Below are 71,346 nucleotides of genomic sequence, written 5' to 3'. Positions count from 1 at the left end.
CCTCCCCCCCCGTGTTTTGATAGCCATTTCCGTGCCTGAAAACTCCGTACAGACAGCACCCGTAGTCGGGATGGAACCCGGGTCTCCAGCGCTGTGAGGCAGCAGCAACTCCACCGTGGCTGGATAGCGTGCAACAAACGCTGTGCGCTCCGCCGCGCTACACGTGGCGATATAGACCGATACACGTGACGTTGCCGGCAGCACTCACCTCGTCAGAGACGCGAAACCTCTTCAGCAAGGCCACGAATTTCTGTTTGATGTTTTGTTGCTGTGTAAACAAACGGTAAACAATTCAGGGAGGGCGGGCGCGGGGGGCAAATGCTGGCAGGTGGCACTGGCGTAGATGGGGGCACCTGGGTTGGCACAAGCAACTTGGGCCGAACGGCCTGTTCCCATGCTGCACAGGACAGTACAATACAACTGTTTTTTCCCACAGAGAGTGGTGAATCTCTGGAACTCTCTGCCACAGAGGGTAGTTGAGGCCACACAGTTCATTGGCTATATTTAAGAGGCAGTTAGATGTGGCCCTTGTGGCTAAGAGGATCAGGGGGTATGGAGAGAAGGCAGGTACGGGTTACTGAGTTGGATGATCAGCCATGATCATATTGAATGGCGAATGGTGCAGGCTCGAAGGGCCGAATGGCCTCTACTCCTGCACCTAATTTCCATGTTTCTATGTTTCTATGACTATGACATGGCCTGCTCCTGCACCTATTGTCTATTGTCAGAGGGTGGTGAATCTGTGGACTTCATTGCCACAGAAGGCGATGGAGGCAGAGATAGATAGATTCTTGGTTAATATGGGTGTCAGGGGTTAGACAATAGACAATAGGTGCAGGAGTAGAGGCCATTCGGCCCTTCGAGCCTGCACCATTCGCCATTCAATACGATCACGGCTGATCATCCAACTCAGTATCCCATCCCTGCCTTCTCTCCATACCCCCTGATCCCTTTAGCCACAAGGGCCACATCTAACTCCCTCTTAAATATAGCCAATGAACTGGCCTCAACTACCTTCTGTGGCAGAGAATTCCACAAAATTCACCACTCTCTGTGTCTGTGAAAAAAAATGTTTTCCTCATCTTGGTCCTAAAAGATTTCCCCCTTATCCTTAAACTGTGGCCCCTTGTTCTGGACTTCCCCAACATCGGGAACAATCTTCCTGCATCTAACCTGTCCAACCCCTTAAGAATTTTGTAAGTTTCTATAAGATCCCCCCCTCAATCTTCTAAATTCTAGCGAGTACAAGCCGAGTCTATCCAGTCTTTCTTCACATATGAAAGTCCTGACATCCCAGGAATCAGTCTGGTGAACCTTCTCTGTACTCCCTCTATGGCAAGAATGTCTTTCCTCAGATTAGGAGACCAAAACTGTACGCAATACTCCAGATGTGGTCTCACCAAGACCCTGTACAACTGCAGTAGAACCTCCCTGCTCCTAGACTCAAATCCTCTATGGCAAGAATGTCTTTCCTCAGATTAGGAGACCAAAACTGTACGCAATACTCCAGGTGTGGTCTCACCAAGACCCTGTACAACTGCAGTAGAACCTCCCTGCTCCTGTACTCAAATCCTCTATGGCAAGAATGTCTTTCCTCAGATTAGGAGACCAAAACTGTACGCAATACTCCAGGTGTGGTCACACCAAGACCCTGTACAACTGCAGTAGAACCTCCCTGCTCCTAGACTCAAATCCTCTATGGCAAGAATGTCTTTCCTCAGATTAGGAGACCAAAACTGTACGCAATACTCCAGGTGTGGTCTCACCAAGACCCTGTACAACTGCAGTAGAACCTCCCTGCTCCTAGACTCAAATCCTCTATGGCAAGAATGTCTTTCCTCAGATTAGGAGACCAAAACTGTACGCAATACTCCAGGTGTGGTCTCACCAAGACCCTGTACAACTGCAGTAGAACCTCCCTGCTCCTAGACTCAAATCCTCTATGGCAAGAATGTCCTTCCTCAGATTAGGAGACCAAACCTGTACGCAATACTCCAGGTGTGGTCTCACCAAGACCCTGTACAACTGCAGTAGAACCTCCCTGCTCCTAGACTCAAATCCTCTATGGCAAGAATGTCCTTCCTCAGATTAGGAGACCAAAACTGTACGCAATACTCCAGGTGTGGTCTCACCAAGACCCTGTACAACTGCAGTAGAACCTCCCTGCTCCTAGACTCAAATCCTCTATGGCAAGAATGTCCTTCCTCAGATTAGGAGACCAAAACTGTACGCAATACTCCAGGTGTGGTCTCACCAAGAATGTCTTTCCTCAGATTAGGAGACCAAAACTGTACGCAATAGGAGAGATAGATCTGCCACGATTGAATGGCGTGAATGTACTTGATGGGCAGAGTGGCCTAATTCTGCTCCTATCACTTGTGAGTGATGCTTACGTTGCTCATGCCGGAGCGGGAGATGCCCGATGAGTTTGGCAGCTTCCTCCGTGACTTCTTGCGTTTCGCCAGATCATCGTCTTCAAAGAATATGTCCTGGAGAGAGAGGCGACAGGTGGGGGCCGTCAGTCTGGGCACGGCAATGGGCTGGGTAGCTGCTCACTAGATCATCAGTAGCTGTGGGGAGGAGGAACTGCACATGCTGGCTTACACCAAACATACACACTAAGTGCCGAAGAAACTCAGCGGGTCAGTGTCTGTAAACTGCATGAGATAACGAGGAGAGAGACAGGGACATACACAGAGAGAGCAGAGAGAGAGGCAGAGACAGAGAGAGAGAGACAGAGAGTGACAGAGAGACAGAGAGACAGAGAGACAGAGAGAGAGGCAGAGACAGAGAGAGAGACAGAGAGAGGCAGAGAGAGAGACAGAGAGAGAGACAGAGAGAGAGACAGAGAGAGAGAGAGAGAGAGAGAGAGAGAGAGAGAGAGAGAGAGAGAGAGAGAGAGAGAGAGAGAGAGAGAGAGACAGAGACAGAGAGAGAGAGAGAGAGAGAGAGAGAGAGAGAGAGAGAGAGAGAGAGAGAGAGAGAGAGAGAGAGAGAGACAGAGAGAGAGACAGAGAGACAGAGAGAGAGAGAGAGAGAGAGAGAGAGAGAGAGAGAGAGAGAGAGAGAGAGAGAGAGAGAGAGAGAGAGAGAGAGAGAGAGAGACAGAGAGAGACAGAGAGAGAGACAGAGAGACAGAGAGACAGAGAGAGGTTGTACTGCTTACAGCTGCAAGAACGTGTAGCATCAATAAAGGGCTATAGGCCTATTGCGAGTTTATGTACAGGGACATATCTGTCCATGCACTGTAGACTTGTATTAATACATGCATTTTAAATATGTATGTCATGTTTTATACTTTGGCAATATAGCCATGTATTTTATCATGCCAATAAAGTTTTTAAAATTGAAATTGAAAATTGAAAAATTGACAGAGGGGGAGAGAGAGAGAGAGAGAGAGAGCGATAGAGGGAGACAGAGAGAGACAGAGAGAGAGAGAGAGAGAGAGAGAGAGAGAGAGAGAGACAGAGAGAGAGACAGAGAGAGAGACAGAGAGAGAGAGAGAGAGAGAGAGAGAGAGAGAGAGAGAGAGAGAGAGAGAGAGAGAGAGAGAGAGAGAGAGAGAGAGAGAGAGAGAGAGAGAGAGAGAGAGAGAGAGAGAGAGAGAGAGAGAGAGAGAGAGAGAGAGAGAGAGAGAGAGAGAGGAAGAGAGAGAGAGAGAGGCAGAGAGAGAGAGAGAGAGAGAGAGAGAGAGAGAGAGAGAGAGAGACAGAGAGACAGAGAGAGACAGAGAGAGAGAGAGAGAGAGAGAGAGAGAGAGACAGGGAGAGAGACAGAGAGAGAGACAGGAGAGAGAGAGAGAGAGAGGCAGAGAGAGGGAGAGGGAGACAGCTGCAAGAACGTGTAGCAATCAATAAAGGGCTATAGGCCTATTGCGAGTTTATGTACAGGGCCATATCTGTCCATGCACTGTAGACTTGTATTAATACATCCATTTTAAATATGTACGTCATGTTTTATACTTTGGCAATATAGCCATGTATTTTATCATGCCAATACAGTTTTTAAAATTGAAATTGAAATTGAAAATTGAAAAATTGACAGAGAGAGAGAGAGAGAGAGAGAGATCGAGAGAGAGACAGAGAGAGAGAGAGAGAGAGAGAGAGCAGCAGAGAGAGAGAGAGAGAGAGAGAGAGACAGAGAGAGAGGAGAGAGAGAGAGAGAGAGAGACAGAGAGAGAGAGAGAGAGAGAGACAGAGAGAGACAGAGGGAGAGAGAGAGAGAGACAGAGGGAGAGACAGACACAGTGTGTAAGTGTATGTATTTTGTGTGTGTGATTGAGTGTGTGTGTGAATGTCCCAATCCTCAGTGCGTGTGTCTGTGTCTGTCTGTGTGTGTGTGTGCGCGCGTGTGTGTTTGCACATGCTTACGTGAGTGTGTACGCGCGTCCGTGCAGCCGCGAGTTTGTGGGTCGAGGACGAGGTGGGAAGGGGACCAGAGGAGATGGGGGTGGAGTGGGGGGGACTGGGCGGGGGGCAGGATGCTGGGGAGGGGACGGAGCTGGGGGTGGGGGGGGGGGGGAGGAGAGAGGATACGGGGGTGGAGTGGGGGATGGGGTGGAGGGGACAGAGAGGGGGGGGGGGAGGAGGAGGGGGAGTGGGGGGGGGGGGGGGTTACAGGAGTTACCTGCCGTGTATCGGATCATCGCTGACTTCCTGCTCGGAGGAGAAACTGTCGTCTTCATCCTCGGAGTAATTATCGATGTCGGGCGATCGATCTGTCGGAGATGAGATCAGTTCAGTACAGTTTTATTTGTCACCAGACCAAGTGCAGACCCGTTGGGTTCTGCTTCCCCCAACGCAGCCCTTCCCTGCCCGTAGCCCCCACGGGAGAGGTGGTCCTCCAGCTCGAGCCGTTCAGGAATGAGCAGTGCGGCTGTGTCTAAATGCCGTCTTTGAGGCGAGATGCGGGCGCCGGCAGCCGTTATGGTCGCTGGCCAGCAGGAGGCGACAAAATGAGTGAGTGGGGGGGGTGGGGGGGGGGGGGATGTGTACATAAACACGACAACATTTAATCAGGAGCGGACACTTGGAATGAAAAGTGAAATCTGTACCAAAATGGAATATAATCTGGGCGTTTGTAGTAGGTATGTTACAAAACCTACCTGAATCGTCATTAGGAATCTGCCCACAGCCAGGTCCGCGATTTTGGCGCTGTTTGGAGGGGGCGGGTTTAAAACGCGATTTTTACTAGGCTGTACTAATCGCACATGTTCAGCCTAGTAAATCATTAACGAAAAATCGCTGCAAGACCCGGTCGCAAAAGGTATTATTAGTTTTATAGGACTCGAATAATAGTTATAATAATTTTAAAATGACTATCTCACTCCGCAACCTCTCGCAGCCCCAGGGTTTTATAAAGCAAACAATTAAAGGTATGTACCTTATTTTTTCATTAAATGGGGCATATATATAACCCTGTATATCAAGTTATCTATAGCGAGTAGTTCATTTTGGGCTTTTTATATCCCGCAGTATTTTTCTCGGCATTTGAGGGCACTAATCCAGCGCGTTGTCAACGTTCTAAACCAGCGCGTTCACAGAAACCCACTGGAAAGCCGATTTAAATGGGCATTTATTTACAGCAATTGAACACTAAATTCCTTCCATTTGGCCTATAAATTAATGTAAATTAGATATAAAAATCATGTTATATTGTGAATTATTTGTGAATAATCTTTGGACACTTAGGCTATTTAAAAATGTTAATCTTTCCTTAAGAAATGGGCTTTTGACTATCCAAGATCACAGCTTTTTTGTAATGTCCATTGAAAATCAATAGGGAACAAGATGCTAATTTCCGAGTATGAAAATGGTCATAACTTTTTTAATACTTGAGATATGAAAGTGAATTTGGTGTCAAATTAAACTTATTGTTATGCTTTATCTGATGGGATAAATTGCAGACTTGATTTTTAAAATCTCAAAATTTTGTAACATTGCTATTTGTAGGTCTGGTGTTGGCGTAGCAACGAATGCAACCACAAGTCAGGCAGAAACACAGCCAGCCAGCCAGCAGCCACAGAGTTTTAATATTATAGATAGATAGATAACCAACACTGGGTGGGTGTTTCCGCGCTGTCTCTCCACACTAGACTAAGGGGGTCTGCGTACCTGACATCTTGAGCTTGGGCCCCTCGTGGTCAATGGGCTGGCTGGACAGCGAGTAGATCCGGACCTCCGCCACCACCACCGACGCTTCCTTCATGTTGCTATGGAGACCCAGGACCTGCCCCCCCTCGCTGGGATGCTGCATCACCTGCGGACGGTGCAACATTTACATAGCACCCCGACAATCCCCGCTGCCACGGAAACCGGACGAGGGGGGGGAAAAGAGGCGGGGGAGAGAGGGAGAGAGGAGAGGGAGAGGAGAGAGAGAGAGAGAGAGAGGGGGAGAGGGGGAGAGGGAGAGGCCGAGGGAAGAGAGGAGAGAGAGAGAGAGGCCGAGGGAGAGAGAGAGGGGGGAGGGGAGGCCGAGAGAGAGAGGCCGAGGGAGAGAGGCCGAGGGAGAGAGGCCGAGGGAGAGACAGAGATGGAGAGAGACAGAGGGAGCGAGATGGGGGGAGGAGAGGGAGGGAGAGAGAGAGAAAGAGGGAGAGACAAGGAGGGACAGGGCACAGGCGGACAAAGACAGATACAGACCGACAGAGGGAGAGAGACAGAGAGAGAGTGACACAGAGAGAGAGACAGAGAGAGAGAGAGAGGGAGGGGGAGAGGGAGAGAAAGGGAGAGAGACAGAGAGAGAGAGTGAGGGGGAGATACAGAGAGACAGAGAGGGAGAGAGAGAAAGGGAGAGAGATAGAGAGAGAGAGAGAGAAAGAGATAGAGAGAGAGAGAGAGAGAGAGAGAGGAGACAGAAAGAGAGAGGGAGAGAGATGGAGAGAGACAGAGAGAGAGAGAGAGAAGAGAGAGATTGAGAGAGAGAGAAAGGGAGAGAGAGACAGAGATGGAGGGAGGGAAAGAGATAGAGGGAGGAGAGGGAGGGAGAGAGAAAGGGAGAGGAGAGAAAGGCAGACAGGATGAAGGTGTGGGACAGATGTGGGGGGTGGGGGGGAACCGGGGGGGGAGGAGAACCGCAGTGGGGAGGGGGGGGGGGGGTTGGGGGGGGGAGGTGAGAGGTGAGTGTGGGGGGCTGGGACTCGCCTCGGCCATGTTGATGAGCCCCAGAGCCAGGGTCTTGTAGCCCAGGATGGGCGCGGTTTGTTGTAGGGAGTTTCCTCCGCTGAAGCATTATCTGTAGCTTGTTTGGCGTCGCGCTTCAGAAAGTGGGGGTACTGTGAGGGGGAGAGAGAGAGTGGAGTGGGGGGGAGAGGGGGGGGATAGGGGGGGAGTAAGAGACATCCAATACTCCCCCCCCCCCCCCCAATGATTCCCTCCCCCCCACCTTCCCCCCCCCCCACCCCCCCCCCCCCTTCCTCCCACCCACCCCCCCCACCTTCCTCCCACCCCCCCCCCACCCTTCCTCCCAACCCACCCCCCCCCCTTCCTCCCACCCACCCCCCCACCCTTCCTACCACCCACCCCCACCCCCCCCCTCCTTCTGACCAGAGATCCTGCCTGTCATAGATACATAGAAAATAGGTGCAGGAGTAGAGGCCATTCGGCCCTTCGAGCCTGCACCATTCGCCATTCAATATGATCACGGCTGATCATCCAACTCAGTATCCCGTACCTGCCTTCTCTCCATACCCTATATTTAAGAGGGAGTTAGATGTGGCCCTTGTGGCTAAAGGGATCAGGGGGTATGGAGAGAAAGGCAGGGACGGGATACTGAGTCGGATGATCAGCCATGATCATATTGAATGGCGAATGGTGCAGGCTCGAAGGGCCGAATGGCCTCTACTCCTGCACCTATTGTCTATGTTTCTATGTTTCTATGTTTCTCCATACCCCCTGATCCCTTTAGCCACAAGGGCCACATCTAACTCCCTCTTAAATATAGCCAATGAACTGTGTGGCCTCAACTACCTTCTGTGGCAGAGAGTTCCACAGATTCACCACTCTCTGTGTGAAAAAAAATTTTTTCTCATCTCGGTCCTAAAAGATTTCCCCCTTATCCTTAAACTGTGTGTGTGGCCCCTTGTTCTGGACTTCCCCAACATCAGGAACAATCTTCCTGCATCCAGCCTGTCCAACCCCTTGAGAATGTTGTAAGTTTCTATAAGATCCCCCCTCAATCTTCTAAACTCTAGCGAGTACAAGACGAGTCTATCCAGTCTTTCTTCACTGAGTGACTCCAGCATCTGGTGTCTGTTGTTAATAAAAGTAGTAATCCCTTCTTCATTGCCCCCAGCAGTTCCCCCTTCGTTCTCAGTGCCCCCTCCCCCCCCCCCTCTCCCCCCTGTACCTGTAGGGAGAAGGTGAGCTGTAGATCAGTCTCGGTCATGGGATTGCTGGCGGGCAGGGGGATCCTCGTTGGAGCGCAGCACCCCTTGGAGCCCTGTGTGGGGGGGGGGGGGGGGGGGGGGGAGGGGAGGGGGGGAGAGGAGAGAGAGAGAGAGTTAACGGGGGAGTGGGAGCCGAAACGCAGTCTCCCCCACTGTGAGGGCGGGGGGGTGCCTGTCTATGTGTGAATGTGTGTGTGTGTGTGTGTGTGTGTGTGTGTGTGTGACTGTGTGTATGTGTGTGTGTGACTGTGTGTGAGTGTGTGACTGTGTGTGTGTGTGTGTGTGTGTGTGTGTGTGTGTGTGTGTGTGTGTGACTGTGTGTGTGTGTGTGTGACTGTGTGTATGTGTGTGTGTGACTGTGTGTGTGTGTGTGCGTATGTGTGTGTGTGACTGTGTGTGTGTGTGTGTGTGTGACTGTGTGACTGTGTGATTCTGTCTGTGATTGTGTGTGTGACTGATTGTATGTGTGTCTGTCTGCATGTGTGTGTGTGACTATCTCTGTGTCTGTGACTGCGTGTGTGTGTGCGTGATTGTGTGTGTGTGTGTGACTGTGTGTGATTAGACTGAGTGTGTGTGTGTTGTGAGTGAGCGTGAATGAGTGTGTGTGAGAAAAAGACTGCATGTATGTGCGTTCGTACATATGAGACATTGTGTGTGTGTGTGTGTGTGAGAGAGGGGGGGGGGTTCAGGCAAGGGGGTGGGGGGTATGGGGGTGGGGGTGTCAGGTGCATTGGGGGTTCCAGCAGTGAGGGGGGGGGGGGGGGGGGGGGGGGGGGTGAACACAGGCCCACCTGTAGCTTGACTGCGATCACCACACGGAACTGAGGTCTTTGTCCAACTCCTTCAACACCAGCAGCTTCTTCAGGGTCAGGCTGAACAATCTGGGGGGGGGGGGGGGGGGGTAGATGTGGGGGGGGAGGGGGGTAGATGTGGGGGGGATAGATGTGGGGGGGAGGGGGGGAGATGTGGGGGGGAGGGGGGGGTAGATGTGGGGGGGAGGAGAGGGGAGGGGAAGATAGAGGGGGTGAAGGTAGAGCAGAGAAATAGAGGGAATGAGACAGAGAGAAGATAGCGAGGGGGGAACAAGCAAGGAGAGACAGCAACACATTGCAGGAGGTCGCAGAGGGAGAAGGAGGGGAGAGAGGCAGGAGAGGGAGAGGGGAGGGAGAGAAAGAGAGAGAGGGAAAGAGGGAGGTAGCAAAGAAGGAGATGGGAGATGGGAGGGAGTGGAGAGAAAGGGAGAGAGTAAGGAGATGGCAGACATTTCTACGAGGGACTCTCACACTGAGAGTCACATCACCTGAATCTCACTTCCAGCATTACACAGTGAAGTCATTCTCAGCTGCCGTCTAGACTTTAGAGATACAGCATTGAAACAGGCCCTTCAGCCCACGGAGTCCGTGTCGACCAGCGACACTAGCACTGTACCACACACTTCTACAGATGCGCCACAGAGAGCATTTTATCGCCACGCATCGCAGCTCGGTTCGGGAACGGCTCCGTCAGAGACCCATGAGAAATCGCAGAGTTGTGGACAGTTGCAGCCCAGACCGCCACACACACACACACACACAAACCGACCCCTCCTTCCATCCATCGCCTCCATCTACACCTCACGCTGCCTCAGCAAGGCCAGCAGCATCATCACGGACCAGTCTCACTCCCTCTTCTCCCCTCTCCCATCGGGCAAGAGGTACAGAAGTGTGAAAACCAACACACACACACACACACCTCCAGATTCAGGGGCAGTTTCTTCCTGGCTGTTATCAGGCAACTGTGAACCGTCCTCTCACCAACTAGAGAGCGGTCCTGACCTCCCATCTGTGGCAGAGAATTCCACAGATTCACCACTCTGGGTAAAAAATGTTTTCCTCATCTCGGTCCTAAAAGATTTCCCCCCTTATCCTTAAACTGTGTGACCCCTAGTTCTGGACATCCCCAACATCGGGAACAATCTTCCTGCATCTAGCCTGTCCAACCCCTTAAGAATTTTGTAAGTTTCTATAAGATCCCCCCTCAATCTTCTAAATTCTAGCAAGTACAAGCCGAGTCTATCCAGTCTTTCTTCATATGAAAGTCCTGACATCCCAGGAATCAGTCTGGTGAACCTTCTCTGTACTCCCTCTATGGCAAGAATGTCTTTCCTCAGATTAGGAGACCAAAACTGTACACAATACTCCAGGTGTGGTCTCACCAAGGCCCTGTACAACTGCAATAGAACCTCCCTGCATCTATACTCCAAATCCTTTAGCTATGAATGCTAACATACCATTCCCTTTCTTCACTGCCTGCTGCACCTGCATGCGTCACCGGCTGAGTTTCTCCAGCAATTTTGTGTACCTGCCTACTTTCAATGACTGGTGTACCATGACACCCAGGTCTCGTTGCATCTCCCCTTTTCCTAATCGGCCACCATTCACATAATAGTCTACTTTCCTGTTTTTGCCACCAAAGTGGATAACCTCACATTTATATGGCCTACTCCTGCACCTATTTTCTATGTTTCTATGTATATGGATGGGAAAATAAATGGAGAGTTATGGTCTGAGTGCAGGTAGATGGGACTAGGTGAGAGTAAGTGTTCGGCACGGACTAGAAGGGCCGAGATGGCCTGTTTCCGTGCTGGAATTGTTATATGGTTATATGGTACTGCTCCAGTGCTAGGCTGCTCTGTTCTACAACACGCTGCCTCTCTGCGGGATGGAACCTATTTCAGTCCCCCCCTCCTTAATTCCCTCTCTTGTTTGACGTGATTGCTGCTTCGAGACAAAGGGGTCAATTAATCGTACAGTGGAACTATGATTAATGATCTTGGACTAGCAATCCAGTGCAGGAGTTTTAACGTCTCGTGGCAAAGAGGGGAATTAAATGCAATTATGGAAATAAATGAGCAATTAACAAAACGAGCATCTATATCTGAAATAAGTCGTGTGCTGGTCTGATCCCCGGGATGGGTGGTTAAGAATGTAGTAAGATTATTCCCGATGTTGGGGAAGTCCAGAACAAGGGGCCACACACACAGTTTAAGGATAAGGGGGAAGTCTTTTAGGACCGAGATGAGGAAAACATTTTTTTTCACACACACACAGAGTGGTGAATCTGTGGAATTCTCTGCCACAGAAGGTAGTTGAGGCCACAGTTCATTGGCTATATTTAAGAGGGAGTTAGATGTGGCCCTTGTGGCTAATGGGATCAGGGGGTATGGAGAGAAGGCAGGGATGGGATACTGAGTTGGATGATCAGCCATGATCATATTGAATGGCGAATGGTGCAGGCTGGAAGGGCCGAATGGCCTCTACTCCTGCATCTATTGTCTATGTTTCCATGTTTCTATGTCCTCTGTTCATCGATTCCCCGACTGGGTAAAATTCACCCCATCTAACCCCCTGGTGATTTTACACCTCAGCTTCGAGTTTCTGCTGCCTCACAGCGCCGGAGACCCAGGTTCGATCCTGGCCACCGGCCGCTGTCCGTACGGAGTTTGCACGTTCTCCCCGTGACCCTTGCGCGGATTTTTCTCCGGGTGCTCCGGTTTCCTCCCACATCCCGAGGGGATGCAATAGTTACTATGAAGTTAGAGAAATGTTGAAGAAGGAACTGCAGATCCTGGAAGGTAGACAAAAGTGCTGGAGAAACTCAGCGGGTGAGGCAGCATCTATGGAGCGAAGGAATAGGCAACGTTTCGGGCCGAGATCCTTTGCATCTGCAGTTCCTTCTTAACCAGGTTTGTAGGTTAATTGGCTGTGAGCTGTCCCCCTGTAAAGACGCATTTGCTGCCCACAGTTTCTGGCCGTTAGTTCTGGATAAACAGCTGCTGGCTTACGGGATGTTCCGACTCTTCCCCTGCATGGATTAAATCCCCATCCCGTGACGGGCCACGTGTCGGTGTTCTGCGCGAGGGAGGGAGGGAAGGAAGGGCGGAGAGGAGGGAGGGGCGGTGAGTGAGAGATTTGGACACAAGCTGTAACTGTAAATCACACAGTAGCAGAATAACAACCCCCACCCAGAGTTGTTGATTGCCGGATCTATATCTGTCCTTCATTGTCCTCTCGGGACAGGGAGACTTGAGACTTTAAAGATGCAGTGTGGAAACAGGTCCTTCAGCCCATCGAGGCCGTACCGACCAGCGATCACCCCGCACACTAGTGCTATCACACACAGCACTATCCTACACACACACACACAGCACACCCACACAGCACTATCCTACACACACACACACACACAGCACTATCCTACACACACACACACACACAAGCACTATCCTACACACACACACACAAGCACTATCCTACACACACACACACACACACGCACACACCTACACTATCACACACACACACAAGCACTATCCTACACACACACACACACACACACACACAAGCACTATCCTACACACACACACACACTAGGGACAATTTACAATTTTACCGAAGCCAATCGACAATAGACAGTAGACAATAGGAGTAACTCAGCGGGTCAGGCAGCACCTGTGGAGAACATGGATAGGTAACGTTTCACAGAGTGCTGGAGTAACTCAGCAGGTCAGGCAGCATCTGTGGAGAACATGGATAGGTGACGTTTCACAGAGTGCTGGAGTAACTCAGCGGGCCAGGCAGCATCTGTGGAGAACGTGGATAGGGTCGGGACCCTTCTTTAGACATCTGAGCCTAGATGTCAGGCTCCAGACCCCAGCGAAATATATACAATTATGAGAGGCATAGAGAGTGTAGAGAGTCAGAATCTTTTACCCCTGGGTGGAAATGTCCACCACTAGCAGATAGAGTTATGAGGTGGGATGGGAGGGGGTTGTTTAATGCAGATGTGCGGGACAATTTTCTTTACACAGAGGGTGGTGTGGGTCTGGAACCTGCTGCCGGGGGAGGTGGTGGAGGCAGATACGATCGTGGTGTCCAAAAGTCTTTTGGATACGCACGTGGATATACTGGCTTGGACACGCTAGAGGCAGGAAACATGTTCCCGATGTTGGGGGAGTCCAGAACCAGGGGCCACACACACACACACAGTTTAAGAATAAAGGGTAAGCCATTTAGAACGGAGACGAGGAAACACTTTTTCTCACAGAGAGTGGTGAGTCTGAGGCAGAGAATTCCACAGGTGGAGGCCGGTTCTCTGGAAGCTTTCAAGAGAGGGCTAGATAGGGCTCTTAAAGATAGCGGAGTCAGGGGAGAAGGCAGGAATGGGGTACTGATTGGTGATGATCAGCCATGATCACATTGAATGTCGGTGCTGGTTCGAAGGGCCAAATGGCCTAATGTTGTACCTGTTGTCTATTGTCTAACTGAACCGTCCTCTCACCAACTAGAGAGCGGTCCTGACCTCCCATCCACCTCATTGGAGACCCTCGGACTATCCTTGATCGGACTTTACCTTGCACTAAACGTTATTCCCTTTATCCTGTATCTGTACACTGTGGACGGCTTGATTGTAATCATGTATTGTCTTTCCGCTGACTGGTTAGCACGCAACAAAAGCTTTTCACTGTCCCTCGGTACACGGGACAGTAAACTGAATGAGTCCGCCCCAACCAGCAATTTTCCAGCATCTGCAGTTCCTTCTTAATCATCCGATAATAGTTTTATCCAACACACACTGGGGACAATTTACTGACATCAATTAACCTACAAACCCGCACGTCTTTGGAGTGTGGGAGAAGACCAAGGCAGGTCACGGGGAGAACGTGCAAACTCCGTACAGACAGCACCCGTGGTCACGATCGAACCCGGGTCTCTGGCGCTGTGAGGCAGCAGCACTACCCGATGTGCCACCCTTGGAGGTTGGCATTAGCCTCCATCTGCCAGTTTTTCACCCTCCCTCCCTCCGACCACACACACCGCGACACAGAGCTACAAACGGCCTTGTCAGCCAACAGCCTCCACCAGGTTTGGGCTCCGAAACCTGGAGCCTTCTTCCCTCTCTGGGTCAATGTAAACAGTGAAGGGGTGAGGGGTGAGGGGTCAGGCACTTTGCCCTAGAGCCCCTCGCACACACGCTATATCCCTCCAGCTGTGCTCTCCTCCGCGACTGGGAGAGGGGCAGGCGGAGAGAGGGGGGGGGGACGTGGGAAACTTGGGGGGGGAGAGGGAGAGAGAGAGGGAAGGAGGGAGAGAGGGAAGGAGGGAGGGAGAGATGAAGGGAATGTGAAAGCTTGGGAGAGAGGGAGAGAGAGAGAGGGAGAGAGAAAAGAGGGAGAGATGAAGGGAACGTGAAATGTTGGGAGAGAGGGAGAGAGGGAAGGAGGGAGAGATGAAGGGAACGTGAAATGTTGGGGGGAAGAGAGAAAGAGGGATGGGGAGAGAGGGAAGGAGGGATGAAGGGAACGTGAAAGCTTGGGAGGGAGAGATGAAGGGAACGTGAAATGTTGGGATAGAGGGAGAGATGGAGGGGAACGTGAAAGCGTGGGGGGAGAGAGAGAGAGGGTGGGGGGGGAGAGGAGGGAGGAGGGAGAGAGGGAAGGGGGAGAGAGGGAAGGAGAGAGAAGGAAGGAGGGAGAAAGAAGGAGAGAGGGGGAAGGAGAGAAGGGGAAGGAGAGAGGGAAGGAGAAAGCGTGGGGGGGAAGAGAGAGAGAGAGGGAGAGAGAGGGTGGGGGGAGAGAGGGAAGGAGGGAGAGAGGGAAGGAGAGATGATGGGAACGTGAAATCTTGGGATAGAGAGAGAGGAAGGAGGGAGCGAGGGAGAGAGATGAAGGGAATGTGAAGGCGGGATAGAGGGGAGAGAGAGAGGGATGGAGAGAGAGGGAAGGAGAGAGGGAAGGAGAGGGAGAAGGAGTGAGAGAGGGAGGAGGAGAGAGAGAGGGAAGGCGAGGGAGAGGGAAAGGGAGAGGGAGAAGGAAGGAGAGAGAGAGAGGGAAGGAGAGAGAGAGGGAGAGAGAGGGAAGGAGAGAGACAGAGAGAGAGAGAGTGAGGGAGAGAGAGAGAGAGAGACAGAGAGAAGGGAGGGAGAGAGAGAGTGAGAGAGAGAGAAGGAGAGAGAAACAAAGGAAGAGAGGGGGAGCTGGGGAGAGGGGGAAGAGAGAAATAAAAGAGAGGGGGGGGGGGAGTGAGTGAGGAGGGAGCGCCGCGGGGGGGGAGGGGGAGGGCAGGGAGTGAGTGAGAGGGAGCGCCGCAGACAGTGAGGGAGCGCCGCGAGGGGGAGGGGCAGTGAGTGAGGGAGCGCCGCGGGGGGGAGGGGGGAGGGGCAGACAGTGAGGGAGCGCCGCGGGGGGGAGGGGCAGTGAGTGAGGGAGCGCCGCGGGGGGGGGGAGGGGGCGGGAGTGAGTGAGGGAGCGCCGCGGGGGGGAGGGGCAGACAGTGAGGGAGCGCCGCGGGGGGGGGAGGGGCAGACAGTGAGGGAGCGCCGCGGGGGGGGAGGGGCAGACAGTGAGGGAGCGCCGCGGGGGGGGGGGGGCAGTGAGTGAGGGAGCGCCGCGGGGGGGAGGGGCAGACAGTGAGGGAGCGCCGCCGCGGTTGCCGGTACCTGGGGACGCAGCTGGGCGAGGAGCGGTCGATGTCCCAGGTGGCGAACAGGTTCATGTGGACGGGCCGAGCGGCGGCGGGGCCGGGGGTTGAGCGATGAGGGTGAAGCCGCTCCCGCTCCCGCTCGCGCTCCCGGTCCCTGTCCGCCATGACAGCGGCGGCGGCGGCGGCAGTTGGTGAACAGGAAGCGGAAACCGCCCCCCCCCCCCCCCCTCGAGCCCCGCTCACTGCCCCGCCCCCTCCCCCCTGGACCCGCCCACTACCACTCGACCCGCCCACTACCCCTCGCCCGCGCCCCCTCTCGTGCAACACAACACCCCCTACAGGCCCCGCCCCCCTCGCCCCCCTCGAGCCCCGCTCACTGCCCGCCCCCTCCCACTACCCCGCGCTCCGCCCACTCCATTGCCCCGCCCACACCCCCTACAGACCCGCCCACTGCCACTCGACCCGCCCCCTCCCACTGGACCCGCCCCGCCCCCACTCCATCGCTCCGCCCACTCCCCCTCGAGCCCAGCCCACTCGCCCCCGCCCCCTCCCCCTCGCTCCGCCCACGCCCCTACAGACCCGCCCACTACCCCTCGACACACCCACTACCCCGCACCACCGCCCACTGCCCTCGCCCCGCCCCCCCTCGAGCCCCGCTCACTGCCCCGCCCCCTCCCCCTGGACCCGCCAACTGCCACTCGACCCGCCCACTCGCCCTGGACCCGCCCAGTCGCCCCGCCCACTACCCATGCCCCGCCCCCTCCCCCTCGAGCCCCGCCCACTCCATCGCTCCGCCCACTCCATCGCCCCGCCCACTCCCCCTACAGACCCGCCCACTCACCCTACAGACCCGCCGCCCCCCCCCCTCGTGCACACTCTCCTAGTGTGCAAACTCTCCCTGTGTGCAAACAGTGCCCGTGCACGCAAAGTGTGCAAACCCGCCCCCTCCCCCTCGTGCAAACACACACACACTCCCCCATGCAAACCTGCCGCCCTGTGCAAAAAACTTCCCGAGCAGACACCTGCCCCGTGCAAACCTGCCCCATGCAAATCTAGTGTGAAAACATGCCCCGTGCAAACCTAGTGTGTAAACATGTCCCGTGCACTCGTGTGCAAACTTGCCCAGTGAAAATCTAGTGTGCAAACCTGCCCCATGCACTCGTGCAAACCTGCCCCATGCAAATCTAGTGTGCAAACCTGCCCCATGCAAATCTAGTGTGCAAACCTGCCCCATGCACTCGTGTGCAACCTGCCCCATGCAAATCTAGTGTGCAAACCTGCCCCATGCACTAATCTACAAATCTAGTGTGCAAACCTGCCCCATACAAATCTAGTGTGCAAACTTGCCATGTGCACAGCTAGTGTGCAAGCTGGCCCCATGCAGAACTAGCGTGCAAGCCCCCCCGTGCATGCAACACACACCCAGTGCAATCCCACAGCGTGTCAGCGCTCCAAATGCAAACTCCGCCCGTCCTGTGCACACACACCCAGTGTGCAAACACACCTATTGTGCAAACACACCTAGTGTGCAAACACAATCCGTGCAAACAGCTTGTGCCTAAATCCCTCCTCCCCGCCCCCAGTGAGGGTCAGTGTGTGTGTGTGTGCGTGTGTATCTGTGGGACCCCCTCCTCCAGTGAGAATCGTTTTGGGTGGGGAAGGGGGAGAACCAGGAATTTCTCACAAACCAGTCAAAATCCCGTCAGTGGTTATAAACGGAATCTGAACCGAGACATCGGTGCAAGCTTTAACTAACTGCGATGCATCGGCTGCCCTGTATGCATGACGCAGTTTGTCTCCAGAGACTCTCATCAAATTCTTGTCAGGATCAGTCTGTTCTGGGCTGAGATTCCTCCGGCACAAGATGTCCGAGTTATGTCGAGATTGGGAGTGTGATTCAGGAGAAGTTTCAAGAGAGTTAGATTTAGCTCTTGAGGCTAAGGGGAGAAAGCAGGAACGGGGTACGGATTTTGATCATCAGCCATGATCATTTTGGCTCAAAGAAAAAAATCACATGTGGTTAAAGTGCTCAGATTTCCAATAAAGGACATTTTTATACATTTTGGTTTCACCGTGTAGAAATTGCAGCTGCGTTTATACATAGCCCCCCCCATTTCAAGGCACCATAATGTTTGGGACACAGCAATCAATGAAGAAGGGTTTTCAGCCCGAAACGTTGCCGATTTCCTTCGCTCCATAGATGCTGCTGCACCCGCTGAGTTTCTCCAGCATTTTTGAGTACCTTTGATTTTCCAGCCTCTGCAGTTCCTTCTTGAACAATCAATGTCATGTAACTGAAAGTACTCGCATTTAGAAACTTAGAAACATAGAAATTAGGTGCAGGAGTAGAGGCCATTCAGCCCTTCGAGCCTGCACCATTCGCCATTCAATATGATCATGGCTGATCATCCAACTCAGTATCACATCCCTGCCTTCTCTCCATACCCCCTGATCCCCTTAGCCACAAGGGCCACATCTAACTCCCTCTTAAATATAGCCAATGAACTGGCCTCAACTACCCTCTGTGGCAGAGAGTTCCAGAGATTCGCCACTCTCTATGTGAAAAAAGTTCTTCTCATCTCGGTTTTAAAGGATTTCCCCCTTATCCTTAAGCTGTGACCCCTTGTCCTGGACTTCCCTAACATCGGGAACAATCTTCCTGCATCTAGCCTGTCCAACCCCTTAAGAATTTTGTAAGTTTCTATAAGATCCCCTCTCAACCTCCTAAATTCTAGAGAGTATAAACCAAGTCTATCCAGTCTTTCTTCATAAGACAGTCCTGACATCCCAGGAATCAGTCTGGTGAACCTTCTCTGCACTCCCTCTAAGGCAATAATGTCCTTCCTCAGATTAGGAGACCAAAACTGTATGAAATACTCCAGGTGTGGTCTCACCAAGACCCTGTACAACTGCAGTAGAACCTCCCTGCTCCTATACTCAAATCCTTTTGCAATGAAAGCTAACATACCATTCGCATTTTGTACCATTTAGTATTTTGTTGCATATCCTTTGCATGCAGTGACTGCTTGAAGTCTGCGATTCATGGACATCACCAGTTGCTGGGTGCCTTCTCTGCTGATGCACTTCAACCACTTGTGATTTTTTTTTCAATTACAGATCGAACACTGGGGAGGGCAGAGGCAAATAAATAATGACGTGTCTTTGTCCCAAACATTATGGAGGGTGCTGTACAGTCTGTTTGTGACCTGTCTATTCTGCCTTCCTCAGTATTAACCATATAACCATATAACAATTACAGCACGGAAACAGGCCATCTCGACCCTACAAGTCCGTGCCGAACTAATTTTTTCCCCCCTTAGTCCCACCTGCCTGCACTCATACCATAACCCTCCATTCCCTTCTCATCCATATGCCTATCCAATTTATTTTTAAATGATACCAATGAACCTGCCTCCACCACTTCCACTGGAAGCTCATTCCACACCGCTACCACTCTCTGAGTAAAGAAGTTCCCTCTCATATTACCCCTAAACTTCTGTCCCTTAATTCTCAAGTCATGTTTTGAGTATAGAAGCTGGGATGTAATGTTAAAATTGTACAAGGCATTGGTGAGACCAAATCTGGAGTATGGTGTACAATTTTGGTCGCCCAATTATAGGAAGGATGTCAACAAAATAGAGAGAGTACAGAGGAGATTTACTAGAATGTTGCCTGGGTTTCAACAATTAAGTTACAGAGAAAGGTTGAATAAGTTAGGTCTTTATTCTCTGGAGCGCAGAAGGTTAAGAGGGGACCTGATAGAGGTCTTTAAAATGATGAGAGGGATAGACAGAGTTGATGTGGACAAGCTTTTCCCTTTGAGAATAGGGAAGATTCAAACAAGAGGACATGACTGCAGAATTAAGGGACAGAAGTTTAGGGGTAATATGAGGGGGATCTTCTTTACTCAGAGAGTGGTAGCGGTGTGGAATGAGCTCCCAGTGGAAGTGGTGGAGGCAGGTTCATTGGTATCATTTAAAAATAAATTGGATAGGCATATGGATGAGAAGGGAATGGAGGGTTATGGTATGAGTGCAGGCAGGTGGGACTAAGGGGAAAAAAAAATTGTTTGGCATGGACTTGTAGGGAGGGCCGAGATGGCCTGTTTCCGTGCTGTAATTGTTATATGGTTATATGTCCTCTTGTTTGAATCTTCCCTATTCTCAAAGGGAAAAGCTTGTCCACATCAACTCTGAGTATTAAACGCTTTCTGTCAGCATCCAGCTCCTGATGTCTGCAATCGAGTGTCTACCACACAAAGTCTGCATCATCTGGTGCTTTGTGTGGTGTAAGGGACTACGGAAACAGGAACTTCCTCTAACTCCGAAGTTACTGAGACTTTTAACATAGAAATTAGGTGCAGGAGTAGAGGCCATTCGGCCCTTCGAGCACCACCATTCAATATGATCATGGCTGATCATCCAACTCAGTATCCCACCCCTGCCTTCTCTCCATAGCCCCTGATCCCTTTAGCCACATCTAACACCGTCTTAAATTTCGTTCAGACCGAATGACAAAGGTCTGAATGACAAATAAAGGATCTAAGTCTGTCTAAATCTAAATATAGCCAATGAACTGTGGCCTCAACTACCTTCTGTGGCAGAGATTCACCACTCTCTGTGTGAAAAATGTTTTCCTCATCTCGGTCCTAAAAGATTTCCTCCTTATCCTTAAACTGTGTGTGTGGCCCCTTGTCCTGGACTTCCCCAACATCGGGAACAATCTTCCTGCATCTAGCCTGTCCAACCCCTTAAGAATTTTGTAAGTTTCTATAAGATCCCCCCCCCCAATCTTCTAAATTCTAGCGAGTACAAGCCAAGTCTATCCAGTCTTTCTTCATATGAAAGTCCTGCCATCCCACAGGAATCAGTCTGGTGAACCTTCTCTGTGCTCCCTCTATGGCAAGAATGTCTTTCCTCAGATTAGGAGACCAAAACTGTACGCAATACTCCAGGTGTGGTCTCACCAAGACCATGTACAACTGCAGTAGAACCTCCCTGCTCCTAGACTCAAATCCTCTATGGCAAGAATGTCTTTCCTCAGATTAGGAGACCAAAACTGCACACAATACTCCAGGTGTGGTCTCACCAAGACCCTGTACAACTGCAGTAGAACCTCCCTGCTCCTAGACTCAAATCCTCTATGGCAAGAATGTCTTTCCTCAGATTAGGAGACCAAAACTGCACGCAATACTCCAGGTGTGGTCCCACCAGGACCCTGTACAACTGCAGTAGAACCTCCCTGCTCATAGACTTAAATGGCGACACAATCCTAAATCCTCTCCTAACAGATCAATTCTTGTTTCTCAGTCACATCATGCCTTCTGTGACTTTCAACAGCACAACATTAGCCCCCATGTTGATAAACAGCAATAAAAGTTTCCAAAGGTGATGGAAAGACTGGAGGAAAGACTAGAAAACATGTTTCAGGTCAGTTTGGAAGACCACCATCTCCCCAGTGCCCAAGAAAAACAAGTTGGCTGAAGAAGGGTCTCGGCCAGAAACGTCACCCACTCCCTTGTCTCCAGAGATGCTGCCTGTCATAGAAACATAGAAATTAGGTGCAGGAGTAGGTCATTCGGCCCTTCGAGCCTGCACCGCCATTCAATATGATCATGGCTGATCATCCAACTCAGTATCCCGTACCTGCCTTCTCTCCATACCCCCTGATCCCCTTAGCCACAAGGGCCACATCTAACTCCCTCTTAAATATAGCCAATGAACTGGCCTCAACTACCCTCTGTGGCAGAGAGTTCCAGAGATTCACCACTCTCTGCGTGAAAAAAGTTCTTCTCATCTCGGTTTTAAAGGATTTCCCCTTTATCCTTAAGCTGTGACCCCTTGTCCTGGACTTCCCTAACATCGGGAACAATCTTCCTGCATCTAGCCTGTCCAACCCCTTAAGAATTTTGTAAGTTTCTATAAGATCCCCTCTCAATCTTCTAAATTCTAGAGAGTATAAACCAAGTCTATCCAGTCTTTCTTCATAAGACAGTCCTGACATCCCAGGAATCAGTCTGGTGAACCGTCTCTGCACTCCCTCTATGGCAATAATGTCCTTCCTCAGATTTGGAAAACTGTCCCGCTGAGTTACGCCAGCACTTTGTGTCTATCTTTGCCTCGATGATTAGCAATTCTGACATCCACCATCAAACAGCTGATCAGCGGGTAGAGCTGCTGCCTCACCGCGCCAGAGACCCGGGTTCCATCCCCGCTACGGGTGCTGTCTGTACGGAGTTTGCATGTTCTCCCCGTGACCTGTGTGGGTTTCCTCCCACACTCCAAAGACGTGCGGGTTTGTAGGTTAATTGGCTTCTGTAAATTGTCCCTAGTGTGTGTGTGTGTGTAGGATAGTGTTAGTGTACGGGTGATCGCTGGTCAGCATGGACTCGGAGGGCCGAAGGGCCTGTTTCTGCAATGTGTCTCTTAACGGATCTAAAATGGCTGCGGCAATGATTTTATGGAAGATGTCACACACTCAGTCACACACACACACATTGTTAGTCAGTCAGTTTCACACAGGCACACACACACACACACACACACACACACAGTCACACACACACACAAACACTCACACACACACACAGTCACACACACACACACTCACACACACACACACACACACACCCACACACTCAGTCACACACACACACACACACACACACACACACACACACACACTCACACACACACACACACTCAGTCACACACACACACTCAGTCACACACACACACACACTCAGTCACACACACCCACACACTCAGTCACACACACACAGTCACACACACACTCAGTCACACACACACACACACACACAGTCACACACACACACACACACACACACACACACACACACACACACACACACACACTCAGTCACACACACACACTCAGTCACACACACACACTCACTCAGTCACACACACACACACTCAGTCACACACACACACTCACACACACACACATTGTCAGTCAGTTTCACACAGGCACACACTCGTAGTTACACAGTGTCACAGTTATACACACAGTGACAGTGTCAGTCACACACACACACACACACACTCAGTCACACACACACTCTGTCACACACACACATTGTCAGTCAGTTTCACACAGGCACACACTCGTAGTTACACAGTGTCACAGTTATACACACAGTGACAGTGTCAGTCACACACACACACACAGATATATAGTGTCAGTCACACATTCTCAAACACACACAGACAGAGAGAGAGAGACACACAGAGGTTGTTAAAAAACAGTCAACATCTTTAATACAGGGTGTAACGGGGGGATTGTTTGGGGGGGGGGGGGGGAGGGGGGTAAAACAGGGGCCGCTCGGCCCCAGACTAGAACTTGAACTCCTTGTATTTCTTGGTGCCGGGGCCAGTGTCCGCAGGCTGGGCCTTCCTCTTCTTTTGCTGTCGACGAGAGGGGGACAGTTACAGCGGTTACACACTCTCACACACGGGGGGAGAAAGCAGGCAGGGGGGGGGGGCGGCTGGGCAGGTCGGAGAGGGGGGAAAGAGGGGAAGAGTTGGGGGAATTCAGGAGTGCAGAGACGGTTCACCAGACTGATTCCTGGGATGTCAGGACTGTCTTATGAAGGAAGACTGGATAGACTTGGTTTATACTCTCTAGAATTTAGAAGATTGAGAGGGGATCTTATAGAAACTTACAAAATTCTTAAGGGGTTGGACAGGCTAGATGCAGGAAGATTGTTCCCGATGTTAGGGAAGTCCAGGACAAGGGGTCACAGCTTAAGGATAAAGGGGAAATCCTTTAAAACCGAGATGAGAAGAACTTTTTTCACGCAGAGAGTGGTGAATCTCTGGAACTCTCTGCCACAGAGGGTAGTTGAGGCCAGTTCATTGGCTATATTTAAGAGGGAGTTAGATGTGGCCCTTGTGGCTAAGGGGATCAGGGGGTATGGAGAGAAGGCAGGTACGGGATACTGAGTTGGATGATCAGCCATGATTATATTGAATGGCGAATGGTGCAGGCTCGAAGGGCCGAATGGCCTCTACTCCTGCACCTAATTTCTATGTTTCTATGTTTCTATCTCTTCTGCTTGGGGGAGGGGAGATTGTAGTGGGGACAGTCCATGTTTGGGGGGGGGGGGAGATTGTAGTGGGGGCAGTCCATGTTTGGGGGGGGGAGATTGTAGTGGGACAGTCCATGTTTGGGGAGGGAGATTGTAGTGGGGACAGTTCATGTTTGGGGGAGGGGGAGATTGTAGTGGGACAGTCCATGTTTGGGGGGGGGGGGGAGATTGTAGTGGGGGCAGTCCATGTTTGGGGGGGGGGAGATTGTAGTGGGGGCAGTCCATGTTTGGGGGGGGGGGGAGATTGTAGTGGGACAGTCCATGTTTGGGGGAGGGGGATTGTAGTGGGGGCAGTCCATGTTTGGGGGGGGGGGGGGGGGGGGAGATTGTAGTGGGGCAGTCCATGTTTGGGGGAGGGGAGATTGTAGTGGGGGCAGTCCATGTTTGGGGGGGGGAGATTGTAGTGGGGCAGTCCATGTTTGGGGGAGGGGAGATTGTAGTGGGACAGTCCATGTTTGGGGGAGGGGGGATTGTAGTGGGGGCAGTTCATGTTTGGGGGGGGGGGGATTGTAGTGGGGACAGTTCATGTTTGGGGGGGGGGAGATTGTAGTGGGGGCAGTCCATGTTTGGGGGGGGGGAGATTGTAGTGGGGGGCAGTCCATGTTTGGGGGAGGGGAGATTGTAGTGGGGCAGTCCATGTTTGGGGGGGGGGAGATTGTAGTGGGGACAGTCCATGTTTGGGGGAGGGGAGATTGTAGTGGGGCAGTCCATGTTTGGGGGAGGGGAGATTGTTGTGGGGACGGTTCATGTTTGGGGGGGGGGAGAGATTATAGTGGGGCAGTCCATGTTTGGGGGAGGGGAGATTGTAGTGGGGGCGGTCCATGTTTGGGGGGGGGAGATTGTAGTGGGGACGGTTCATGTTTGGGGGAGGGGAGATTGTAGTGGGGGACAGTCCATGTTTGGGGGAGGGGAGATTGTAGTGGGGCAGTCCATGTTTGGGGGAGGGGGAGATTGTAGTGGGGCAGTCCATGTTTGGGGGAGGGGAGATTGTAGTGGGGACGGTTCATGTTTGGGGGGGGCGAGGGGAGATTGTAGTGGGGCAGTCCATGTTTGGGGGAGGGGGGATTGTAGTGGGGACAGTCCATGTTTGGGGGGGGGAGAGGGAGATTGTAGTGGGGGGGGTCCATGTTTGGGGGAAGGGGACAAGGGGGATTGTAGTGGGGACGGGTTCATGTTTGGGGGAGGGGTACATTTCTGTGGGGGGGGGGGGGGGGGGGGGAGGGGAGATTGTAGTGGGGACGGTTCATGTTTGGGGGAGGGGAGAGATTGTAGTGGGGACAGTTCCATGTTTGGGGGGGGGGAGGGGGGTCGGAGCTGGCAGGGGGGGGGGGGGCAGGGGAGCGGGGACCAGGGGGAGGGGGTCAAGCTAGTGGGTGTGTCGGGGGGCTGATGCCGGGGGAACACACACATACACACCCTTGCTGCTGGGGGGGGGGGGTGGGGGGAGAGATTGTAGTGGGGGGCAGTTCATGCTTGGGGGAGGGGAGGTAGAACGGAGGAGGGGTGGGGGGGAGGGGATCTAGTGGGGGGGTGTGGGGGGGGGTGGGGCTGGTGCCAGGGATCGCACATACACACCTTCTGCTTGGGGGGGGGGGGGGGGGGGGAGGATTGGGGTGGGGGGGCATTTTATGCTTGGGGGAGGGGAGGGGTTCGGTTCGGAGCGGTGGGGTGGGGGGGAGGGGACAAGCGAGGGGGTCCACGAGGGGAGGGGGTTGGGGTTGGGGCTGCCGGGGGAATGCACATACACACCTTTCTGCTTGGGGGGGGGGAGATTGGAGTGGGGGGCATTTTATGCTTGGGGGAGGGGAGGGGTTCGGTTCGGGGGAGGTGGGGCAAGTGAGGGGGTCCCACGAGGGGAGGGGGTTGGGGCTGGTGCCGGGGGAACGCACGTACGCACCTTCTGCTTGGGGGGGGGGGAGGGGGAGGGGAGGGGATGTTCGGCATTTTATGGGTGTGGGGAGGTGGGGGGGTTCGGTTTGGAGCCGAGGGGGCAAGTGAGGGGGTCCACGAGGGGAGGGGGGAAACGCACGTACACACCTTCTGCTTGGCGGCGTGCTCAGCCACCATGTCGCTGAAGTCCTCCTTCTCCACATGGGCCTGCTGCTCGCGCACCCGCTCCTCGTACTTCTGCGTCATGGCCATGGGGTCGAGCTCCAGCTCCTCGGGGGCCAGCGCCACCTCGATGCCCTGGGTCTCGGGCGCCGCGCCCTTGCGGCTCATCACCTGGGCACGGGGGGGGGGGGGGGGGGAGAGAGAGGGGGAGAGTGTGAGTGGAGGGAGGGAGGGGGGGGGTAGGGGGAGTGGAGGGGGGGGGGGGGGTGTCCCCATCCCACACCACAACCGCAAACAGCAACTCCAGGACTTGTGGGCCGAAGGGCCTGTCCATAAGTGATAGGAGCAGAATTAGGCCATTTGGCCATCAAGTCTACTCCACCATAGCTGATCTATCTCTCCCTCCATTCTTCTCCTGCCATCTCTAATGCATTTCGTTGTCTCTGTACTGTACACTGACAATGACAATTAAATTGAATCTGAATCTGATCTCCCCATAACCCCTGACACCCGCACTAATCAAGAATCTATCTATCTCTGCCTTAAAAATACCCACTGACTTGTGGCCTCCACAGCCGTCTGTGTGGCAAAGTATTCAACAGATTCACCACCCTCTGTCTAAAGAAATTCCTCGTCTTCTTCCTAAAAGAACGTCCTTTAATTCTGAGGCTGTGCCCTCTGGTCCTAGACTCTAGACTCTCCCACTAGTGGAAACATCCTCTCCACATCCACTCTATCCGGGCCTTTCACTATTCGGTAACGTTTCAATGAGGCCCCCCCTCATCCTTCTAAACTCCAGCGAGTGCAGGCCCAGTGCCGACAAACGTTCAATGCTGGTTTGGTCCATGAAGCCCCCTCCCTGGACCTGTTTCCACATCGGAAATCGCTGGTCGGCACGGACTCGGTGGGCTGAAGGGCCTGTTTCCGCGCTGTTTCTCTAAACTAAACTGGAAACAATCGCCTCCCGCAGAGCCACAAAGACGTGTGCCCGCTGAGTGACCCACTAAATGCGATTAAAAATAGCACGCTGCCAACACAGAACCAGGAAATAAATATATATAGCACAAACGAGCAGCAGGCAGGGCAAGATTAGGAAACCTTGGATGGCCAGATGAGAGGACGTTGAACAGAGACCAGTGCAGAGTCACAGTGTGACACAGCACGGAAACAGGCCCTTCAGCCCAACATACCCACACGGGCCAACATGCCCCATCTACACTAGTCCCACCCCCCGACCAACATGCCCCATCTACACTAGTCCCACCACCCCGACCAACATGCCCCATCTACACTAGTCCCCCCCGACCAACATCCCCCATCTACACTAGTCCCACCCCGACCAACATGTGCCATCTACACTAGTCCCACCCCGACCAACGTGCCCCATCTACACTAGTCCCACCCCGACCAACATGCCCCCTCTACACTAGTCCCACCCCGACCAACATGCCCCATCTACACTTGTCCCACCCCGACCAACATGCCCCTTCTACACTAGTCCCACCCCGACCAACATGCCCCGTCTACACTAGTCCCACTCATACCAACATGCCCCATCTACACTAGTCCCACCCCGACCAACATGCCCATCTACACTAGTCCCACCCCGACCAACATGCCCCATCTACACTAGTCCCACCCCGACCAACATGCCCCATCTACACTAGTCCCACCTGCCCGGCGCTTGGTCCATATCCCTCCAAACCTGTCCTATCCATGTACCTGTCTAACTGTTTCTTAAACGTTGGGATAGTCCCAGCCTCAACTACCTCCTCCGGCAGCTCGTTCCGTACACCCAGCTGTGTGAAAACTACCGGGCAGGTGGGACTAGTGGGGCAGTGGGCAAGTGACCCATTCCTTCTCTCCAGAGATGCTGCCTGTCCCGCTGAGTTAGTTACTCCAGCATATTATGTATGTCGATCCTCCCGTGAGTTTGTACGCCAGTATAAGGCAGCTGAGCCGCTGTGCCGGGGCTAGGGGGAGCGTGTGTGTGTGCGAGCGGGCGCGAGACTCACCGCCGACATGTCGTAGATGTGCGTGGATCCCATCATGGCGCCGCCCACTGTCGCTGTCCTCTTCTCGGGCACCGGGATGTAGAGCTGTGGCGTCTCACCGCTGTGGGAAAAGTGTCGGTGGGGGCAGAATGGGGTTAGCGAGGGAGAGATCGATGGATCAGCCATGATTGAATGGCGGAGTAGACCCGATGGGCCGAATGGCCAAATTCTACTCGATAGACAATAGGTGCAGGAGGAGGCCATTCGGCCCTTCGAGCCAGCACCACCACCATTCAATGTGATCATGGCTGATCATCCCCAATCAGTACCCCGTTCCTGCCTTCTCCCCTCACTGCGCTATCTTCAAGAGCCCTATCTAGCTCTCTCTTGTATCACAGAGTGATATAGCACGGAAACAGGCCCTTCGGCCCCAACTTGCCCACACCGGCCAACATGCCCCAGCTATACTAGTCCCACACCGGCCAACATTAAATTAAAATTTAAAAAATGCCCCAGCTATACTAGTCCCACCTGCCTCCATTTGGCCCATATCCCTCCAAACTTGTCCTATCCATGTACCTGTCCGACTGTTTCTTAAATGTCAGGATAGTCCCAGCCTCAACTACCTCCTCTGGCAGCTCGTTCCATACACCCACCACCCTCGAAAAGTGTGGAAAAGTTGCCCCTCAGATTCCTATTAAATCTTTCCCCCTTCACCTTGAACCCGTGTCCTCTGGTCCTCGATTCCCCTACTCTGGGCAAGAGACTCTGCCCGATCTATTCCTCTCATGATTTTATACACCTCTATAAGATCACCCCTCATCCTCCTGCGCTCCAGGGAATAGAGACCCAGCCTGCTCAACCTCTCCCTGTAGCTCACACCCTCTAGTCCTGGCAACATCCTCGTAACACTGTCGATGTGGTGGTGGCTGGGGCACAGCCCCTCGCCCGCTGCCCATGGGTGGGGGGGGGGGGAGACGGGGAGGGGGTGCCCTCGGGACCACCCCGTCTCCAAGATCCCCACCCTTGGCACGCTTCACCCGCTCCCCTCGCCCGCTGCTATGCCAAACCTCACCCCTCCCCCTCCACACACCCTCACTGCTGGCCCTCCTCTCGGCATCATGTAGCCCCCCCCCCTCTCCCCAACCTCCATGTAGCCCACTCCCCTCTCTCACCCTCCCCCTCTCCCTCCACCTAGCGTAACCCACCCCTTCCTCTCCCCACCCCCCCCCCCCCACATGTAGCCCCCCCCTCTCCTCCCCAACCCTCCCACTCCCATCCCCAACCCTCCACCCCCACATGTAGCCCACCTCTCCTCCCCAAACCTCCCCCTTCCCCTCCCTACCCCTCATGTACACACCCTCCTGCTCCCCAACCTCTACCCCATCATGTAGCCCCCCTCCCCTCCCCAACCCCCCCCATGTAGCCCACCCCCCTCTCACCCCCCCCCTCTCTCCCTCCATGTAGCCCCCCCCCTCCCCAACCCCCCACATGTAGCCCCCCCCTCCCCATGTATGTAGCCCACCCCCCCCCCCCCCCCCCCCCATCTTTAACCCTCCCAACTTCTCTCCCCCCCCCCCCCACCCCCCCCCCCCTTACCCGTCCATAGCCTCCTCGATCTTCTTCTTCCTCAGCTCGATGAGCTCGGGGGTCTCCATGCCGGCCGGGACGGAGGAGGAGAAGCCGCCGGGAGTGATCAGGCCACTGGTGGGACAAGGAAGGGGGGGGGGGGGGGGGGGGGTGTGAGAGACGATTGACAGCTACGGGGGCCGAGGGGGGGGGGTGGGATGGACGACCCAGGGGTAGCGCTCTCCCTCACCCCCCCCTCCCCTCCCCCGCTCGTGTCGCAGGTCGAAGCTTCACGCAGCTTCAGTTTCGGTTAGAGATTCAGCGCCGGGAACAGAAAACTCGCTGGAGTTTCGAAGGATGAGAGGGTGGCCCATGGAAACTTGCCTACTAGTGAAAGGCCTGCGGACAGAGTGGGTGTGGAGAGGACGTTTCCACTAGTGGGAGAGTCTAGAGTCTAGGACCAGAGGGCACAGCCTCAGAATTAAAGGAGGTTCCTTTAGGAAGGAGATGAGGGGGAATTTCTTTAGCCAGAGGGTGGTGAATCTGTGGGATTCGTTGCCACAGACGGCGGTGGAGGCCACAAGTCAGTGGATATATTTAAGGCATTTTGTTTACGAAGGAACTGCAGATGCTGGAAAATCGAAGGAAATGAGGAGGAATTTCTTTAGCCAGAGGGTGGTGAATCTCGTGGAATTCTTTGCTCACAGAGCGGCTGTGGAGGCCACAAGTCACGTGGATAAATTTAAGGTGTAGATGCAGGAGAGATAGATGGCCGTCTTGATTAGTGCGAGGGTGTCCTTGTTACGGGGAGAAGGCAGGAGAATGGGGTTAGGAGGGAGAGATAGAGGTCAGCCAGCGGGAGGGAATGGCGGAGTAGAGCGTGTTCAAGAAGGAAACTGTGCAGATGCTGGAAGATCGAAGGGGTACACAAAATTGCATGGAGAGAACTCAGCGGGGCAGCGGATCTATGGAGCGAAGGAAATAGGCGACGTTTCGGGCTGAAACCCTTCTTCAGACTGATGTGTAGATGCGGAGTAGATGCGATGGGCCGAATGGCCTTATTCTGCTGCTATCACGTATGACCTTATGAGGGGGGCCTTGTTTTGGGGGAAACGAGGCTGGCGGGGTATCCAGTGATCAGAGGTCTTACTGTGTGGGAGGGAACTGCAGAAGGTACACCGAAGATAGACGCAAGTATGCTGGAGTAACTCAGCGGGGCGGGCAGCATCTACGGAGAGAAGGAATTGGCTGACGTTTCGGGTTGAGACCCTTCATCTGTGGAGAGAAGGAATTGGCGGCATTTCGGGTCGAGACCCTTCATCTATGGAGAGAAGGAATTGGTGGCATTTCGGGACGAGACCCTTCATCTATGGAGAGAAGGAATTGGCGACGTTTCGGGTCGAGACCCTTCATCTATGGAGAGAAGGAATTGGTGGCGTTTCGGGTCAAGACCCTTCATCTATGGAGAGAAGGAATTGGTGGCGTTTCGGGTCGAGACCCTTCATCTATGGAGAGAAGGAATTGGTGGCATTTCGGGTTGAGACCCTTCATCTATGGAGAGAAGGAATTGGTGGCATTTCGGGTTGAGACCCTTCATCTATGGAGAGAAGGAATTGGTGGCATTTCGGGTCAAGACCCTTCATCTATGGAGAGAAGGAATTGGTGGCATTTCGGGTCAAGACCCTTCATCTATGGAGAGAAGGAATTGGTGACGTTTCGGGTTGAGACCCTTCATCTATGGAGAGAAGGAATTGGCGACGTTTCGGGTCGAGACCCTTCCGGGTCTCGACCCGAAACGTCACCAATTCCTTCTCTCCAAGGAAGGTTGGTGACATTTCGGGTCGAGACCCTTCATCTATGGAGAGAAGGACCAGCATTTTCGATTTGACCAGCTCTGGAGAGAAGGAATGGGTGACGTTTGCGGGGCCGAGACCCGTCTTCAGACTGGGAGTGGGAGAGGAGAGAGGGAGACACAGAGGGGTGCAGAATGTCCGCTGGGTACCTGTCGGCGGGGGTGATGAAGCCGGTGTCGTCGGGCTTGTCCTCGTCACTCTCATCCTCGTCCTCCTCCTCCTCCGAGGATTCCTCATCGGACGGCTCCAGTTCGCCCCACGGCGTGCGGTCAAGCTCCTCTTCCTCAGTCTTTGCCTGGAGGGGGGGGGGGGAAGTGAGCAAACCCCTCAGCCTGTGGTCCACACACGGTGCAGCCGGGTAGCACTGCTGGCTCACTGCGCCAGGGAGACAAGACTCCACCCCCACCTGTGACTGTCTCGGTCTCTGTCTGACTGCGTGTGTGCTCGTGTTGTATGTCTCTGTATGTGTGTCTTTCTCTTTGTTTATATGCGAGTGCCTCTTGTCTGTGTGTGTGTCTCTGTCTGCCTGTGTGTGTGTGTGTCTCTCACTGTTTGTGTGTGTGTGTGATGAGCACTGTTTGTGTGGTGTGTGTGTGTGTCTCTCACTGTTTGTGTGTCTCTCTGCCTGTGTGCGTCTCTGTCCTGCCTGTGTGCGTCTGTCTGCCTGTGTGTGTGTGTGTGTGTGTGTCTGTTGTTGTGTGTGTGTGTGTGTATGTGTGTGTGTGGGCCTGTGTGCGTCTCTGTCTGCCTGTGTGTGTGTGTGTGTGTCTCTGTTTGTGTGTGTGTGTGTGTCACTGTGTGTGTGTGTGTGTGTGTGTCTCTCTGTGTGTGTGTGTGTCTCTGTCTGCCTGTGTGCGTCTCTGTCTGCCTGTGTGTGTCTGTCTGTGTGTGTGTGTGTGTGTGTGTCTCTCACTGTTTGTGTGTGTGTGTGTGTGTGTGTGTGTCTCTCTGTGTGTGTGTGTGTCTGTCTGCCTGTGTGTGTGTGTGTGTGTGTCTCACTGTTTGTGTGTGTCTCTGCCTGTGTGTGTGCTGTGTGTGTGCGTGTGTGTGTGTGTGCTGTGTGTGTGTCTCTCTGCGTGTGTGTGTGTGTGTGTGTGTGTGTGTGTGTGTGTGTGTGTGTGTGTGTGTGTGTGTGTGTGTGTGTGTGTGTGTGTGTGTGTGTGTGTGTGTGTGTTGTGTGTGTGTGTGTGTGTGTGTGTGTGTGTGTGTGTGTGTGTGAGTGTGAGTGTGAGTGTGAGGGGCGAGGGTGTGTCTGTGTGTGTGTGTGTGTGTGTGTGTGTGTGTGTGTGTGTGTGTGTGTGTGTGTGTGTGTGTGTGTGTGTGTGTGTGTGTGTGTCTCTGCGTGTGTGTCTCTTTCTGTGTGTATGTGTGTGCGTGTGTATGTGTGTGTGTGTGCGTGTGTGTGCGTATGTGTGTGCGTATGTATGCGCGAGTGACCGTTTGAAAAATAAGGGGTCGGCCATTTAGAACGGAGACGAGGAAACACTTTTTCCACACAGAGAGTTGTGAGTCTGTGGAATTCTCTGCCTCAGAGGGCGGTGGAGGCCGGTTCTCTGGATATTTTCAAGAGACAGCTAGATAGGGCTCTTAAAGATAGCGGAGTCAGGGGATAGGGGGAGAAGGCAGGAACGGGGTACTGATTGGGGATGATCAGCCATGATCACATTGAATGGCGAATGGTGCTGGCTCGAAGGGGCGAATGGCCTCTACTCCTGCACCTATTGTCTATTGTATGTAGTTTGCACATTCTCCCTGTGAATGTGAGGTCATTATATCAACATCCGCGGGAGATGCCGTCTGTACTGGGACACAGAGTGCTGGAGTAACTCAGCGGGTCAGGCAGCATCTGTGGAGAACATGGATAGGTGACGTTTCACAGAGTGCTGGAGTAACTCAGTGGGTCAGGCAGCATCTGTGGAGAACATGGATAGGTGACGTTTCACAGAGTGCTGGAGTAACTCAGCGGGTCAGGCAGCATCTGTGGAGAACATGGATAGGTGACGTTTCACAGAGTGCTGGAGTAACTCAGCGGGTCAGCAGCATCTATGGAGAACATGGATAGGGAACGTTTCACAGAGTGCTGGAGTAACTCAGCGGGTCAGGCAGCATCTGTGGAGAACATGGATAGGGGACGTTTCACAGAGTGCTGGAGAACTCAGCGGGTGCAGGCACCATCTATGGAGAACATGGATAGGTGACGTTTCACAGAGTGCTGGAGTAAACTCAGCGGGTGCAGCGTCAGCATAGATGGAGCTAAGCTGCAACCGGGCCAAACCCAGCGGGGTTCGGCCCGCAGCATCTGTGGAGAACATGGATAAACGTGCCGTTTCACAGATAGTACTGGAGCATAACTCAGCGGGTCAGGCAGCATCTGTGGAGAACATGGATAGGTGACGTTTCACAGAGTGCTGGAGTAACTCAGCGGGTCAGGCAGCATCTGTGGAGAACATGGATGGGTGACGTTTCAGGCCGGGACCCATATCCGGACGTGAGAGAGGTCGACTTACCTGGAATTCCAGGGAGTTGGTCCCAAACACGTCTCCGTACAAGGGTTTTCCAGTCTCATCAACGGGAGGCTTCCCCCAGCCCCCGGCGTGGTAGCCGAACGAACAGCTCTGCCGAGACACAAAACAGGTAAGACTCATAGTCCACAAGCCGTGTGGGAAAGAACTGCAGATGCTGGTTTAAACCGAAGATAGACACAAAATGCTGGAGTAACTCAGCGGGACAGGCAGCATCTTTGGAGAGAAGGAATGGGTGACGTTTTGGGTCGAGACCCTTTTTCAGACCCGTTCCTTCTCTCCAGAGATGCTGCCTGTCCCGCTGAGTTACTCCAGCATTTTGTGTCTATCTTATAGAAACATAGAAAACAGGTGCAGGAGTAGGCCATTCGGCCCTTTGAGCCTGCACCGCCATTCAATATGATCATGGCTGATCATCCAACTCAGTAGCCCATCCCTGCCTTCTCTCCATACCCCCTGATCCCTTTAGCCACAAGGGGCCACATCTAACCCCCTCTTAAATATAGCCAATGAACTGTGGCCTCAACTACCTTCTGCGGCCGAAAAAAATTCCACAGATTCACCACTCTCTGTGTGAATTTTTTTTTTCTCATCTCGGTCCTAAAAGACTTCCCCCTTATCCTTAAAACTGTGACCCCATGTTCTGGACTTCCCCAACATCGGGAACAATCTTCCTGCATCTAGCCTGTCCAACCCCTTAAGAATTTTGAAAGTTTCTATAAGATCCCCCCTCAATCTTCTAAATTCTAGCGAGTACAAGTCGAGTCTATCTTCATATGAAAGTCCTGCCATCCCACAGGAATCAGTCTGGTGAACCTTCTCTGTACTCCGTCTATGGCAAGAATGTCTTTCCTCAGATTAGGAGACCAAAACTGTACGCAATACTCCAGGTGTGGTCTCACCAAGACCCTGTACAACTGCAGTAGAACCTTCTCTGTACTCCCTCTACGGCAAGAATGTCTTTCCTCAGATTAGGAGACCAAAACTGTACGCAATACTCCAGGTGTGGTCTCACCAAGACCCTGTACAACTGCAGTAGAACCTTCTCTGTACTCCCTCTATGGCAAGAATGTCTTTCCTCAGATCTGGAGACCAAAACTGTACGCAATACTCCAGGTGTGTTCTCACCAAGACCCTGTACAACTGCAGTAGAACCTCCCTGCTCCTGTACTCAAATTTTCGCTGTTCGGTTTAAATCAGCGTCTGCTGTTCCTTCTCCCACTCGAAGCCGATCTGTATCCCCTCCAAATCCACGCGCCCGTCTTAAAACGCCGCAGTCAGCTCTACCTCCACCGCAACCATCGTTCGGCGGGACTTACCTCGGGGATGGGCGAGTTCAGACCAGGGATTTTGAGGTTGGGGTAGGATGGCGGTGGGCCGTATCTCTGCATGGCAATCAACCACGGCGGAGGGACCTTGTGCGAATTCTGCCACAGAAACAACCAGAGTTAGGACAAATCAAAATAGGACGTACATGGTAAATGGTAGCGAATTGAAGAATGCAGTTGAACAGAGGGATCTAGGAATAACTGTGCACAGTTCCCTGAAGGTGGAATCTCTTGAAGATAGGGAGGTAAAGAAAGCTTTTGGTATTCTAGCCTTTATACATCAGAGCATTGAGTATAGAAGTTGGGATGTAATGTTAAAATTGTACAAGGCATTGATGAGACCAATTCTGGAGTTTGGTGTACAATTTTGGTCGCCCAATTATAGGAAGGATGTCAACAAAATAGAGAGAGTACAGAGGAGATTTACTAGAATGTTGCCTGGGTTTCAACAACTAAGTTACAGAGAAAGGTTGAACAAGTTAGGGCTTTATTCTCTGGAACGCAGAAGGTTAAGGGGGGACTTGATAGAGGTCTTTAAAATGATGAGAGGGATAGACAGAGTTGATGTGGACAAGCTTTTCCCATTGAGAATAGGGAAGATTCAAACAAGGGGACATGACTTCAGAATTAAGGGACAGAAGTTTAGGGGTAACATGAGGGGGAACTTCTTTACTCAGAGAGTGGTAGCTGTGTGGAATGAGCTTCCAGTGGAAGTGGTGGAGGCAGGTTCGATGTTATCATTTAAAAATAAATTGGATAGTTATGTGGACGGGAAAGGAATGGAGGGTTATGGTCTGAGCGCAGGTAGATGGGACTAGGGGAGAATAAGTGTTCGGCACGGACTAGAAGGGCCGAGATGGCCTGTTTCCGTGCTGAAATTGTTATATGGTTATAGATCAACGCGGCAAGGTGCATTTATAACCCAGCCTTCAACCCCGACAGAGAACTCCTGCAATGTGTCTTACGGTGTCATAGAAACATAGAAAATAGGTGCAGGAGTAGAGGCCATTCGGCCCTTCGAGCCTGCACCATTCGCCATTCAATATGATCATGGCTGATCATCCAACTCAGTATCTTGTACCTGCCTTCTCTCCATACCCCCTGATCCCTTTAGCAACATCTAACTCCCTCTTAAATATAGCCAATGAACTGTGTGGCCTCAACTACCTTCTGTGGCAGAGAATTCCACAGATTCGCCACTCTCTGTGTGAAAAAAAATGTTTTTCTCATCTTGGTCCTAAAAGACTTCCCCCTTATCCTTATGAATCGTCAGAGCAGAATTAGGCCATTCGGCCCATCGGGGTACTGTTGGCTTATCGCAGCCGTTTCCATGCCGACCAGCGATCAACCCCGCACAATAACACCATGCCACACACATGTACTTACAGCTCCCACCGGCATTCCAAGGGCCAGTCTCAGCTCATCGGACAGGTCTCCAGGTTTCTTCTCCTTTAGACGGGTTTCAAACTCTTTACCCTGTTGGGGGACGAGAAACGGAAACACATTGAAGAGATGTTCGGGAGAGAACTGCAGACGCTGGTTTAAATCGAAGAAACACACGTGGTCCTGCGTGCAAACTCCACACAGACAGCATCCGGGGTCAGAGTCTCGGGAGCAGCTTTACCCGCTGCGCTTGTCCATATTCAACCTGATTCTGTGCTGATTTAGTGACGTTATGCAGTCGTCGGTGATAGGAGCAGAATTAGGCCATTCGGCCCCATCTAGTCTACTCCCCCATTCAATCATAGAAACATAGAAATTAGGTGCAGGAGTAGAGGCCATTCGGCCCTTTGAGCCTGCACTGCCATTCAATATGATCATGGCTGATCATCCAATCGTGGCTGATCTATCTCTCCCTCCTAACCCCATTCTCCTGCCTTCTCCCCATAACCCCTGACACCCGCACTAATCAACAATCTATCTATCTCTGCCTTAAATATATCCACTGACTTGTGGCCTCCACAGCCGTCTGTGGCAAAGAATTCTACAGATTCACCACCCTCTGAGAAATTCCTCCTCGTCTTCCTAAGGAACGTCCTTTAATTCTGAGGCTGTGCCCTCTGGTCTTAGACTCTAGACTCTCCCACCAGTGGAAACATCCTCTCCACATCCACTCTATCCAGGTCTTTCACTATTCAGTACGTTTCAATGAGGTCCCCTCATCCTTCTAAGCTCCATTTACAATTTATACTGAAGCCAATTAAACATGTACATCTTTGTGGAGTGTGGGAGGAAACCAGAGCACCCGGAGAAAACCCACGAGGGCCATGGGGTGAACGTGCAAACTCCGTACCGACAGCACCCGCGGTCAGGATCGAACCCGGGTCTCTGGCGCTGTGAGGCAGCAACTCCACCACTAGCGGCACTGTGGGGGGGGGGGGGGGGGGGGGGGGGTGCTGTGTCTCCTCCCCCCCTCTTGTACAGTGAGTACAGGCCCAGTGCCGACAAACGCTCATCATAGGTTAACCCAAAGATCCTCTAGCGAGCAAGACGGACCACTCGAGGAAAAAGATGTAGTACGTTCATGGGTCATTTTCGCCTCCATTTTGGTAACCGGCTTCCGTCTCCGCACCAACGATCCCGTCGCAGCGGAGCAAAGATACTAGCGCGGAGACGGAAGCCGGTTACGGAAACATCCCCGTAAAAATAAAAGTTATTTGGGAAAAATCTTCTCCTCATTTTACAGATTTAAAATTTATTAATTAACAGAAACTGTTCCCCTGCAACGTTGATTACACTGCCAGTCGGGTCGGGTTACTAAAATGGATGAAAAAAAGGCCCACCTTCCCCTCCGCTGCGTACTACACGTCAACCCATTGCATTTAGAAGGAGTGGTCTATCTATAGGATCCCACTCATTCCTGGGACAGTTCTAGTGAACCTCCTCTGGACCCTCTCCAGAGCCGGCACATCTTTCCTCAGATACGGCTCACATAAGTGACAAACAGCGTGGCTGGGCTGTGCAAGGCGTGCGTGTGGTTTGAGATGCAGTCTGGGTGCGGTCAGGACGAGGGAAATATATCAGCCATAAACAGATTAGCACCGTAATTAATCGCTAATCACACCACTAAAGAAACACAGACGCCATAAATCTGTACACTGCATCGACCTTCAACTATTATCCCAGCTCGTTAAGATTAGATTACATTTAGAGAGAACTGCAGATGCTGGATAAAATCGAAGGTAGACGCAACATGCTGGAGTAACTCAGCGGGACAGGGCTCTTAAAGATAGCGGAGTCAGGGGGATATGGGGGAGAAGGCAGGAACGGGGTACTGATTGGGGATGATCAGCTGTGATCACATTGAATGCCGGCGCTGGCTCGAAGGGCCGAATGGCCTCTACTCCTGCACCTATTGTCTATGTTCCTATGGGGGAAGAAGGCAGGAAAAGGGGATTTCCGCTTAGAGTTGGGACTCACCTCATAATACAGGTCCCCGTGAATGGTCAGTTTGGGCTTGGTCTGCCATTTGAAGAAGGCATCGTGCAGCTTCTGGTAGTCGATGTCAATCTTGCCCATTTTGGGCCGCACCTTCTCCCTCATCTTGGTCTTCATGGTCTTCTGCTCCTCCTGTGGGGGCAAAACAGCACTCTCAGTCACGCAGGCCCTTCGGCCCAACTCGTCCACCCCTGCCCAGGCACGCCGACCTCCCACAAACACAGCTTCAGCTTCAGACGGAAGGCACGGCTATTCACCCTGGAGCCCAATGCGGACCAGCGCCAGCTATTCAACCTACGAGCGCATCGGACCTTTCTAACTGCTGTTTTGAGAATACACTCAGATGGGTGCACTCTCTCTCTCTCTCTCTCACACACACACACACACAGGGGTGCCTTACACACACGGCATCCCCCTCTCTCTCTCTCTCTCACACACACACACACACACAGGGGTGCCTTACACACACGGCATCCCCCTCTCTCTCTCTCTCACACACACACACACACACACACACAGGGGTGCCTTACACACACGGCATCCCCCTCTCTCTCTCTCTCTCACACACACACACACACAGGGGTGCCTTACACACACTCATCCCCCCTCTCTCTCTCTCTCACACACACACACACACACACACACACACAGGGGTGCCTTACACACACGGCATCCCCCCTCTCTCTCTCTCTCTCACACACACACACACACAGGGGTGCCTTACACACACGGCATCCCCTCTCTCTCTCTCTCCAACACCCCTTCTTACACACAACCGAACTCAGAGTCGCCCATAGGAACACACACACAGGCGCACGCACCATCACTCACCCGCGTACCTTATCGTACATACGCACACTAGAACATAGCACAGGATTTCGGCCCGCAGTGCCACACACACGATGGCAGGTCGCCCATTAATGTTTCTCTCTCACGCACACACACACACCTCACCCAGAGACGCACAGCTCACACACACAGACGCAGGCTCACACAGTTTCACACGCTGACACACACAGACGCACGCTCACGCACACACACACGCTCACACACACAGACGCACGCTCGCACACACACACACACCCAGAAACGCACGCTCACACACAGACGCACTCTCCAACACACACTCACCCACAGAGACACACGCTCTCACACACACACAGACGCACGCTCACCCACAGACACACACTCACCCACCCAGAGACGCACGCTCACACACACACAGGCTCCTCCCCACAGACATGGGGGCAGGGTGCCCACACACACACACACACGCTGCCTACGCACGGCGCGCACATATACACAGATTCTTATACACACACAGGGTTGCACATACACACACACACATTCACTCACAAACGCACAGAGCTGTACACATACACGTACAAGTGTACACACACACACACACACACTCACTCACAAACGCACAGAGCTATACACATACACGTACCAGTGTACACACATACACACACACATACACACACACATTCACTCACAAACGCACAGAGCTATACACATACACGTACAAGTGTACACACACACACACACTTTACCTTCTCCTGCAGGGCCTCTCTCATCTCCTGGATGCCGGTGCGGCGGATAAACTCAGGCAGCTCGAAGGGGGGCTTCTCGATGCCACGCTTGCCCTGCAGGTACTTGCGCTTGAAGCACCAGTGCCGGGGCACGGGCACCGAGTTGCGGGTGGCCTTGAGGTGGACGAGCAGCTTGGGGTCGTGCGCTGTCACGTCGTGCATCTCCACCACGTCCGGCCGGGCCACCAGCTGCGGGCCAAAGGGCAGAGGTCAGCGGATGTCAGGGGTCATGGAGTCTGACACAGTTACCCACCACTGTGTTAAAACCCCTTCTCACACACACACACTTCATAGAAACATAGAAACATAGAAATTAGGTGCAGGAGTAGAGGCCATTCGGCCCTTCGAGCCTGCACCATTCGCCATTCAATATGATCATGGCTGATCATCCAACTCAGTATCCCGTACCTGCCTTCTCTCCATACCCCCTGATCCCCTTAGCCACAAGGGCCACATCTAACTCCCTCTTAAATATAGCCAATGAACTGTGGCCTCAACTACCCTCTGCGTCAGAGAGTTCCAGAGATTCACCACTCTCTGCGTGAAAAAAAGTTCTTCTCATCTCGGTTTTAAAGGATTTCCCCCTTATCCTTAAGCTGTGACCCCTTGTCCTGAACTTCCCCAACGTCGGGAGCAATCTTCCTGCATCTAGCCTGTCCAACCCCTTAAGAATTTGTAAGTTTCTATAAGATCCCCTCTCAATCTTCTAAATTCTAGAGAGTATAAATCAAGTCTATCCAGTCTTTCTTCATAAGACAGTCCTGACATCCCAGGAATCAGTCTGGTGAACCGTCTCTGCACTCCCTCTATGGCAACAATGTCCTTCCTCAGATTTGGAGACCAAAACTGTACGCAATACTCCAGGTGTGGTCTCACCAAGACCCTGTACAACTGCAGTAGAACCTCTCTGCTCCTATACTCAAATCCTTTTGCAATGAAAGCTAACATACCATTCGCTTTCTTTACTGCCTGCTGCACCTGCATGCCTACCTTCAATGACTGGTGTACCATGACACCCAGGTCTCGCTGCATCTCCCCCTTTCCCAATCGGCCACCTTCCTTCCAGCTTTGCCCCTCTAAGTCGGCACGCAATGCGACGTACCTGCTTCAGTTCAGCCACACTCAGGCGATTCAGTCTCCTCATCTTCTTCTTTGACAGCTTGGGGAGGTCGTCCTTCTTCACCTGAGGGAATAAGAGCCCCACGGTTCAGTTTAGTGTCAGTCCCCTGGCGACATCGCCGCCCGTGACAGCGAGCCACTTCACGGGTTTAGCTCGGAGATACAGCGTGGAAACAGGCCCGAGTCCACGCCGACCAGCGATTAAAAAATGCATGCTCCTGAACACATCATCAGTGATATAACCTGGGGTCATTGGGTGTTTTGGGCCTTTCAGCCAAAGATCATATAGACCACTCCTGCTAAATGCAATGGGCGTTACATGTAGTACACAACGGAACGGAACGTGGGCCTTTTGTTCATCCATTTCAGTAACCCGACCCGACCCGACCCGCAGTGTAATCAGCTTTACAGGGGAACAGTTTGTGTTAATAAGTTAAAATTCTGAAAATGAGGTTTTTACCAAAGAACTTTGATTTTTTACGAGGATGTTTCCGTAACCGGCTTCCGTCTCCGCACTAGTATCTTTGCTCTCCGCTGCGACGGGGTCATTGGTGCGGAGACGGAAGCCGGTTACGGAAATGGGGTCGAAAATGACCCGTGAACGTACTACGCCTTTTTCATCCAGTGATCTATCTTGCTCGATGTAGGATCTTTGCTTTCAACATCAGACACCCTCGCACAGGCGACCCAGCCGCGGTTGATCAGACCACGACTTGTCTTCAGGTGGCATTCCCTCCTCCCCATGGACCTCCTCTCCTGATCCAGAGCCATCACGAGGCCTTCTCCGCTGCCTCTGTGGTGTTCTCCATGGCCCTTCTCCTCTCCATTCCGTTGATGCCCAATGCACTCAAGGCTTTGTAGAGCACACACGCACACACACACACACAACCTCGACACACACACACTGGCCAATTTACCATCCTTTACTGAAGCCAATTAACCTACAAACCCGCACGCCTTTGCAGCGTGGGAGGAAACCAGAGCACCCGGGGAAAACCCACACGGTCACGGGGAGATCTTGCAAACTCCGTACAGACAGCGCCTGTAGTCGGGATCGAACCCGAGTCTCTGGCGCTGTGAGGCAGCAGCTCCACCCGCTGCACATCATCCCTTCCATGTCTCTCGTTTCCCCCCCCTCCCCCCCCCACCCGACTCTCAGTCTGAAGAAGGGTCTTGACCCAAAACGTCACCCATTCCTTCTCTCCAGAGTTGCTGCCCGTCCCGCTGAGTTACTCCGGCATTTTGTGTTCAAGAAGGAACTGCAGATGCTGGAAAATCGAAGGCAGGCAAAAATGCCGGAGAAACTCAGCGGGTGCAGCAGCATCTGTGGAGCGAAGGAAATGGAGCTGGAAGGTGAGGGGGCAGCAAGGAGTGGCGGGGAGGGGGCGAGGATGTAGGCGTCTAATGCCCGTGCTATAACGAGGGCCCCGCACTCACCGCATCATCATCACTGTCCAAATCATCATCGTCATCACTGCTCCCCTTCAGGTCTGTTTCAAACCCTTTCTTCTTCATCACCACAGCCGACTCCAGCTTGTCGGCTTTGTCTGGCTCTTTGTCCTTGTCTTTCTTCACATCATCCGTCAGCTGAGGGGAGAGAGAGAGAGAGAGGGAGAGGGAGCAAGGAGGAGGGTAGTTGAGGAGAGGGGGAGAAAAGAGATGTGAGGAGTAGTTGAGGACATGGGAAGAGGCGAGGGGAGGTGAGGGCAGGAGAAAAGATGAGAGGAGATGAGAGAAGGGGAGAGGAGAAGAGAGAGGAGAGGAGAGGAAGAGAGGGAGAGGAGAGGAGAGAGGGAGGAGGAGAGGGGAGGAGAGGGAAGGAGAGAGAGGAGGGGAGGAGAGGGGAGGAGAGGAGGAGGAGAGGGGAGAGGAGAGGAGAGAGAGGAGGAGAGGAGAGGAGAAGAGGGGAGGAGAGGAGGGGAGGAGAGGGGAGGAGAGGAGAGGGGAGGAGAGGGGAGGAGAGAGGAGAGGAGAGGGGAGGAGAGGAGAGGAGAGGAGGAGAGGAGAGGAGAGGAGAGGGGAGGAGGAGAGGGGAGGGAGGAGAGGGGAGGGGAGGAAGAGGGGAGGAGAGGGGAGGAGGAGGAGAGGGGAGGAGAGGGGAGGAGAGGGGAGGAGAGGGGAGGAGAGGAGAGGAGAGGGGAGGAGAGGAGAGGAGAGGAGAGAGGGGAGGAGAGGGGAGGAGAGGGGAGGAGAGGGGAGGAGAGAGAGGAGGAGAGGGGAGGAGAGGGGAGGAGAGGGGAGGAGAGGGGAGAAGAGAGGGAGGAGAGGAGAGGAGGAGAGGGATGAGTAGGGGAGAGAGAGAGAGGAGGGGAGAGTGGGAGAGAGAGAAGAGAAGAGAAGAGAGAGAGGGAGAGGAGAGGAGGGGAGAGGAGGGGAGGGGAGGGGAGGGGAGAGGAGGAGAGGAGGAGGAGAGGAGAGGGGAGGAGAGAGGAGAGAGGAGAGAAGGAAAAAAACCCAAAGAAAAACAGGGCGTGGATTATTAAGTTTCACGAGTTTATTGTTACGTGTACTGAGGTACAGTGAAAAGCTGTTGTTGTGGAAAGACTGTACACGATTACAATCGAGCCGTCCACAGATTACAGATACAGGATAATTGGTATAACAGTTAGTGCAAGGTAAAGCCAGCAAAGTCCGTGCAAGGATAGTCCAAGGGCCTCCAATAACAATAGACAATAGATGCAGGAGTAGGCCATTTGGCCCTTCGAGTGATGAGGGGGGGATCTTATTGAAATGCATAAGATTATTGAGGGTTTGGACACGCTAGAAGCAGGAAACTTCTGTGGCTAAGGGGATCAGGGGGTATGGAGAGAAGGCAGGTACGGGATACTGAGTTGGATGATCAGCCATGATCATATTGAATGGCGGTGCAGGCTCGAAGGGCCGAATGGCCTACTCCTGCACCTAATTTATTTGTTTCTATGAAACATGATCCCGATGTTGGGGGGGAGGTCCAGAACCAGGGGCCACACACACACAGTTTAAAAATAAGGGGTAAGCCACTTAGAACGGAGACGAGGAAACACTTTTTATAGAAACATAGAAAATAGGTGCAGGAGTAGAGGCCATTCGGCCCTTCGAGCCTGCACCGTAATTCAATATGATCATGGCTTATCACAGAGTGAACTGTCACTGTATGTCATGTTGTCCCCTGTCAATAACCCGTGCCTGCCTGAATAAGGGGTCGGCTAAATTCAGATTCAGATTCAATTTTAATTGACAATGACAATTAAAATTGAATCTGAATCTTAATCTGAATTTAGAACGGAGACGAGGAAACACTTTTCCCACACTGAGAGTTGTGAGTCTGTGGAATTCTCTGCCTCGGAGGGCGGCCCTTGTGGAAGGGGATCAGGGGGGTATGGAGAGCTTTCAGGTACGGGATACTGAGTTGGATGATCAGCCATCTTAATATTGAATGGCGAATGGAGCAGGCTCGAAGGGTCGAATGGCCTCTACTCCTGCACCTAGGATGATCTATGTTTCTATGATCACATTGAATGGCGAATGGTGCAGGCTCGAAGGGCCGGATGGCCTCTACTCCTGCACCTATTGTCTATGTTTCTATGTTTCTACGATCACATTGAATGGCGAACGGTGCAGGCTCGAAGGGCCGAATGGCCTCTACTCCTGCACCTGTTGTCTATTGTCTACTCCCGATCACTGGCGAGCCACCTACCCTGAAGGACTCGAAGATCCTCTTGAAGTAGATGAAGTTGGCGTCGAACACCTCGGGCTCCTCGGTTATGTACTCCACCTCCACGTCGGTGTCGGTGTCCATGGCTTCCACCGTCTCCGCCTTCTTCTTCACCCCGTTCTCCTCACCCCGCACCCCCTTCTTCTTCTTCTTCCTGTTGCGGCGTTTACGGTTTTTCTGAAACATAACAAAAGGGAGATGAGCCATCTTTATCCCCGGGCCTATTTATTTAAATCCCAGACCTGTCACTGGAGGTGGAGGCGGAGGTGATGGGTTCTTGATTAGTCAAGTCAAGTCAAGTTTATTTGTCACATACACATACGAGATGTGCAGTGAAATGAAAGTGGCAATGCTCGCGGAACAACAAAACAACCAAACAAATTATAAACACAATCATAACACACATATTATTTTACATAATAAATAATAGAAGGAAAAACGTTCTGTACAGTTAGTCCCTGGTGAGAAAGGCGTTTACAGTACGGGGGGGGGTCAAGGGTTGGAGGGTTGGAGAAGGGAGGGGGGGGGGGGGGGGGGGGAGGATGGGATTGAGAGGGAAAGAGATAGAAAAACATAGAAATTAGGTGCAGGAGTAGAGGCCATTCGGCCCTTCGAGCCTGCACCGCCATTCAATATGATCATGGCTGATCATCCAACTCAGTATCCCGTCCCTGCCTTCTCTCCATACCCCCTGATCCCCTTAGCCACAAGGGCCACATCTAACTCCCTCTTAAATATAGCCAATGAACTGTGGCCTCAACCTCTGATCCCTTTAGCCACAAGGGCCACATCTAACTCCCTCTTAAATATAGCCAATGAACTGTGTGGCCTCAACTACCCTCTGTGGCAGAGAGTTCCAGAGTTCCAGATTCACCACTCTCTGTGTGAAAAAAGTTCTTCTCATCTCGTGAGATCAGCCATGATTGTTGATTAGTGCGGGTGTCAGAGGTTATGGGGAGAAGGCAGGAGAATGGTGTTAGGAGGGAGAAATAGATCAGCCATGATTGAATGACGGAGTAGATCCGATGGGCCGAATGGCCCCTATTCTGCTCCTATCTCTTGAGAAACTCAATCAATCAATTTTATTTGTATAGCACATTTAAAAACAACTCCCGTTGACCAAAGAGCTGTACATCAGTGCAGGGACTATCTTAATACATACAATGGTACATAGATCTAACAATACATACATACATGTGTGTTATGATTGTTTATAATTTGTTTGGTTGTTTTGTTGTTTGTCTTTTGCACAAAAGTCCGCGAGCATTGCCACTTTCATTTCACTGCACATCTCGTATGTGTATGTGACAAATAAACTTGACGACGATAAACTGTAATGTAACTGTAATCAGAGGGCCTCAAAAACACTAGGGAGTGGGAATAGGTTTTGGGTCGTGTCTTAAAGGAGTCGATGGAGGGGGCAGTTCTGATGGGGAGCGGGATGCTGTTCTGCAGGGACTGCAGGCATGAAATTTCGTTCGGACTGAAAGGTCTGAATGACAATAAAGTCAATTAAATTCAATTCCACAGTGTAGGTGCTACAACTGCAAGAGTGCGGTTCCCCCCGAGCTTAAACCTAGACCGCGGGATGGTGAGTAGCCCCAAGTCGACTGACCTGAGGGACCAGGAGGGGGGAGGGGGGGGGCAAGCCCGTTAAGGGCTTTGTAAACGAATAAGGGGAGCTTGAAGTTGATTTTGTACCTTACTGGGAGCCAGTGGACAGAGGCCAGGGTCGGGTTTGTACCGTACTGGGAGCCAGCGCAGAGAGGCCAGGGTCGGGGTGATGTGGCCCCTTTTACGGGTGTGTACGCCATGGGAGGAAGGTTCCACCATGGACATGCATGGCCTCTATGAAGACAGGGGGCCTGAGGCAGTGAACGGAGGAGAGATGTCAGGAGAATGGGGTTGAGAGGGGGAGAGGTAGATGGTGGAGTAGACTCGGATGGGCTGAATGGCCGGGTTCAGCCCCTATGACTGACGATGGCGGCTGCAACAAACCTCTTTCTTCGACAGCGACGAGGCGAGCTCCTCATCCTCAGTATCGGCCGGTGTCAGAGTGGCTCCCAGCGTTGAATCAGCCTCATCTACAGAGACACAGACAGCAGAAACTAGAGCTCAGTGGGAAGGAACTGCAGACACACTCACTCAGACACACTCACAGACACACTCACACAGACACTCACACAGACACTCACACAGACACATACACACACACTCACACACAGACACTCACACACAGACACAGACACACACTCACAGACACACACACACACAGACACACACACACACAGACACACACACAGACACAGAGACACACAGACACAGAGACACACACACAGAGACACACACACACAGAGACACACACACACAGAGACACACACACACAGAGACACTCAGACTCACACACACACACACACACACAGAGACACACACACACACAGAGACCCTCACACACACAGACACACTCACACAGACACACACAATCACACAGACACGCACACAGACACACACACACACAGAGACACCCACACACACACAGACACTCACACAGACACACACAATCACAGACACACTCACACGTACACAGACACCACCCGAGGTCAGGATCGAACCCGGGTCTCCAGCTGTATGTCAGCCATTCATTAAATGGCGGAGTAGACTTGATGGGCCGAATGGCCTAATTCTGCTCCGACAACTTATGACCTTGTGACAAGGGAAACTCCACATGGTTAAAGGGAGAGAACATGCAAACTCCATTCAAACACCACTCATGACCATATGACCAGTGGGGGGGGGGGGGGGGGGGGGGGGGGAACAAGAGGCGATGTCGCTACTGACCTGAAGCCTCCGATATTGCCGTCTGCTCCACCTGCCGCTGCTCCTTGAGTTGAAGGATCTTCTCAAGGACCTGGGGGATTCTGGGGCCGGGTCCCAGTTCATCGCCCTGCCAGGGAAGGAAGAGTTTGGGTGAGACAACATCACGCAACAGGGGGGGGGAGGGGGGGCATGGTGGTGCAGCGGGTAGAGCTGCTGTCTCGCTGAACCAGAGGACCCCGGGTTCGTTCCTGACCGCGGTTGCTGCCTGTACGTTCCCACCCGTGACCTGCGTGGGTTTTCTCCGGGTGCTCCGGTTTCCTCCCACACTCCAAAGACGTGCGGGTTTGTACGTTAATTGCTTTGGTATACCAGTACATTGTCCCTAGTGTGTGTCGGTAGAAACATAGAAAATAGGTGCAGGAGTAGAGGCCATTCGGCCCTTCGAGCCTGCACCGCCATTCAATATGATCATCCAACTAAGTATCCCATCCCTGCCTTCTCTCCATACCCCCTGATCCCTTTAGCTACATCTAAGGTACACAAAAAAAGCTGGAGAAACTCAGCGGGTGCAGCTGCATCTATGGAGCGAAGGAAATAGGAAATACATCTAACTCCCTCTTAAATATAGCCAATGAACTGTGTGGCCTCAACTACCTTCTGTGGCAGAGAATTCCACAGATTCACGACTCTCTGGGTAAAAAATGATTTTTTCATCTCAGTCCTAAAAGATTTCCCCCTTATCCTTAAACTGTGTGACCCCTTGTTCCGGACTTCCCCAACATCGGGAACAATCTTCCTGCATCTAGCCTGTCCAACCCCTTAAGAATTTTGTAAGTTTCTATAAGATCCCCCCCTCAATCTTCTAAATTCCAGTGAGTACAAGCCGAGTCTATCCAGTCTTTCTTCATATGATAGTCCTGCCATCCCAGGAATCAGTCTGGTGAACCTTCTCTGTGCTCCCTCTATGGCAAGAATGTCCTTCCTCAGATTAGGAGACCAAAACTGTACGCAATACTCCAGGTGTGGTCTCACCAAGACCCTGTTCAATTGCAGTAGAACCTCCCTGCTCCTATACTCAAATCCTTTTGCTATGAGATGCTAACATACCATTTGCTTTCTTCACTGCCTGCTGCACCTACAGGTAGTGTTAGTGTGTGGGCATCTCGGGTCGGCGCCGCCTTGGTGGGCCGAAGGACCTGTTTCTGCGCTGTATCTGGAAACTAAACTTCAACTTGGTATCTTTCCAATAAATGCTGTACCCTGCCAGTACGCCTTGCGACCTGATTATATTCATCGCAGTCTGTTCTTTGACTGGATAGCAGGGGAACAAAAAACCTTTCACTGTGCCTCGGTACATTTTCTGTGCTAAAAAAGGCATAGGAGCGGAATTAGGCCATTCGGCCCATCCAGTCCCCTCCGCCAATCTATCATGTCCACCCCCATAACACCATTCTCCCGACTTCACAGCATAACTAGACACAAAATGCTGGTGTAACTCAGTGGGACAGGCAGCATCTCTGCAGAGATAATGTTTTATTATTAATGTTTAATGTTTTATGCGTCATTCTGAACTGTCACTGTATGTCATGTTGTCCCCTGTCAATAACCCGTGCCTGCCTGAATAAGGGGTCGGCCATTTAGAACGGAGACGAGGAAACACTTTTTCCACACAGAGAGTTGTGAGTCTGTGGAATTCTCTGCCTCAGAGGGCGGTGGAGGCCGGTTCTCTGGATACTTTCAAGAGAGAGCTGGATAAGGGCCCTTAAAGATAGCGGAGTCAGGGGAGAAGGCAGGAACGGGGTACTGATTGGGGATGATCACATTGAATGGGGGTGCTGGCTCGAAGGGCCTCTACTCCTGCACCGTCTATTGTCTATGAACCTGTACGTTATCGTAGTGTGGGAGGAAACCGAAGATCTCGGAGAGAACCCACACAGGTCACGGGGGGGGGGTACAATCTCCTGTGGGTCGGGATGGAACCCGGGTCCCTGGCGCTGTGAGGCAGCAGCTCTACCCGCTGCACCACCCTGCAGCCTGTTTGGAGGAAGAACCACACCTGGAGTATTGCGTACCGTTTTGGTCTCCAAATCTGAGGAAGGACATTATTGCCATAGAGGGAGTGCAGAGAAGGTTCACCAGACTGATTCCTGGGATGTCAGGACTGTCTTATGAAGAAAGACTGGATAGACTTGGTTTGTACTCTCTAGAATTTAGGAGATTGAGAGGGGATCTTATAGAAACTTACAAAATTCTTAAGGGGTTGGACAGGCTAGATGCAGGAAGATTGTTCCCGATGTTGGGGAAGTCCAGGACAAGGGGTCACAGCTTAAGGATAAGGGGGAAATCCTTTAAAACCGAGATGAGAAGAACTTTTTTCACACAGAGAGTGGTGAATCTCTGGAACTCTCTGCCACAGAGGGTAGTTGAGGCCAGTTCAGTTCATTGGCTATATTTAAGAGGGAGTTAGATGTGGCCCTGGTGGCTAAGGGGATCAGGGGGTATGGAGAGAAGGCAGGTACGGGATACTAAGTTGGATGATCAGCCATGATCATATTGAATGGCGGTGCAGGCTCGAAGGGCCGAATGGCCTACTCCTGCACCTAATTTCTATGTTTCTAGGAAGAAGCCGCCGGCCAGTGTCCCGCGCCGCCGACTCAGAGCCGCTGCGTTACCTCTCTGTTCTCTTCTCCGGGGGGAGGGGGTGGTCCGCGTATGCGTGGGCCCAGCCCTGGCCCGGCCAGCGTGGCAGTCAGCCCCTGCGGTGCCGAACGCAAGCCCACGGACATGGACAACTGAATGGGCCCGCTGCCTGGTCCACGGGGAACGTCACGAGAAGAGAGAGAGAGAGAGAAATAAAACACTATTAGAACAAAATCGCACGGCAGCAAACAACAGATTCATTTCAACACTGAAAACACACAAAGTGCTGGAGTCACTCAGAAGGTCAGAGATCGGTCTGAAGGAGGGTTGTCGAACCGAAACGTCACCCCTTCCTTCTCTCCAGGGGTGCCGCCTGTCCCGCTGAGTTACGCCGGCCTTTTGTGTCTTCCGAAGAGGCGGAGACTGAGGGAGAGCTGGGAAGGGGAGGAGAAAGCAGGGACTACCTGAAATTGGAGAGCGAGTGGGACAGAGACAGTAAGACTAGTGGGAGAACTGGGGAGGGGGATGGGATGGAGAGAGAGGGAAAGCAGGGACTACCTGAAATTGGAGAAGTCAATGTTCACGCCACTAGGGTGCAGGCTGCCCAAGCGAAATATGAGGTGCTGCTCCTCCAATTTGCGGTGGGACTCACTTCGGCCCATGGAGGAGGCCCAGGACAGGAAGGTGGGATTGGGAATGGGGGGGGGGGGGGGGGGGGGGGGGGGGGGGGGGGGGGGCAGTTGAAGTGCTGGGCCACCTCAGGTTGGTCATCCACTCTCCCCCCCAGGTGTTTTCCCCAATGCCCCTCCTGTCCCCTCTGCCACAGGGTAGTTGAGGCCAACGGCACACGTACAGGGAGTTACATGCCCGCGTACCAAACACGCACAAACACCAACAGAGACAAAGGTACACATACTGAGTTGGATGACACGCAGAAAAATACAGCTCGAAGGGCCGAATGGCCTACGCAAATTTCACATACATGCACGCATGTAAAAGAACTGCAGATGCTGTCAAATCGAACGGACACAAAAATGCTACAACTCAGCGGGCGAGGTAGCATCTATACGAGAAAGGACACGGTGACGCACAAACACGCACAAACACCAACACGACATACAAAGGACGGTACACAGCTTTTTGTGTCACCTTCGAAAAAGCACATCTGCAATTCTTTTTCCTGCACATCTCTGGAGGACATTTATAAAAAACGCTTCAATGTGGGCCTGGCACAGTGGTAGAGTCGCTGCTTCACAGTGGCAGAGACACGGGTTCGATACGCGGAACACACTCCCGCTACACCCACCTTCTGCAACGTCTCAAACCCCCACTCTCCCCCCCCCCACCCCCCCCCCCCCCAAGCTGCCCCCCACCCCCACATGCCCCTCTCATCCCACTTTGCCAACGCCCCACGTACAAACACGCACAAACACTCGCGGCCCCAAAACACACACATACACGCAGAAAAATATGCACACGTGGACACGCAAACACACATACATGCACGTAGAAAAACACGCAATGTATAAACACGCACACGTACAAACACACTAAAATATACCGTAAACACACACGTACAAACACACACAAACACCAACATGTACAAACACACACACGCAGAAAAATACGCACACGTGGACACGCAAACACACATTTGCACGCAGAAAAACACGCAATGTACAAACACGCACACGTACAACCACACGACATTATACCGTAAACACACACACGTACAAACACGCACAAACACCAACACGTACAAACACGCAGACACACATACACGCAGAAAAATACACACAATCACGCACACGTACACACATACATGCACGTAGAAAAACACGCAATGTACAAACACGCACACGTACAAACACACTAAAATATACCGTAAACACACACCGCGTACAAACACCCCCCCCCCCCCCACAGTTATTGCTTGTTGCCCCCGCTCCCCCCCCCCCGGTTCCACCTACCACCGTGCAGATCACCCGGACGTCCAGAGGCCCGGGGGTCCCGGGACACCCTGCTGCAGCCCATTTCCTGCCTTCCTCTCGTGCCGATCACCCTCCCTGAGGGGAAGACGCGAAACGAGTCAGCGGGCCCCAGCACCGTGCCCTGCGTCACATCTGCTTTGCCGATAAAGAAATCACCCAGAGCCCGCCCCACGCTTGCCGATCACGGGCGGGACGCAGCCCACCGCCGCCCGCCCCACCGTGCCGATCACGCTCCCCGCCGGCCCACCGCCCCCGCCCCACCGTGCCGATCACGCTCCCCGCAAGCGGCCCACCGTGCCGATCACGCTCCCCGCTGGCCCCACCGTGCCGATCACGCTCCCCGCAGCTGGCCCACCGCCGCCGCCCACCGCGCCGATCACACGCCCCCCAACCACACGCAACACCGAGAGAGAAAGATGCCCGAAACACCGCACAGGATGCCCCACATGCATGAACGCTCCTCGTATATGAAGCACCGCATGCACTGGCTGCCTTGCTCAGAGTACACTGCGCGCGCAAACACACACACACACCGCATTTCCTGCAGCGCATCTACACTTCCTAGAACGTCACTCCCTCTTCTCCCCTCTCCCATCGGGCAAGAGGTACAGAAGTGTGAAAACAAACACACACACACACCTCCAGATTCAGGGACAGTTTCTTCCCGGCTGTTATCAGGCAACTGTGAACCGTCCTCTCACCACAACCAGAGAGCGGTCCTGAACTACTATCTACCTCATTGGGGACCCTCGGACTATCCTTGATCGGACTTTACCTTGCACTAAACGTTATTCCCTGATCATGTATCTGTGCACTGTGAATTGCTCAATTGTAATAGACACAAAGCTGGAGTAACTCAGCGGGTCAGCCAGCATCTCTGGAGCAAAGGAATAGCTGGAGTAACTCAGCGGAGACCCTTTTTCAGACTACTATCTAAAATCCATAATTCTACTAAAGTCCTGAACTACCATCTCCCTCATTGGTGACCCTCAGACTATCCTTGATCGGAGTTTACCTTGCACTAAACGTTATTCCCTTATCCTGTACCTGCACACTGGGGACGGGCGGCCTTCTCGAAGGCACGGTGCTGCCTTTGCCGAGGTGTGGAGAGGGGCAGGGAAGAGGGTCTTACGAGTCCAATAGCAAGGAAACAACCTCCTCCCGCCCAAGTATACTAGTCCCACCTGCCTGCCTTTGGCCCACATCCTTCTAAACCTTTCCTATCCATGTATGTACCCGTCCACAAAATGTTTCTTAAATTTTGTTATAATCCCTGCCTCAACTATCTCCTCCGGCAGCCCGTTCCATACACCCGCCACCCTGTGTGTGGAAAATTCACCCCTCAGATCCCCATTAAATCGTTCCCCATTAACCATAAACCTAGCCCCCCTGGTCCTCGATTCAACTGCTCTGGGCAAGAGATTTAAGGGCCTGTCCCACTTACAGGGCATTTTCGGCGACTGCCAACACCCGTCATAGGTCGGCGAAAATCCAGCGGTGACCAGAAAGACGCTACGACTCTTTGGGCGACTGAGGAGACGACTCACGACCATACAGGCGACATGTCACGGGGTGAAGCCTGTATGGTCGTAAGTAGTCGCCCAAAGAGTCTTACCTTGTTCTGGTTGCCGCTGGATTTTCAATATGTTGAACATTTTCGCCGACCTGTAACATAGACAATAGGAGGCCATTCGGCCCTTCGAGCCTGCACTGCCATTCGATATGATCATGGCTGACCATCCAACTCAGTATCCCATCCCTGCCTTCTCTCCATACCCCCTGATCCCTTTAGCCACATCTAACTCCCTCTTAAATATAGCCACATCCACAATCAGTACCCCGTTCCTGCCTTGTCCCCATATCCCTTGATTCCTTTGGTCCCAAGAGCTAAATCTAACTCTTTCTCTTGAAAACATCCAGTGAATCGGCCTCCACCGCCCGTCTGTGGCAGAGATTTCCACAGACTCACACAACTCTCTGGGTGGAAAAGGCTTTCTCCTCATCTCAGTCCTAAATGGCCTATGACGGGTGCCGGCAGTCATGTACATAGAAACATAGAAAATAGGTGCAGGAGTAGAGGCCATTCGGCCCTTCAAGCCTGCACCGCCATTCAATATGATCATGGCTGATCATCCAACTCAGTATCCCATCCCTGCCTTCTCTCCATACCCCCTGATCCCTTTAGCCACAAGGGCCACATCTAACTCCCTCTTAAATATAGCCAATGAACTGTGTGGCCTCAACTACCTTCTGTGGCAGAGAGTTCCACAGATTCACCACTCTCTGTGTGTGAAAAAAAATGTTTTTCTCATCTCGGTCCTAAAAGATTTCCCCCTTATCCTTAAACTGTGTGTGTGTGGCCCCTTGTTCTGGACTTCCCCAACATCAGGAACAATCTTCCTGCATCTAGCCTGTCCAAAGGGAATCCCTCTCTGCATTCATAGAAACATAGACAATAGGTGCAGGAGTAGAGGCCATTCGGCCCTTGGAGCCTGCACCGCCATTCAATATGATCATGGTGGCTGATCATCCAACTCAGTATCCCATCCCTGCCTTCTCTCCATACCCCCTGATCCCTTTAGCCACAAGGGCCACATCTAACTCCCTCTTAAATATAGCCAATCAACTGTGTGGCCTCAGCTACTTTCTGTGGCAGAGAATTCCACAGATTCACCACTCTCTGTGTGAAAAAGGGCCATTTGGCCCTTCCAGCCAGCACCATTCGCCATTCAATGTGATCATGGCTGATCATCCCCAATCAGTACCCCGTTCCTGCCTTCTCCCCATATCTCCTGACTCCACTATTTTTAAGAGCCCTATCTAGCTCTCTCTTGAAATCATCCAGAGAACCGGCCTCCACCGCCCTCCGAGGCAGAGAATTCCACAGATTCACAACCCTCTGTGTGGAAAAAGTGTTTCCTCGTCTCCTATTCTAAATGGCTTACCCCTTATTCAGGCAGGCACGGGTTATTGACAGGGGACAACATGACATACAGTAGGCCAAGCCCATTCTAGACATGCGACACGGTGAGTGTGTGCGCCCCCCCCCACCCCAGCCCAGCCGGAGGGTTGCGTTACCTGCTTGGCTCTCTCCTCCTGCTGGATGAGGATGGCGGCCTGCTGCTGTGCCAGCTTCAGCCTCTCTTCCTCGGAGAGGCCGGACGGGTCGACGGAGGGCATGTGCATGCGGGGGCCCATCCCGTGTGGCAGCCCCATGGGGAAGCCCATCTGCATGCCGGGCGGGTGGGGGATGCGGGACATGCCCATGGAGCGGGGGGGCATCTGCATCCCGGCCATCTGCAAGAGACGAAGGCGGCGAGTGACGACATCGGCCAGTGGAGCTGGAAGTGTCTGACCACCCCACCCCACAGACAGTGAGCGAGCGAGCGGCCATTACAACAGGCTACACTTATACTTCTACACCAAGTGTCTGACCAGCCCAGCCTACAGACAGTGAGCGAGCGAGCGGCCATTACAACAGGCTACACTTATACTTCTACACCAAGTGTCTGACCAGCCCAGCCCAGCCTACAGTCAACCAGCAACCGCACAACTGCAGCCTGCATTTATATAGCTCCAGGGATATCCCTAAACATCTAAACACTGCCATTAATCAAGTACATACACACACAAGGCCCTTCGGCCCAAACCGCCCATGCTGACCAACATGCCCCATCTCAGAGCCTTACAACGTGGAAACAGGTCATTCGGCCAAACCTGTCCATGCTAACCAAGATTCTCCGTCTACACTAGTCATACTGCATGGAAACAGGCCCTTCAGCCCAAACTGCTCATACTGACCAACTTGCCCCATCTACACTAGTCATACGGCAGTAGACAGGCCCTTCGGCCCTGCTCATACTGACCAACTTGCCCCATCTATACTAGTCATACTGCATGGAAACAGGCCCTTCAGCCCAAACTGCTCATACTGACCAACTTGCCCCATCTACACCAGTCATACTGCATGGAAACAGGTTCTTCGGCCCAAACTGCTCATACTGACCAACTTGCCCCATCTACACCAGTCATACTGCATGGAAACAGGTTCTTCGGCCCAAACTGCTCATACTGACCAACTTGCCCCATCTACACTAGTCATACTGCATGGAAACAGGCCCATCGGCCCAACCCGCTCGGCCCAACCTGCTCATACTGTCCAACTTGCCCCATCTACACTAGTCATACGGCATGGAAACAGGCCCATCGGCCCAACCTGCTCATACTGGCCAACATGTCCCATCTCAGAGCCTTACAACGTGGAAACAGGCCATTCGGCCCAACCTGTCCATGCTAATCAAGATTCTCCGTCTACACTAGTCATACGGCATGGAAACAGGCCCTTCGGCCCAAACTGCTCATACTGACCAAATTGCCCCATCTACACTAGTCATACGGCATGGAAACAGGCCCTTCAGCCCAAACTGCTCATACTGACCAACTTGCCCCATCTACACTAGTCATACAGCAGCAGACAGGCCATTCGGCCCAACCCGCTCATACTGACCAACTTGCCCCATCTACACTAATCATACTGCATGGAAACAGGCCCTTCGGCCCAACCTGCTCATGCTGGCCAACTTGCCCCATCTACACTAGAGTCAAACAGCGTGAATATCATTAAACATCTAATGGCGATCATACAATCATAGTATCAAACGGCAGACAAACAGGCCCTTCAGCCCATCCCGCCCCTGCTGGAAGTGTCTGATCACCCCACAGACAATCAGCAACTGGACAACAACACGCTGCATTTATATAGCTTCTCGGGATATTGTTAAAACATCTTAACGCCGTCACAAAGCCCACAAACAGGCCCTACCCGCCCATGCTGACCAACACGCCCCATTCAAGATGGCCCAATTTGCCTCGTAGCCCTCCAATCGATGTACCTAGCCCAAGTGTAGGAAGGAACTACAGATGCTGGTTGACTCCGAAGATAAGACACAAAATGCTGGAGTAACTCAACGGATCAGGCAGCAAACATCTCTGGAGAAAAGAAATAGGTGACTTTTCGGGTCGAGACCCTTCTTCAGTAGAATCAAATCTGAAGAAGTGTCTCGACCCGAAACATCAAGTATATATGTTCTCCTCTACCACCGCTGTTGCACCAGCATCTTGTGTGAAAAAGTTGCCCCTTATGTTCCCTTTAAATCTTTCCCCTCACCTTAAACACGCATCCTCTGGGTCTTGATTCCCCTACGCTGGGTACAAGTCTCTGTGTAGTTGCCCCGTCTATCCCCCTCATCATTTACACACATCTATAAGGCCATTCCCTCAGCCTCCTGCACTCTGAGCAATTAAGCCCTAGTCTGCCCATCCGCTCTCTATAGCTTAGGGCTTCAGATCCTGGCAACATCCTCACTAAGTCCCACATCCTTCTCCATATGGCCACTTCTTTTCCTTCTCCGCTAATAGCTTTAATCAATAACTCTTTTCATTTAATACTTAACCCAGCGGCAATTACTAAATGTCCATTTGCCTCTGCAAGACAAACGACTAACTCCACTCTATCAGTGTTTAAGGAACTGCAGATGCTGGAAAATCTTTGGTGCAAATGTAAATTGTCCCGTGTGTGCGTGCGTGCGTGCGTGCGTGTGTGTGTGTGTGTGTGTGTGTGCGCGTGCGAGATAGTGTTAAGGTGCAGGGATCACAAGTCGGTGTGGATTTCATGGGCCAAAGGGCCTGTTTCCGCGCAGTATCTCTAAACTAATCTAAAGAAGCTTCATGGTAGACAAAAATGCTGGAGAAACTCAGCGGGTGAGGCAGCATCTATGGAGCGAATGAAATAGGCGGCGATTCGGGTCGAGACCCTTCTTCAATTGTGATTATTTGTCTACCTTCAGAATTAAAGGACGTTCCTTTAGGAAGGAGATGAGGAGGAATCTCTTTAGCCAGAGGGTGGTGAATCAGTGGGATTCTTTGCCACGGACGGCTGTGGGGGCCAAGTCAATGGATATTTTTACAGCAGAGATAGATAGATTTTTGATTATTACGGGTGTCAGGGGTTATGGGGAGAAAGCAGGAGAATGGGGTCAGGAGGGAGAGATGAAGAGTCTCAACCCGAAACGTCACCTATTCCTTCGCTCCGTAGATGCTGCCTCACCCGCTGAGTTTCTCCAGCAATTTTGTCTACCCACTCAATCAATGAGTAGTGGTTGGTTGGGTTCAATCTTGGCTGCTGTTTGAATGGAGTTTGCATGTTCTCCCCTGAATAGTGTCGAGTTTCCCTTGTCTGTTGCGATTCCCCACACCATGACCCGAAGCATATTAACGAGACTATTAACTGCGTCATCCCAGTGACGGTTTCTGTGTTTTTATGCTGTTTAAACACCTTTTTCCATTGATATAATCGACTTTATAATGTGACCTTATACAACACAAGGTTTCTCAGAGATTAGGTATCTACTAATTCGACTATGATACGAATTGGCTGTGGAGGCCATCAATGGATATTTCTAAGGTGGAGATTGACAGATTCTTGATTAGTGCGGGTGTCGGGGTTATGGGGAGAAGGCAGGAGAATGGGATTGAGAGGGAAAGATAGATCAGCCACGATTGAATGGCAGGGTGGACTTGATGGGCTGAATGGCCTAATTCTGCTCCTAGAACTTACACAACTAAGTGCTAGTGATGAATTGAGGAACATCACTTGCATCACATGGGGCCGAATTAGTTAGAATGAGATTTAAATTGGGAACTAGAGTTTTTTTACACAGAGAGTGGTGAATCTGTGGAATTTTCTGCCGCAGAAGGTAGTTGAGGCCACATATTCAAGAGGGAGTTAGATGTGGCCCTTGTGGCTAAAGGGATCAGGGGGTTATGGAGAGAAGGCAGGGATGGGATACCGAGTTGAATGATCAGCCACGATCACATCAAATGGCGGTGCAGGCTCGAAGGGCCGAATGGCCTACTCCTGCACCTATTTTCTATGTCTATGTTTGAAAATGAATTAGAAATTTGACGAGTGGGAGGAAAAAAGCTGCCTTGGATTTAAACAATACCAGAGAAAAAACAATTTCCATGTAACCCCCGTCCGGTAATCAGACACCCTTGTCCCTTGAGAATATGGTTTGTCAGTTTCATCATAGGTCGCCATTGAAATTGGCAAGTGATTACTTCTATTGATACTTATGCGATGATACTCTACTAAACATAATAATATACAGGCTTTAGTATTTTTAGCTTATAGTAACAAAAATAAACGTATTACTATTGAAAAGGCTTATTTTTGAACCTACAGAGAACTACCTTTGTTATTGAGAGTCAAAAACTCCCTAGCACCTTATAGGACTTGGTTAGACTACATTTGGAGAATTATGTGCAGTTTGCTGGTTGAATCTTTGGAGGGAATGCAGAATAGAGTTATCAGGATGCTGCCTGGAATGGAGGGTATTCGCTACGGGGAGATTGGTAGGAAGGAACTGCAGATGCTGGTTTAAATCGAAGGTAGGCACAAAATGCTGGAGGAACTCAGCGGGACAGGCAGCATCTGTGGAGAGAGGAATGGGTGACGTGAAGGGTCGAGAGATGCGGTCTGTCCCGCTGAGTTCCTCTAGCATTTTGTGCCCAGCTAGGTTGTACAGACGCGTTTGGTTATCTCGGGAATTTCAGGAGGTTGAAGGGAGAGGTTTACACAAGTGTGAGAGGCGGGGGACAGGGTAGACAGTCAGAACCTTTTCCCCCAGGGTCGAGCCAGTGCCGAAACAAGGCACAGTGGTGCAGCGGGTGGAGCTGCTGTTCTTGCCTTCTGAATTTTGTAGTTGGCAGGGCAGTACTCTGCATATCGCCAACTTGGACAATTTAAACAAAAAACATTTTTATCAAGCCAATTAACTTACAAACCTGTGCGTCTTTGGAGTGTGGGGGGAAACCAAAGATCTCGAAAAACCCACGCAGATCGGGGAGAACGTGCAAACTCCACGCAGACAGCACCCATAGGGATCGGAGAACGCTGCATTTTGCTGCAAGGCAAACTCTACCGTACAGACAGCACCAGAGACCCGGATCGACTACCCTGTACGTTCTCTAGCCGCTGGTCTTTTGCTGGTCAAGGCAAGCTAAACTCAATACCACGGAAACTGTCTCGACCCTTCTACCGTGAACACATGCTTAGTCCCATCTACCTGCGCTCAGACCATAAGATTCCCTTCCCATCCATATAACTATCGATCCTGATAAAAACGAACCTGCCTCCACCACCTCACTGGAAGCGCATTCCACACAGCTCCCTGTGACCCCCTCATGTTACCCCTAAACTTCAGTCCCTTAATTCTCAAGTTATGTCCCCTTGTTTGAATCTTTCTCCGGTGGGATCTCAACTCTGTCTATCCCTCCTCATTTTAAAATCATCAAGTCCCCCCTTAACCTTCTCCCAAAGATAAAGTACAGGTTTGTAACTTAGTTGCTGAAACCCAGTTCATGGGCTGTACTCGGTTGAAAATTTGTAACCAAAACTGACCCCATAGTTGGCCTCACCAAAGATGTAGGAGTTCATGGGCATTGTGAAAATAACTTGTCCCTACGTGTAGGATGTGCTAGCGTACGAGGTGATCGCTGGTCGGCGCGGACTCGGTGGGCCGAAGGGCCTGTTTCCCTTAAAAAAACCCTGAGTATCTCAGAAGCCCGGGGTGTCTCCCAATTCCCCCCCATTCCCAAATCGTCTCTAACCAACTGAGCTTTGCTCACCTGCCCGGGCATTGGTGGCATGGGGTGCCCCTTGTCCAGCTCATCCTTACGCACGGGTCGGTTCAGAATCGATCCAGTCTGCAACACAGGAGGGCACAAAATAGACGTTGTAGCGCATCGGTTCCAGAGACAAAGTCCAATGTCCGCAATGGGGTAAAGTGAATCGGACAGTACCCCAGCTCATGGGTGGACCGTCTGTAAGAACTGTCTGTGGGGCAGCACGGTGTGGCGCAGCGGGTAGAGTTGCTGCCTCACAGCACCAGAGACCCGGGTTCGATCCTGACCACGGGGTGCTTGGACCCACCTGCAACTGGTCCAAAACCCCTGACGGGCACCCGAAAAAGGGACCACATCACCCCGATCCTGGCGAAACTCTCTCTCCACTGGCTCCCTGTGCGGTTCCGTATAAACTTCAAGACCCTCCTCCATGTCTACAAAGCCCTCAATGGGCTTGTCCTGCCCCCTCCTACATTAAAAGTCTTCCCACCCACCACTCCACCTCCAGGCCCCTCAGATCGGCCGACTTGGGGCTGCTGAATATCCCGCGGTCTAGGCATAAGCTCAGGGGCGACCGACCGCGCCTTTGCGGTTGCAGCCCCTAGACTGTGTAACAGCAGCATCCCCCTTCCCATCAGAACGAACAGCCCCCCTCCATCGACTCTTTTAAGTCACGACTAAAGACTTATCTATACTCCCAAGCCTTTCCTGACGTCCTCTGAGTGAGGGGCTACATGTATATATGTATGTAGTTTGTTTTGTTGTGCTATTCTTATAACAAATGTAAAGCACTTTGGCCAACGAGAGTTGTTTTTTAAATGTGCTATATATATATATATAAATAAATGTGACTTGACTTGTCTGTACGGAGTTTGTACGTTCTCCCCGTGACCTGCGTGGGATTTTTATAGGAGCTCCGGTTTCCTCCCACACTCCAAAGACGTACAGGTTTGTAGGCAAATTGGTAGTAATTATAAATTATCCATAGTGGGTGTCGGATAATGTTACTGCAAGGGGATCACTGGTCAGCATGGACTTAATGGGCCGAATGTCCTGTTCCTCTCTGTATCTCTAAGCTGTTTCAAATGCTGATAACAGAGGGGAAGAGGCTCTCAAGTCTGGAGCTGTGCACTCTTAAGCATCTCAAAGGTAAATAAAAATGCTGGAGAATCTCAGCGGGTGCAGCAGCATCTATGGAGCGAAGGAAATAGGCAACTTTTCGGGTCGAAACCCTTCTTCAGACTTAAGCCTCTCAAGGTCTAAAGAAGGGTCTCGACCCGAAACGTCACCTATTCCTTCGCTCCATAGATGCTGCCTCACCCGCTGAGTTTCTCCAGCATTTTTATCTACCCTCAAGCTTTGTTAGTTTAGTTTAGAGATAATGTGCAGAAACAGGCCCTTTGGCCCATCTAGTCCTCACCGACTAGTGATCCCCGCACATTAACACTATCCTACACACACACGCACACACACACGAGGGACAATTTACATTTGCACCAAAGCCAATTCACCTGCAAACCTGCACGTCTATGGAGTGTGGGAGAATACTTTCAAGAGAGAGCTAGATCGGGCTCTTAAAAATAGCGGAGTCAGGGGATATGGGGAGAAGGCAGGAACGGGGTACTGATTGGGGGTGATCAGCCATGATCACATTGAATGGTGGTGCTGGCTGGAAGGGCCAAATGGCCTCTACTCCTGCACCTATTGTCTAAAACTGAAGATCTCGGAGAAAACCACACGCAGGTCACGGGGAGAACGTGCAAACTGAGTACAGACGGCACCCGCATTCAGGATGGAACCCGGGTCTCCGGAGCTGTGAGGCAGCAGCTCTACCCGCTGCCCGAGGGGAGAAGAGGGAATGACCGCGTTGGGTCACGGTCCTTGATTATGCCGGCTGCTACCCCGAGGCAGAGATGGCGTGGAAGCTGGCCCATACACAGCGGGGATAGCGGTGGTGATGGGGAAGGGCGGTGTGGACCCACTCACCTGGAGACTGTAGTTCTGCAGGCGTTCGATCAGATCTTCACGCACTCCTTTCAAAACAAAGACACAAGATGTTGCGATGAGTTCAGAGCAGATAGCGACAACCTGTGCTCAGCATCAGCCCCCTCGCTACCCAGCCTCACAGTTCAAATCTTAACCCATCCCTTGCTGTCCTGCCTTTATCAACCTTGCCACTGAAATCATCATCTCATTCAGCACGGAAACAGGCCCTTCGACCCAACTTGCCCAGACTGACTAACATGCCCCATCTACAACTGCCCACATCCCTCTAAACCTCTCCTTTCCATGTACCTATCCTGGCCTCCTCTATCTTTTAGTCTGAGCAAGGGTTCTAACCCAAAACCCAAAACGTCACCTATTCCTTTTCTCCAGAGATGTTGCCTGACCCGCTGAGTTACTCCAGCTTTGTGTCTATCTTCATGTACCCGCCCAAATGACTTTTAGATGTTCAATTGTGCCTCAACTATCTCCTCTGGCAGCTCGTTCCACATACCCACCATGGGAAAAGTTGCCCCTCAGGTTCCTATTAAATCTTTCCCCTTACATTAAGCTCATGTCCTCTGGCTCTTGATTGTCCTACTCTGGGTAAAACACTGTGTATTCACCCCATCTATTCCCATCAGGATCTTATACACCTCTCTAAGATCATCCCTCATCCTCCTGCTCCCCTGGTCCACACGACCTCTCCCTGTAGCTCAGGCTCTCGAGTCCTGGCACCATCCTCGTCAGCATCTATTGAACAGACAGTAATAAAGTTCCTTCCAATTGTCCGCTGGCACCAAGCGTGGGCGGTTGGAGCGTCAGATCGACGATGGAAGCCAGGCAGCCTCACCCATTGTTCCTCCTCTCGAGTCTCGAGCCATCCATGTACTCTGTGGAGGGAACGTTTCCGATCGGAAGGCAACAGAAGCAGCATTCCAACAACCCGCACAATGGCAGGGCCACTGCTTCGCAGCGCCAGGGTCACGGGTTCGATCCTGACCTCGGGTGCTGTCTGTGTGGAGTTTGCGTGTTCTCACAGAGACGTGCACGCTGGGCAGCACAGTGGCGCAGCAGTAGAGCTGCTGCCTCACAGCGCCAGAGACCCGGGTTCGATCCCGACTACGGGTGCTGTCTGCACAGAGTTTGTACGTTCTTCCTGTGAACGAGTGGGCTTTCCCCGAGACACTCTCACACTCCAAAGACGTACAGGTATGTAGGAAAAATTGCCCCGTGTGTGTGTGTGTGTGTAGGATAGTGTTAACATGCGGGGATCGCTGGTCGGCACGGAATGAGTGGACCTGTTCCCCAGCTGTATCACAAAATTAAACATTGGTTAATTGGCTTCTGTCAAATTGTGTAGGGAGTGGTTGCAAAAATGGGATAACATAGAACTGGTGTGAACGGGTGGTTGATGGACGGCGTGGGCCGAAGGGCCTGTTTCCATGCTGTACAGAACAACCATTCCAGCATGCTGTACTGTCTTCTCTGGGAGAAAGTGCAAGAAAGTGAGCAGGGCTCAACTCGAGAGTCACACAGTAGGGCAAGTCTGTCCACAAACCTGCACGTCTTTGGAGTGTGGGAGGAAACCGGAGCACCCGGAGAAAACCCACGCAGACACAGGAAGCACGTACAAACTTAAGTCAGGATTGAACCAGAGCCTCTGGCGCTGTAAGACATCGACTCCACCGCTGCGCCACTGTGCCGCCTAAATCTTATTCTCCCCACTCCAGCAAATCAAGATTCTACAGCTAGGGAAATTTAAAGCAACGTGCAAGAATTTGGGGATGTGGGACATTTTGGGAATTCTACGGGATGGAAAGCTCCACAAAGACAGCGACGGGCGGGCCATTATCGAAACTGGGTCGCTAGAGGTACAAGGCAGTGGCTCCCAAGTGCATAGCTGTGTTGTCCATCCAGTCTGCAGGCCCGTCCGAGCCCGAGACACAAAGTGCTGCAGTAACTCAGCGGGTCAGGCAGCGTCTCTGGGGGACTTGGTGAGGGTCTTGGTGAGACCACACCTGGAGTATTGCGTACAGTTTTGGTCTCCAAATCTGAGGAAGGACATTATTGCCATAGAGGGAGTGCAGAGACGGTTCACCAGACTGATTCCTGGGATGTCAGGACTGTCTTATGAAGAAAGACTGGATAGACTTGGTTTATACTCTCCAGAGTTTAGGAGACTGAGAGGGGATCTTATAGAAACTTACAAAATTCTTAAGGGGTTGGACAGGCTAGATGCAGGAAGATTGTTTCCGATGTTGGGAAAGTCCAGGACAAGGGGTCACAGCTTAAGGATAAGGGGGAAATCCTTTAAAACCGAGATGAGGAGAACTTTTTTCACACAGAGAGTGGTGAATCTCTGGAACTCTCTGCCACAGAGGGTAGTTGAGGCCAGTTCATTTGCTATATTTAAGAGGGAGTTAGATGTGGCCCTTGTGGCCAAGGGGATCAGAGGGTATGGAGAGAAGGCAGGTACGGGATACTGAGTTGGACGATCAGCCATGATCATATTAAATAGCGGTGCAGGCTCGAAGGGCCGAATGGCCTCTACTCCTGCACCTAATTTCTATGTTTCTATGTTTCTATGACTCTGAAATGTCACCTCCCCATGTTCTCCAGGGATGCTGCCTGACCCGCTGAGTTACTCCAGCACTTTGTGTCTTTTTCTCTCTTTTTTTTGGGGAAACCAGCACCTGCAGTTCCTTGTGCCAACACGAGGCCACAAATACCAAATAATCACAACTACATCCCTGCTGCAGAAAGGGCATGTTAAGCATTTAACGGTAAATACTTATCACACAAGGTGGAAAGAACACAGAAGTGCACCCACGGAAACATATAGAGATATCGCTGGAGTCACAGGAACAACATGCAAACACCACATAGTTAGCATTCATGGTCAGGATCAAACCTCTGGCAAAGTGAGGCAACCTCTTTACCTGCTGTGCAGTCCTTAATAATCAAAAGGTGTTCATTAAAGCAGTTTGCAATAACAATGCACACCATGGTGTATAACTTTCGATGCTTTTAAGGATGCGATGGCCATGGAGAGGGTCCAGAGGAGGTTTTACGAGAATTATCCCGGGGATGACTGGGTTAACATACGATGAGCGTTTGACAGCGCTGGGCCTGTATTTGCGGGAGTTTAGAAGGATGAGGGGGCAGGAACCACATTGAAACGTTACCGAATAGTGAAAGGCCTGGATAGAGTAGATGTTCGTCAGAGGGGGGTTTCCACTAGTGGGAGAGCCTAGGACCAGAGGGCACAGCCTCAGAATTAAAGAACGTTTACGAAGGAACTGCAGATGCTGGAAAAATCGAAGGTAGACAAAAATGCTGGAGAAACTCAGCGGGTGAGGCAGCATCTGTGGAGCGAAGGAAATAGGCGACGTTTCGGGTCGAGACCCTTCTTCAATTGTGATTATTTGTCTACCGTCAGAATTAAAGGACATTCCTTCAGAAAGGAGACGAGGAGGATTCTCTTTAGCCAGAGGGTGGTGAATCTGTGGAATTCTCTGCCACAGACGGGCACAGCCTCAGAATTAAAGGACGTTCCTTTAGGAAGGAGATGAGGAGGAATTTCTTTAGTCAGAGGGTGGAATTCTTTGCCACAGACGGCTGTGGAGGCCACAAGTCAGTGGATATTTTTAAGGCAGAGATAGATAGATTCTTGATTAGTGCAGGTGTCGGGGGAGAAGGCAGGAGGGAGAGATAAATCGGCCATAGGTAGACAAAAATGCTGGAGAAACTCAGCGGGTGCAGCAGCATCTATGGAGCGAAGGAAATTGGCAACGTTTCGGGCCGAAACCCTTCTTCAGATAAATCAGCCATGATTGAATGGCGGAGTAGACGCGATGGGCCTCATTCTGCTCCTGTGGTTTGTGACCATCAACTTATATTTGGGATTATTTTAACAATCGTTACACATTTTTACAGTTGCATCCATTGTATTTTGCACAATGGGTGATTTTTCCACGCGAATAATGAAATTTCTTTGCAACCAATACAATATCATAAAATCTTAGTATATCACTTATAAAAACATCATAATTTATATATTTTTTAAAACGCAATACACGAGTTAAAAATCCAGATTAAAAGAATGATCAATGTCCTACAACGAGACAATACCAGTGTCTCCACAGCTAACCCTTATGTTTGACAAGGCCACAATAAGCACATTTTTAAGAGTCATTTATCCTGCAAATGAATTTATACATGTGGTGCCTTAGGATAGCTTCTAAAGTACTGACTCCTGCAGCCACAAACATATTACTGGCACTACACCATCTAGGTTGCCTTAGCAGTGTTCTCATGGCATCGTTAAATGCCACCTTTAGTCTCTGCAAACCTGTCTTTCCATAGATCGACCACAGGTGCGCAGTGTAGAGTGGTGTGCAGTATCCTCTAAATAGCGACAACTTCACCACACCTGCACACGCACCAAATTTACGCAAGAGAATATTCGCCTGTACATACAGCATGCGTCGTTGCCTATAAAATATCCTCATCATCTGTCATTTGTTCTGTAATAATATGCCCTAGATATTTTACCTTATTACAGACACTAAGATTATTGTCAGACATTGTCAATCAGGATATTTTAGACATTTACCCTCTTTGGTTCTACAGATCATAACAGCACTCTTACTAGCATTATATTTAATGTCATGTTCCACACCACACCATACACAGAATATATAGTAAGGAGCTGCTGGAGACCAGCGCTAGATGGACTAAAGACCACAAGATCATCTGCATACATAATCTTACTCCCGAACAATTTAAGTTAAATATTTGATGCATTCATACTAATCTTATTCCCGAACGATTTAAGTTAAGAAATTATGCATGTGTACTAATCTTAGTTAAAAAATTATGCATTTCGTACTACAGGTTCACAATCTCTTATCCGAAAACCTTGGGACCAGACACTTCTCGGTTTTCGGAATGGAAGATTTTTTGCGTAGATTTTAACGTTTAACGGGTGGCTCAGTGGTAGAGAGCTCGGCTCATGCCCGCAAGGTCGCGAGTTTGCGCCTCGATCCCGGCAGTTTAAAACATTCGGTTTTCGGAGCTTTTCGGTTTTCGGAATTTCGGATTAAAGATTGTGAACCTGTAATCCTATTCCCGAACAATTTAAGTTAAAAAATTATGCATTCGTACAAATCTTAGTTAAATATTTGATGCATTCGTACTAATCTTATCCCGAACAATTTAAGTTAAAAAATGATGCATTGGTAATAATCATCTTCCCGAACAATTTAAGTTAAAAAATGAATCTTATTCCCGAACAATTTAAGTTAAAACATGAATCTTATTCCCTAACGATTAAGTTAAATATTTGATGCATTTGTACTAATCTTAGTTAAAAAATTATGCATTCATAATAATCTTATTCCCGAACAATTTAAGTTAAAACGTGAACCTTATTCCAGAACAATTTAAGTTAAAACATGAACCTTATTCCAGAACAATTTAGGTTAAAACGTGAACCTTATTCCAGAACATTTTAAGTTAAATATTTGAACCTTATTCCAGAACAATTTAAGTTAAAACATGAACCTTATTCCAGAACAATTTAAGTTAAATATTTGAACCTTATTGCAGAACAATTTAAGTTAAATAAAACATGATGCATTGGTAATAATCTTATTCCCGAACAATTTAAGTTAAGAACATGAACCTTATTCCAGAACAATTTAAGTTAAATATTTGAACCTTATTCCAGAACAATTTAAGTTAAAACATGAATCTTATTCCAGAACAATTTAAGTTAAAACATGAATCTTATTCCAGAACAATTTAAGTTAAAACATGAACCTTATTCCAGAACAATTTAAGTTAAAACATGAAACATTCGTACTAATCTTATCCCCTAACGTTTCAAGTTAAATATTTGATGCATTCCTACTAATCTTAGTTAAAAAATGATGCATTCATAATAATCTTATTCCAGAACAATTTAAGTTAAAACATGAACCTTATTCCAGAACAATTTGTTAAAACATGAACCTTATTGCAGAACAATTAAGTTAAATATTTGAACCTTATTGCAGAACAATTTAAGTTAAAACATGAACCAGTTAAAACATCAACCTTATTGCAGAACAATTTAAATTAAATAAAACATGATGCATTGGTAATAATCTTATTCGCGAACAATTTAAGTTAAATATTTGATACATTCGTTAACTTATTGTCTTTCGAATTGAAATCTCTAAGAAAGTTTTGGTGGGTAAAGCAGGGCCCGGGAGTTACGCTCCCATCCTGCAGCTTGCCCTTACTTCTGAGGTCGGGGCAGCGGACTACCCGGAACTCGAGCCCCAGGCTCCGGGCGTCGCTGGGCCCGAGCCGGCGTCGGTCGCCTTCAGTCCGGGCAGGCGGCGGGTTAATACCTTGTGGGGAGAAACCGATCTCATTGAGCTTGGCTTGGAGTTCGGCGATGCTCCAGGTGCCCAGTTCGGGCACATCCACGCCGGGTGGCGCGTCCGCCATCTTCCCTTCTCCCCCCCCTCCTCCTCCCCGCCTCTCCTCCCAGTGACGTCACTGCCACCGCAACCCAACTTGCCGGGAGGCCGGATGTCCCGCCTTCCCTCCCTCCTCATTGGGCGTTGCGTGAGATCCCCCACTCCCTATTGGGCCGGACCCCATCCGTCACCGTGACTATCAAGTTTGGTTGCAGGCGCATGGACGGGTGCAGGGGATCAAATGGACTACAACCCCCACAATGCAACACCTCTGTTGACATTTGAACCCAGAGGCTCAGACTAAATTTGGTTTCTGCAGTCAAGATAGACATGCCATTTATTGTCACTATACATGTACAGTGAAACTGAAAGCTGCTCGTACTCAGTGCATACATACAATTTAGCACCTGGCCCTTAACTCCAAGAAGACCAAGGAGCTCATTGTAGACTTCAGGAAGTCCAGAGGCGGCACGCACACCCCCATCCACATTAACGGGACGGAGGTGGAACGTGTTTCTAGCTTCAGGTTCCTGGGAGTCAACATCTCCGATGACCTCTCTTGGACCCACAATACCTCAACTCTGATCAAGAAGGCTCATCAGCGTCTCTTCTTCCTGAGGAGACTGAAGAAGGTCCATCTGTCTCCTCAGATCCTGGTGAACTTCTACCGCTGCACCATCGAGAGCATCCTTACCAACTGCATCACAGTATGGTATGGCAACTGCTCTGTCTCCGACCGGAAGGCATTGCAGAGAGTGGTGAAAATTGCCCAACGCATCACCGGTTCCACGCTCCCCTCCATTGAGTCTGTCCAAAGCAAGCGTTGTCTGCGGAGGACGCTCAGCATCGCCAAGGACTGCTCTCACCCCAACCATGGACTGTTTACCCTCCTACCATCCGGGAGGCGCTACAGGTCTCTCCGTTGCCGAACCAGCAGGTCGAGGAACAGCTTCTTTCCGGCGGCTGTCACTCTACTAAACAACGTACCTCGGTGACTGCCAATCACCACACCCCCCCCCCGGACACTTATTATTTTTTTTTAATTCAAATCGTTTGCTATGTCGCTCTTCAAGGGAGATGCTAAATGCATTTCGTTGTCTCTGTACTGTACACTGACAATGACAATTAAAATTGAATCTGAATCTGAATCCGAATCTGAAAAAACATGAAACAGAAAAAACATAAAACAGAAGGGAGATGGGGGGGGAATAGGTGCACAAATTCTGCGGCGCTACATACATATATACATATATACAGATGGAAGTCCGTGTTGGGCGGTGTAGTCAGTGCATGTGTAAATTTGAATTTAGAGTAGTTATAATTCTCGGAAAGCAACTATTCCTGAGTCTATTTGTCTTGGATTTGATGCACCTATAGCGCCTTCCAGAGGGCAGCAGGTCGAACAGTCCAAACGCAGGATGGGAGCTGTCTTTGATGATCTTCTTTGCCCTGCTAAGGCAGCGGGAGGTGTAGATGTCCATCAAGGAGGGGAGAGGGCAGCCAATGATCCTCTGCGCTGTCCTGGTTACCCTCTGAAGCCTCTCCCTGTCTGCCATGGTGCAGCTGCCATACCATGCTGTATATATACCAAACACACAATTTAATTGAATTTAATTATTTTATTGTCATTCAGACCTTAT

General features: G+C 51.5%; 2 protein-coding genes and 1 long non-coding RNA gene across 3 annotated transcripts in view; all 3 read right to left on the bottom strand.

Moving 5' to 3' along the window:
- The window catches only part of LOC129694665 (uncharacterized), a 4,653-nt gene extending 2,114 nt beyond the window's left edge, over positions 1-2,539 (bottom strand). The window contains exons 1-2 of the long non-coding RNA XR_008723032.1: positions 2,394-2,539; positions 209-268 (exon numbers count right to left, since the gene is read on the bottom strand). This is a non-coding gene — a long non-coding RNA (uncharacterized LOC129694665). The remainder of the gene's footprint in view (positions 1-208; positions 269-2,393) is intronic.
- Positions 2,540-4,622: 2,083 nt separating this feature from the next.
- LOC129694663 (phosphofurin acidic cluster sorting protein 1-like) lies at positions 4,623-7,186 on the bottom strand. Its single transcript, XM_055631386.1, has 3 exons — positions 7,143-7,186; positions 6,114-6,258; positions 4,623-4,717 (listed from the first exon to the last, which is right to left on the bottom strand). The coding sequence occupies exons 1-3, from the start codon at positions 7,149-7,151 to the stop codon at positions 4,623-4,625; spliced, it is 249 nt and encodes an 82-aa protein (XP_055487361.1). The 5' UTR covers positions 7,152-7,186.
- Positions 7,187-23,151: 15,965 nt separating this feature from the next.
- On the bottom strand, positions 23,152-69,765 carry sf3b2 (splicing factor 3b, subunit 2). Its single transcript, XM_055631385.1, has 20 exons — positions 69,524-69,765; positions 63,237-63,283; positions 61,254-61,331; positions 55,617-55,916; positions 50,607-50,828; positions 47,956-48,061; positions 47,116-47,201; positions 45,100-45,294; positions 42,861-43,010; positions 41,407-41,487; positions 40,266-40,493; positions 38,695-38,844; positions 36,661-36,750; positions 35,266-35,373; positions 33,932-34,039; positions 31,574-31,719; positions 29,602-29,706; positions 28,024-28,123; positions 25,994-26,179; positions 23,152-23,273 (listed from the first exon to the last, which is right to left on the bottom strand). The coding sequence occupies exons 1-20, from the start codon at positions 69,732-69,734 to the stop codon at positions 23,202-23,204; spliced, it is 2,769 nt and encodes a 922-aa protein (XP_055487360.1). The 5' UTR covers positions 69,735-69,765; the 3' UTR covers positions 23,152-23,201.
- Positions 69,766-71,346: the final 1,581 nt, after the last annotated feature.

The sequence above is a fragment of the Leucoraja erinacea genome, unplaced genomic scaffold (assembly GCF_028641065.1).
Source record: "Leucoraja erinacea ecotype New England unplaced genomic scaffold, Leri_hhj_1 Leri_749S, whole genome shotgun sequence".
Lineage (NCBI taxonomy): Eukaryota > Metazoa > Chordata > Chondrichthyes > Rajiformes > Rajidae > Leucoraja > Leucoraja erinaceus.
The sequence above is the reverse complement of the archived record's forward strand: the minus strand, read 5'-3'. Positions and strand labels throughout refer to the sequence as shown.

Bases quoted from the DNA above. Each gene is read 5' to 3' on its own strand.
- LOC129694663 (XM_055631386.1), bottom strand. The intron at 4,718-6,113 runs GTACGCAGACCC...CATCTCCGACAG, and splicing joins GCCCAAGCTCAAGATGTCAG to ATCGATCGCCCGACATCGAT.
- sf3b2 (XM_055631385.1), bottom strand. From the start codon at position 69,734: ATGGCGGACGCGCCACCCGGCGTGGATGTGCCCGAACTGGGCACCTGG. The intron at 55,917-61,253 runs GTGAGCAAAGCT...TGGGGTGGTCAG, and splicing joins TGCCACCAATGCCCGGGCAG to ACACTTCCAGCTCCACTGGC. The intron at 34,040-35,265 runs GTAAGTCCCGCC...GTGTCTCGGCAG, and splicing joins TGAACTCGCCCATCCCCGAG to AGCTGTTCGTTCGGCTACCA.